Here is a 72,089-nt window from a genome sequence, read left to right on the forward strand (position 1 = left end):
CAAGGCCATAATCAAAATTACAATTTGCAACTATGCAAGGCCACAAACACTAATCGAGACAAAATTGATGGTGTTTGTCTCGTACTAGCAAAGGAGGACATTAATTATCCCTTGCATGTGCCTCATTAATCAACCAAAAGGAGTGAGAGCATTGCCTTGTTGTAGGTGGGACAGAAAAATATGCATTAATTAACACGACAAACAAAGAGACAACCTAGCTTGCAATATTGACTTAAACACACATTTACTTTTGCCTTGGTACATGTAATGTGTGTTTGTGGCCTTGTATACAAAAATGGAGGTAGTAATATTTCTTGGCATCATCAAATGTACTAAATCTCTGACCAATGTACGGTGGTTGAGTTTGCATGAATTCTGATTGTCCCTCTTCTTCCTCTTCCTGCATTTCATCATCATTTTCCTCATTCACTTCTGTATTGGTGACGTTTCTTCTATTTGTACATTGCTCGTGCCGGTGCACATAGGCCTGTTGGTTGTCGTTATTGCAACGATGACAAAGCCGTAACAGTGACTTATGTCTACATTGTTCGTGCTTGGCTGGTTGGCCTGCTCGTGGAGCGACCCTCATGGGTGGTCTGAGGTACCCGTAGCAGACGTAGTTGGCACGTTGCTGAGTGTAGTTGAAGCTCCTGCATTTTTTTATCGAGAACGTGTGTAGTCAGTACTTTGAGTGGCAACTTTATATGATCCCCATGGCAACTATAGCTAATACAGTATGGAAACTGCAGTTGATCCCTCAAGGCAACTACGGTTGCCCATGCATGTATGGTGTATTTAATCATGCATGGCAACTGCAATGTTCACCTATGGCAAATGCATTTGATCACACGTGTCAACTATAGTTGTTAAGACATGGCAAATGCATTTGAAAATTGATGGGAAATACAGTTTGAAACAGACATGGCAAATGCAGCTGATAAGTCATGGCAACTGCAATTGAAGAGGCATTTTTTGTAAATATAGTTGATAAGTGATGGCAAATGCAGTTGATCAGAGATGGCAAATGTAGTTTACCACACATGGCAAATGCAGATGATCAGACATGGCAAATGAATTTGATACATGATGCCAAATGCAGTTTGATGTCAACTATAGTTTTTAAGGCACGGGAAATGCAGTTGATAATTCATGGCAAATGTAGCTTGAACAGACATGGCAAATGCAGTTGATAAGACATGGCAACTGTAGTTGAACAGATATTGTAAATGCAGTTGATAGGTGATGGCAATTTCAGTTGATCAGAGATGGCAACTGCAGTTTACCAAACATGGCAAATGCAGTTGATCAGACATGGAAAATGAATTTGACAAGTGATTGGCAAATGCAGTTGATAAGTTATGGCAACTTCAGTTGGTAAGTGATCAGTCATGTAGCAAATACTTTGTGAATATTTTTTGACATATTGTGCATGCGAGCAATTTTTCATGTCTCACCTGCGTAAGATGTTGATGGCAGGACTCCCATTGTGAGTTGGTGCCATGTTCTACATGTCGTTCCTGCATTTTACAAAATTTGTAAGTTTGACAGTTCATTATCCATGTTGCTCTTATCGTTTTTTTGAGTTTAGATATATTTTTTTGGTCTACTTGTTATCGTCACGTTACTTTTTCGCATGATTTTTTGGTACACAATATCTTGATTCGCCGTCAGGTGGTCACCCGGACATGCGGGTGTTGAAGTGTTTGCCAGGACGGCAGGCGTGCGGGCTGACTTGGTGAAACACCAGACAGATCATGCGGCATGACCGACGCAGTTATTGGCGTCCAATAATTAACACATAGATCTTCCTCTTACCACGTAGATAACTTCAACATAATGCATCAATAGGGTGCAGAGTGTACCACACGGGCATGGCTAATTCTTCCCCACCAGTCCCCCGCACAAAAAAAAATATTCCCCTCCAGTCAAGAGGGTTGAAAAAAAGGACCATGTCACCGAAAAAAAATCAAGGAAAGATGCCAAAGCCGCTGCACCAAGATCCATTGATTGACACACCAACTGTTGAAATCCAAAAGGAGGCAACAGACCAGTCGCCAGCGTTCGGATCAAACATTGTCAAGATAAGGAGGCTAAAAAGACCTTATTCCAACGCATCACGGCCGTTACCAGGGAACGCTACCGTACTACTCCCTCTGTTCCGTATTACTTGTCACAGGTATGGATGTATCTAAATGTACTTTAGTTCTAGATACATCCATTTCTGCGACGAGTAATTTGGAACGGAGGGAGTTGAACTAAGAGAAACAGAAGATTCAGTTGTTTCAGAAATACTTGTACTACCTCCAATCCATATTAATTGTCCTGCTTTAGTCCAACTTTGTACTAAAGTTATACTAAATCAACGGCAACTGACATGGATCGAAGAGAGTACAGACAAACATAAATCCAACACCAACCAATTCACCAATAAAATTTATCCTTCAGTACCTTTTGTTATCAAAATATTTATTCAATTAAGCATTTAACTACAGGCCAACAGTTCATGTGCTGCCTCCAGTGCATCTCGCAATTTCAGCCAGAGTAAACTATGCACACAGCGCATGCTACTGGTAAATTTGTGCGAAATGGATCTATTTGTTCCATGGATCTTGAACATATGGAATACAGAAACTGAAGTACATGGTCAGCTTTAGAACATTGCTCGACCCAAAATTACTGAAGTAAAAGTAAACTGCCAAACTCACTGGACAGATAGAGATATAAGAATCCAAACTGAAGGTGGTGATAAGAAAAGCTTATTGGGCAGGAGTAGGACTGGGGGGCGCCAGCTCTGGAGGGACCTCTCGAGTGACACTAAGCATGGAATCGTGTTCATCGCCCTCGTGAGCAAATTTCTTGCGCAGCACTTTCTCAAAATCAATCTTTTCCAAGGGTTTAGCATTCTCAACAGCATGTGCCTTGGCTAAGTTGGAATAGTTGGCAGCTGATTCCGCAATAAAAGCGATCTCCTCGTCTGTGAGCTTCCTCAGAAATTTTGCAGGGTTTCCACCCCATACCTAAATTGAACAGAGATAGTCAACAACAGAGCACTTGCTGAGATAAGATTATCAAACAAGAGTTATGAAGCATTTTTTTTGTTTCATCCAAATGGCATAAATGCATGGCATCAAAGTCACTGAAAATGCAATTACCCCCCAAAAAAAGCATCATGAAGCATGTCACAATATCTAGTAGTGTCAAAAGGGTTTTTGTATCTAAGAAAATGGGGTCTTCTCTTAACACATGCTAATCCAGATTCAGACATACCTTATCATAAATAACCGTTAGTTAATTAAAACCAGATGAGCAAACGTGTCTGAGATGACCTAAATAAGAATCCAAACAATAGTGGTCAAGTAAAGCACAACCTCTCCACAAGGGATCCTCGTGTTCTGTCTTACAAGGGCTCCAGCAGCAACCATCCCATGCTTTTCCACAACAACACCATCTAACAGGGTAGCTCCCATACCAACAAAAGCTTCATCCTCAACAGTGCATCCTTGTAATACAGCACTATGCCCTGCGAAACAAAGTTTGGAATATATATGTTATCCGAATTATCAGTGAATATTTTACACGAGAATGAAGGTCCTAAATAGCAGATAACTGGTTGGTGTCAGATTGGTTTTGGCATTTCAGATAGTGAGCAAGATGAGAGGCAATGGTTGGTGTCAGATTGGTTTAAATTTCCAATACAAATGTTTATTGATGGTGCATATCCTCTGACAAATGTATGTCATGCTAACTCTACCAAGGTTTTACACAAAAGCTCATGAAGGGCACATGGGGGCTTTGGCTATGGCATCAGGAATCAAGAAGGAGAAGATGTCTTAAGCTTTGCTCTAGCCTACGACATGATTGTAGCTAACACCCTCTTCAAAAAGAGAGAATCACATCTGGTGACTTTTAGTAGTGGCCAACACTCCAGCCAGATTGATTTCATCCTCTCGAGAAGAGAAGATAGGCGTGCGTGCCTAGATTGTAAGGTGATACCTGGAGAGAGTGTTGTCGCTCAGCATAAGCTGGTGGTTGCTGACTTCCGCTTTCGGATTCGTGTCCAGCGGGATAAGCGTGCGAAAGTCGCTAGAACAAAGTGGTGGAAGCTCAAGGGGGAGGTAGCTCGGGTGTTCAAGGAAAGGGTCATTAAGGAGGGCCCTTGGGAGGAAGGAGGGGATGCGAACAATGTGTGGATGAAGATGGCGACTTGCATCCGTAAGGTGGCCTCGGAGGAGTTTGGAGTGTCCAGGGGAAGGAGAAGCGAAGCTAAGGATACCTGGTGGTGGAATGATGATGTCCAGAAGGTGATTAAGGAGAAGAAAGATTGTTTCAGGCGCCTGTACCTGGATAGGAGTGCAGACAACATAGAGAAGTACAAGATGGCAAGGAAGGCCGCAAAGCGAGCTGTCGGTGAAGCAAGGGGTCGGGCGTATGAGGACCTCTACTGCCGGTTAGGCACGAAGGAAGGCGAAAGGGACATCTATAAGATGGCCAAGATCCGAGAGAGGAAGACGAGGGATGTTGGCCAAGTCAAATGCATTAAGGATGGAGCAGACCAACTCCTGGTGAAGGACGAGGAGATTAAGCATAGATGGCGGGAGTACTTCGACAAGTTGTTCAATGAGGAGAATGATAGTTCTACCATTGAACTGGACAACTCCTTTGATGAGACCAGCATGCGTTTTGTGCGGCGAATCCAGGAATCTGAGGTCAAGGAGGCTTTAAAAAGGATGAAAGGAGGCAAGGCGATGGGCCCTGATTGTATCCCCATTGAGGTGTGAAAAGGCCTTGGGGACATAGCGATAGTATGGCTAACCAAGCTTTCCAACCTCATTTTCCGGGCAAACAAGATGCCAGAAGAATGGAGATGGAGTATATTAGTACCAATCTTCAAGAAGAAGGGGGGTGTTCGGAGTTGTACTAATTAGTAATTACCGTGGAATTAAGTTGATGAGCCATACAATGAAGCTATGGGAGAGAGTCATTGAGCACCACTTAAGAAGAATGACAAGCGTGACCAAAAATCAGTTTGGTTTCATGCCTGGGATGTCGGCCATGGAAGCCATTTTCTTGGTACGACAACTTATGGAGAGATACAGGGAACAAAAGAAGGACTTGCATATGGTGTTCATTGACTTGGAGAAGGCCTATGGAGACAAACAAAGTCCAAGCAAAGTACACTACCCTCATCAAGGACATGTACGTTAATGTTGTGACAAGTATTCGAACAAATGATGTCGACACTGATGACTTCCCGATTAAAATAGGACTGCATCAGGGGTCAGCTTTGAGCCCTTATCTTTTTGCCTTGGTGATGGATGAGGTCACAAGAGATATACAACGAGATATCCCATGGTGTATGCTCTTTGCGGATGATGTGGTGCTAGTTGACGATAATCAGACGGGAGTAAATAGGAAGTTAGAGTTATGGAGACAAACCTTGGAATCGAAAGGATTTAGGCTTAGTAGAACTAAAACCGAGTACATGATGTGCGGTTTCGGTACTACTAGGCGCGAGGAGGAGGAGGTTACCCTTGATGGGCATATGGGTCAATGCTGCAGAAGGATGGGGGTATTGATGAAGATGTGAACCATTGAATCAAAGTCGGATGGATGAAGTGGCGCCAAGCTTCTGGCATCCTCTATGATAAAAGAGTGCCACAAAAGCTAAAAGGCAAGTTCTACAGGACAGCGGTTCGACCCACAATGTTGTATGGCGCGGAGTGTTGGCCGACTAGAAGGCGACATGTTCAGCAATTAGGTGTGGCGAAGATGCGTATGTTGAGATGGATGTGTGGCCACACGAGGAAGGATCGAGTCCGGAATGATGGGGTAGCACCAATTGAAGAGAAGCTTGTTCAACATGGTCTGAGATGGTTTGGGCATATTTAGCGCAGGCCTCCAGAAGCTCCAGTGCATAGCGGACGGCTCAAGCATGCGGAGAATGTCAAGAGAGGTCGGGGTAGACCAAATTTGACATGGGAGGAGTCTGTAAAGAGAGATGTGAAGGATTGGAGTATCACCAAAGAACTAGCTATGGACAGGGGTGCGTGGAAGCTTGCTATCCATGTGCCCGAACCATGAATTGGTCGCGAGATCTTATGGGTTTCACCTCTAGCCTACCCCAACTTGTTTGGGATTAAAGGCTTTGTTGTTGTTGTTGATGTTGTTGCTCAATTGCTCAAACTTGTCTTCAAAATTATCTATACTATTGTGTTGGAACAAAAACAAGGTAGCGGAGTGATATCTGTCTGGTATGTTTGTTTCCAGTTTACTTACCATAGAATTAGGGCTCCAATAACAAAATATTTGTGGATACTGATGAAAAGTAGCACCCCGGAAAAGATCAATAGCAATTTTACTATACTAGACTTTGGTCTAAGCAGATAATGAACAATTGAACATAGTGAGGCTGTGGAATAAATCAGTGGTTAAAACAAGAACCAGAAGGTAAATCTATTTTTACCTACTGTGACATTGTCGCCAATGATAGTTGGAAAGACTTTGCCACTTAGATTAGATTTTGCCACATGCACAACAGAATTATCCTGTATATTGGTCCCAGATCCAACTTGAACGTTATTTGCATCACCTGTAACCAAGTATGTTAAGTAACTTGTAGGAAGCATGACTAACAACTGAAGTCACACACTCACAGTACAGTATGATACATAAGGATATAAATAAACTTGGGAACTACTAGTAAACAATACATAAAATAGAAAAGGTGTTTCCAGCTGTAGATATCAATTCCATGAAAACATTTTCTTCGCAAGAACAAAATTCCATGAAAATATTTGCTTCATGGTAAAAATCATCTTTACTGGTGTCTTGCATCAGCCAGTCAAAGCTTATTTCTTCTCCGGCAGGCACACCTGTCAGTGCACTGCCTGTAACGAAGAGCAAGAACAAAATGCACTAATCAGTTTTCAGTTGTGAGACCCCTTGAGGATAAGTGAGAGCACTAATCTCCCTCACCAATCCCATTCTAATCGATATCCTCTATCATCTCAAGATAAGAGCACAGTGCCTAGGCTGATCTCTGCAGAGTTATGACAGGTGATGCATACCTATGGTGGTGCTGCTACAGCGTGTAGGGTACAACAGTCTGGGCAGCCTCCGACAGAGTGGTATGTCAGTGTTCTTATTTTTTCTATGTGATGCTCACAGTGGTGTTACTTAAACCGGAGGTTCAAGTGCATCGCTCCACTAGCCACATATGCTGGACAGGAACAGACGTATCCTACGACGAAGGTGGGGAGGTATTATTCTCCGTAAAACATCGCTGCGGCGTGTCTCCCCATCTTTCAGATGCTGCGACTGTGCTATGTGAGATTTTTTGTTCATCCGCCCATTACTTTCTTGCAGTGAGCACTAGAACTAGTGTTATTCCTATCCATGGTCTTCAATTCTTAGTTAGATCTTACTTGTACATGTTTAAAAATTCCCAAAAGTGTTAACGATTTGTCATCCTGCTGAAAATTTCTTAGTTGTTGTGTTAGTAGCTGTGAACATAAATTATTGTAGTGCTACCGCCCCCTGCTAGTTAGATGCACACGCATTCATCTAACTAGTGATAGACACGGTGACATTCTAGTAAAGAACTCAAGTGTTTTATTAAGCTACCAGCACGAGGGAAATGATTCGGAAGATAACAGATCATATAGCAGCTTTATTAACTACTTCCTCAGTCTGGGTTTATAAGCCCCCTTGTATTGGGGTCAAAATTTGACCATAGAATTGACTACCAAAATCAATGGTCAACATAACACCTATTCCCCGCATTTATTGCCCAGCCAATTAATCAGGCCGTCAGACCGAGTAATCCAGGGAGCAGCGATTAATTGGGCTGCTGTGCATATCTGCAGTCGCCCCACATATTAGGGCTAGGGAAATTGCGGCTCCAGCTCCCCTCTCCGGCTCACAAATCAAGCAGCCGCTGGCCAGCTCCTCAACCCCCCCCCCCCCACCACCACCACCACCACCTCCTCCCCACCCCAAACGAGCGCCCCGACCTTCAGCAGCTCGAGCTCACCTCCCCCACCCAACCAGCCGGCGGCACTGCCCCTCACCTCGGACGCTGCTGTCTCTGCTGCAGTACTGCAGCCAAAGCCAATGAAGGTCACCTTCACCTCCACCGTTGCACTGTCCATGGCGTCCAGCAGCAAGGTATGTTGCTGCTCCTCCCACCTAAAAAGCACGGACACGGGGACGGAAAGACGGGGATACGCACATACGGGGACACGGGATACGGCATTTTTCGAAAACAGCCATTCGGGGATACGGCAGGGTATATCAATATATAGAAAAAAATAACAGCATGTAATAAAGATTTAATGATAATTTTTTATCAGAGATTTTGTACTGGATATATGTTTTTTGTAAAGGAATTACTGGATATATGTTGCCTCATTTCTATTGATAAAAGACTTTGGGGCAGCCCATAGTCCCATACGAACCCTCCACTCAGACCCATGTAGCTCTCCACTCAGGGCCCATATAAGGTCCAGTTCCTGAAACCCTAGACTAGTCAGCTCCTTTAGCCCTTCTCTTCTTGTTTCCTCCAGCCGCCTGAGAGCTGCAGAGAGCAGAAAAAAGATTGCGCCGCCACTTATATCTTCTTCCTCGCTGCTGGCTGCAGTCCCCATCTTTCTCCCTGCCCGGTCCTTCTTCCTTGTCCTCGAACGCCTTGCCATCTTCCTCTCTGCTGGATGGACGTTCTTCGTCGGGGGAAGAGCTGGGCTTGGGGAAACGGCGGCGGCGAGCCGGCGACCAGAGAAGCGAGTCCAGGCGGCTGCAGCCTCAAGCCTAGGCTGCGGCGGCGAGGCTGGCTCCCGAGTCCCCACCGTGTCCACACCGTATCTGCCGTATCCAGATTTCTTTCCGCCTTTTTTTAATTAGGAAAAGATGGGATACTGCGGGATACGTGTATCCCGGCGTATCCGCGTGTGTCCCCGTATCCCCCAGTACTAGGACGGCAATTCGGCAGTTTCTGCCGTATCCATGCTTTGTAGCCTCCCACCACTGTGAGGTGTTGCTAGTTTGCTGCAGAAATTGAGTTGTTGCTATTCCTCACTGCTCTGCTTGCATGTACAGGCAATGTTGTCAGGTCATATATAAATGAGCTTGCTGATTTATGCTCCATGTTGCTGGCTTGCTGCTGCTGTTGCTATTCTATAATCTATATAGATGTGCAAGTCATATATTTATTTGCATGTAGATCTGTAGATTGGCATGTGTACTGATATGTATGTAGAACAACATATAGATGTATTCTTATTTTACATACTTGTAGATTGGTATGTGTACTGATATGTATGCAACATTCATTTTTGTAGCAATCTATGGTTGCTTCAACTGCAGCAAGTGCTCCAACATTTAAAAGAAAATTTCAGATGACATGGGGCGGAAGTTTGGAGTCTTGTATGATCCTGATGATCTACAGAGGGTGAAATGCAGGTTGTGTGGAAAGGAGATCAGTATTAGGATAAGCAGATTGAAGCAACATGTTGGTCAAGTGAAACGTCAAGTAAAAAGTTGCATGGTGGTGAAGCAGCACAAGGTTGTGGAGGAGCAACTCCACCTTGCTGCTACAAAGTGTACAGCACTAGAGTTGAAGGAACTACTTCAACGTGTTGCGCTAGATATCATTCTAGAGGCGAATGTAGGCCAATATGGCAGCAGGAGTTCAATCCAGAACTCCTAGAGCACAAGATCTACTCCAAGATCTTAGATAAGAACACCAAGATATATTATAGATAGTGGGGGTACATCATCTGGGTACAAACTAGAGGTGACGACCTCTATTTATAGGGCTTTGGGTAGTCTTCACATACTTCTAGTTATGGCTAGAACACTCCGGAAAACATTACTTAAGATTCACCATTATACTCATAGCTACTCACAACTAGACGACTCTAGAAAACAGTAGGTAGGGTAGAGAAGAAATACTACACTAGAGTGGAAGTATCTAGAAGTAGCCAAACAGATCTAGCATGTGGTTTCCTTTTTCTATTTTTCTCGTCTATTGTTCCTCATCATTCTCCCCGGGTTGTTTGGAACTCGCCCTCGAGTTATCTTCATAGAGCACTTCTTCTGGATGGTAGAGAGTCAAGTCCGCAACATTGAAAGTGTTGGATATGCCCATGTCGCTTGGAAGATCTGCCCATGTCGCCTGGAAGATCTATCACATAGGCATTATCATTTATCTTCCTCATGGTAGAGAAGGACCCATACCTTCGCTGCCTAAGCTTCCCTTTTAACACCTAAAGGCAGCCTCTCTTTTCGGAGGTAGACCATCACCTTATCACCAACTTGGAATGATTTTGGCCTCCTTTTGCAATCAGCAAGTTGTTTATATTTCTGATTTTGTGCTTCCAAAACACCACAAATCTCTTCAAATAACTCAGTGTAATTATCAGCAAAGGACAATGCTGATTTTGAGTTTCCCCTTGATGGTAGCTTCACCAGGTCCACCACATATGTTGGAAATTTAGTTTAGACAATGGAAAAAGGCCTCCTTCCTGTGGACCTATGCTTGGAGTTATTGTAGAACTCTGCAGGAGATAAAGCCAAATCCCATTGCCCCTTTCTTTCTCCACCAATGCAACGGATCAGATTACCCAAAAACTTGTTCACCACTTCCATTTGTCCATGGGCAGTGCTAGAAAATTTCAATTCAATGTTGAATTGCTTCCACGAGGAGGAGGAGGAGGTCAGCCTTGATGGGCAGGTGGTGCCTCAGAAGTACACCTTTAGATATTTGGGGTCTATGCTGCAAAAGGATGGGGATATCGATGAAGATGTGAATCGTCGAATCAAAGCTGGATGGATGAAGTGGCACCAAGCTTTTGGCATTCTCTATGACAAGAGAGTGCCACAAAAGCTAAAAGGCAAGTTCCATAGGACGGCAGTTTGACCCTCTATGTTGTATGGCGCTGAGTGTTGGCTGACTAAAAGGTGACATGTTCAACAGTTAGGTGTGGCAGAGATGTGCATGTTGAGATGGATGTGTGGCCACACAAGGACCGAGTCCGGAATGATGATATACGAGATAGAGTTGGGGTAGCGCCGATTGAAGAGAAGCTTGTCCAACATCGTCTGAAAAGTTTGGTGTTAGAATCACTAAATCAAAGGAGCTGATTATTTTCCTTTATGCACATCATAAAACATTGTCCTTGACAAGGTCTTATACAAAAGAGAGAGACATTGTGAGACCAGGAGTGACAAGATTTGCTTCAGCATTTGTTACTTTGCAAAGTTCGGTTGCTAAGAAGGAATTAAGAGCAATGGTTTGTAGTGATGCTTGGGAAGAATGCAAGCACACAAGAACAAAGAAAGGAAAGTTAACTCATGCCACAATCATGAGTAGGGGCTATTGGAAAAATGTCTCTTTGCCTCAAGGTATTGGTTGTTTTATATTATAGCTAGTGGCTCTTTTTATGTTGTGTATGTAGGAGCTGTTTTATGTTGTCTCGAGTGTTGACTAATACTTTGGTATGTACCGTGCAAGGTTTTTGAGCCATTGATGAGATCCTTGTGTTGTCTACTGAGAGTTGTATTGCTTGTGCTGGCTAGAGATCAGAGAGGGCCCGAACCTGGGCAAATCCTTGTGTCTTGTGTGTAGCCATTCCGATCTGCCACTCGTACATCCCTCCGAACAAATTTAGCTATCCACCATACCCCTCCGAGTGTAGAAGTTAACCACGTTGCCTCAGTACACGTAGGATTAGGAAAAAGAGTAAGTGCGAGTCCTAGTAGTATTAGGATTCCTAGTCCTAGTCTATTTCCATAGTCCCTTATGGACGTGTATAAAAAGCACCCCAGGGGTGCTCCTTGTAACCAGAAAATTAGAGAAGAGAAAAGCAATACAAAGTATTCAACAGGTGCGACACGCACCTGTGGCCATCACATCGATTCGTTTTTGTGTTCGTTCTATTGGAAGAAGTCGCTACGTCCTACCAAAGATCAAATCGATCCTGTGTAATACAAGTCGCCGGCAAGTACGAGCTAGCTAGCTACTATCAATTAAGCTGCCTGCTTGGCTGCTTGTGAGGTTAGCTTGCACATATGTTGCTTTGGCTACTGGAGTTTACAAGTTACGCTATGTTTGGATGTATGGATTGGGAGGTAATATTGGCATTTGGCATTTGTAGCTCCCGAATGCCAGCGTTTGGATGCACTGGGTATTCGGTCGTGGCATCGTAGCCTGATATTGGACACAGCGCGCCAAGACTAGCGAGTGCCCGCGCGAATACCTTGCCTCCCCGCTCTGTTTTCGGCTGAAATTGCCCAGTCTGGCTCGCTTACCTCTTCAACCCTCCCCGTTCCTCCCCCGAAAACAGAGAACACAGGCCGCAGGAGAAGCGGCGCGGGAGAACAGCGGCGGCGCAGGTGGGTGCTCATCTCCCGCCGCCGTCCTCCTCCTTTCCCATCTCCGGCAGGTCTCCTCCATCTCCCGCTCCTCCTCCTCCTTCTCCCCTAGCTCCGGTAGGCCTTCTCCTCGTGCTTCATCTCCCCCTGCCCTCCCCAATCTCCCCAGCCCTTTCAGGTCCGATGGCCGCCGGCGACCCGTCCCTTGGATTGTCCCTCTCCCATCCCTACCAGCGGTAGCTCCGTCCATCTACCACCCCCCATCTGTCCTTCTCCCTCTCCTACTCAACCCTAATCCCATGACCTCCCCTCCCTCCCATTCAGATCTGATGGCTGCTCCCCCTCTTCCCCATCACAGTTCGTCCCTCCTCCCCAATATGTTTGCATACTAAGATACTAATCTGTCTTAAATTAACTCTGCTGCAGGTTATTTGTTTTGGATTGGCACATCCCTGTAGACCAACTGAAGGTATGTTCAAAGATAATTTTTGCTATCAGTAAGGAAAAAATAAGTTTTGTTTGGCCATGCATTCATGTGGTGAAGAGAACTAGAATCAGCATTTGACAATATAGTGAATGCTTGTTGTGCCCTGTCTTAAATGACTGAATGCTTGCTGAAATTTTGATAGCTTGTTGTAGCATAAATTACTACAACAATTTTTGATAGCTTGTCTTATATGCCTGATTGTATCTTGCTTGCTTATGTCGTATGGCTGATTGATGACTTGTCCTTAATAGCTAGCCGTAGCATAATTTTTGAAATGCTTGTTGTACCATGTCTTTGTATATTTACTTGTGTGATTGAATGAGGCATGAATGTCTAATTTGTGAAATGTAATGTAGCTGCACCATGTCTGACATGGACTTGGTTGCTTACATAAACGAGGAGAACAAAAGAAGAAAAGGAGACGGATAGTTTTGACCAAACTGTACTTTGAATCGTTTCTTCTTGGGATAGCATATCTTAGTACGAGGAGGGCACCAAGGGATTTAGGGAGTTTTAGTGACGATGAGGAAAAGAACATTCATCGGAAGTATTTGCTAAAAGGAATGTATGATGGGGCAGAAGTAACATGCTATGATCAGTTGCGTTTAACTAAAAGAAACTTCCATGACTTATGCACCATGTTGCGTGAGAGGGCTGGTCTTCATGACAGTGTCTATGTTTTCGTGGAAGAAAAGGTGGCAATGTTCTTGTTGGTAGTTGGCCATGGTATCAAAATGAGGATTCTGCGTGGCACTTACAAGCGCTCCTTATGGACTATTAGTACCCACTTTGACAATGTATTAACAGCGATTCTATCTCTAACCGCGGAGTTCATTAAGCTTCCTGATCCTTCTACTCAGCCACCTGATGATTACAAATGGAAGTGGTTTGGCAATGCACTTGGAGCGCTAGATGGGTGTCATGTTGATGTTTGTGTGCCCGTGTGTGACCAAGGGAGATATAGGAACAGGAAGCAAGCTATCAGCACTAACATGCTTGGTGTGGTTGATTGGAATATGAAATTTATGTATGTCTTGCCTGGCTGGGAGGGTTCAGCTTTAGAGATGTGTGGATGATCCTCTTCCGAAGATGATCCTCTAGATGATGCTAACTTAATTAGGAGTGTTCAAGTCAGCACTTCATGGACCAACTTTAGAGAGCAGCTAGCTAATGACATGTTTGACGAGTACCTCGTGAGACATGCTGAACTAGAGTTGGAGTAGGATGTGCGGGTCGACTAGATAATGGTGTTCTCTTTTGTGCTAGCTAGTTGATATGACTTTGGTGGGATGTGTGGATCAACCTTGATATGACTTTGGTGGAATGTGTGCCTTTTGGGTATTCTGTACATGCCTCATATTATGAAATTAATATGTGTGTGTGTGTGTGTGTGTGTGTGTGTGTGTGTGACATTACCTTGCTGTCTTTGTGTTTCAACTTACATGCACCTTATGTTGTCTTTGTGTTTGGATATTATGTGCATGAATTTTCTTGTAGGACCATGGCTGAAGGAGGTGGAAAAAAAATTGGTAGAAATTACCTCACATGGACAGATGAAATGGACACCGCACTACTCGAGGTCCTTGTTGAGCATCACAACAATGGCGATCATGCCCAGAATGGATGGAAGTCCCATGTCTACAGTGCTGTTATAGGTAATGTGCGTGAGAAGTGCTCTGTGACCATCACAAAGGAAAACATCAGTTCAAGGTGCAAAACCTTTGAAAAGCACTACGAGGCCATTAGCAAGATGCTATCTCAAAGTGGATTTGGGTGGGATTGGGTCAATAACAAGCTGTCAATTGATAGTGAAGATGTGTGGCTTAAATATGTCGTGGTAAGAAACTTATCCTTTCCACATTTTGATTATATTGTACATATGTAAGATCTACCTTTGTTTGACAATTCTCTCTTTTTTTTGTGTGTGTGTGTGTGCAGGCTAACAAGAAAGTAGGATTTTACAAGAACAGGGTCATTAAGAATTGGGATGCTATCACCACCATATACTCAAAAGATCATGCAAATGGTGAAGGCGCTGTCACTGGTGCTGAAACTGTTGTAGAACCAACTACGGAACCCAATGAAGCCTCTCCTGAAGTGCCACAACCATCCTGTGCCTTCTTGGGGATATGAAAGGCTCATTTCATGATGCTTTGAAGTCACTCGAGCCTTTACCTCTGCCTCAAGTTACACCTCCTGCTGAAATCCTTGCGACACTTGAGATGATCCCTGATCTAGCTCGTGGTGACATCTTGCGATCTTATGGTAAGTTGATCCTTAGCGAACGCTTGTACCAAGCGCTTCTTGAGCTTCCCATGAACATCGGGAAGGAATGGTTGTTGATGTTGAATTAGTAGAATGGCTCTTGATTGATAATATGTATGTGTGTTGCTACTCTTATTTCTCCTAGTTTGTGAGAGACTTCTAAACTTGTCCTAAAGTTGCATTGTTATGCACAAGACTTGCTATGTGTTCTGGATGGTGTGAGACATGTTATAATATGTAATGTTGTTGGCAAGGTTATCATAATATGTTGTTGTTGATGATAGTTTTTGGACAAATTGATGTTCTCAAGTTCATCATGATATGTGGCTGTTACATATAGTTTTCAGCCTAATTTTTCATGTTTTTGAACAGTTGATTGTGTTATCAAGTTCATCATAATATGCTGCTGTATACTACTGTAATGTACAGTTTTCAGCCTATTTTTCATGTTTTTGAGGAGTTGGAACTTGTCCAGTGCATGATAATATGTTCATGTTGCCTATGTACACTTTTCAGCCAATTTTTCTTGTATTTTATTTGCATGCAATTTTATTGTATTATAATACAATAATCTCTCAAATGTATGGCATGATGATCAGATTTAATTTCTCTGTGACAAGAGAGTGCCACAAAAGCTAAAAGGCAAGTTCTACAGGACGGCGATTCGACCCGCAATGTTGTATGGCGCGGAGTGTTGGCCGATTAAAAGGCGACATGTTCAACAGTTAGGTGTGGCGGAGATGCGTATGTTGAGATGGATGTGTGGCCACACGAGGAAGGATCGAGTCCGGAATGATGATATACGAGATAGAGTTGGGGTAGCACCAATTGAGGAGAAGCTTGTCCAACATCGTTTGAGATGGTTTGGGCATATTCAGCGCAGGCCTCCAGAAGCTCCAGTGCATAGCGGACGGCTAAAGCGTGCGGAGAATGTCAAGAGAGGGCGGGGTCGACCGATTTTGACATGGGAGGAGTCCGTTAAGAGAGACCTGAAGGATTGGAGTATCGACAAAGAGCTAGCTATGGACAGGGGTGCGTGGAAGCTTGCTATCCATGTGCCAGAGCCATGAGTTGGTTGCGAGATCTTATGGGTTTCACCTCTAGCCTACCCCAACTTGTTTGGGACTAAAGGCTTTGTTGTTGTTGTACAAGAAATTATTATATTGTTCATACATTTCACAATGCCCAATTCTACACTATGCGCATCCAAACAAGATTTGGCATTCCTCCGTCCCTTGAATTCCAAGTGCCCAATACAAGAACATCCAAACACAAAGTGTGGCATTGCAGCTCAATACCAATGCCTTGGGATATTAGGCATTGGAGCCAATGCAATATCCAGGTCTTGAATGTCTACATCCAAACAGAGCGTTAGGGTTTCAAAACCAACACTTGTTATCTAGAGCCTCGACGATCTACGATCTACGATGACGGACAGCGACGCTGAGTCAGTCAAGTCTGGCAACGGCGGTTCCAAGGCGAACAAGAACAGCGACAAGGTGAAGAAGGGCGGCAAGTCAGCGACTAGTGGTGGCGGAACGGGCGGCGCCAACGTACTGGCGCATCGCAATATCCCCATCCAGTACCCGATGCTCACCGACGCCAACTACGGCGTGTGGGCGGTGAATATGAAGATCATTCTCCGAACCCTTCGAGTGTGGGAGGCCATCACGGACGACGACTTCGACCAGGAGTGCGACGAAGGTGCCATGGCCGCCATAGCCCAGTCTGTGCCGGATTTCGTGCTGATGACATTGGCGGAGTTCGAGACAGCAAGAGAGGCATGGAACGCACTCAAAGAGATGAGGATTGGAGAAGATCGCGTCACGAAGGCTCGGGCACAAGTGATGAAGCGCCAATTTCACAAGTTGCAGATGGAGGAAACTGAATCGGTGAACGACTATGCCATGCGTCTGACTACATTGGTGGGAGAGATCTGCGCGCTTGGTGCGAAGCTCGAGGAAGCCGAGATTGTGGAGAAGTTTTTCAGTTCGGTGACTGATAAATTCACGTTCATCATCGGCACGCTCGAGCAGCTTTACGACATCAACGACATGACCATAATGAAGGCGATCGGACGCTTGCGGACATGGGAAGAGAATGCTCGTGGCTGTCGGAAAGGCAAAGGAGGAGGTGGTGACCAACTCATGTACTCGCGCGCAGATTGGGAGGCCCCAAGTAGCAAAGGAAGGCGTGACGGTGGTGAAGGCTCAAACAACGCGAAGCGCGGCGGACAAACCGGAAAAGGCAAAGGAAAAGGCAAGCCACAAAGTCATGGTAAGGTGGACCGATCTAAAGAGCGGAAGCCACGGAACTTGGATATGTCCGAGGTCAAGTGCTATAACTGCAACGAGATGGGTCACTTTGCGAAGGATTGTCCGGAGCCTAACAAGCGGGAGATCAAGGCAAATTTGGCAAAGCAGGAAGACGTACGTCCAGGTCTTCTGATGGCCGAAGTTTGTGATCTCGTCCAAACAGCAGTTGCGAAGCCAAACCGGAAGGTGCTTACTTCATGAGAAAAAGGTAACACCAAAGTTATCCGGGAGTCGGAACATGTCGTGGTATCTAGACACAGGTGCCAGTAACCACATGACGGGGTGCAAGGAGAAGTTTCTCGAGCTGGAATATGATGTTCAAGGCTCGGTCAAGTTCGGTGATGGTTCAAATGTGGAGATTTGCGGGCAAGGTTCTGTCCTCTTCGAGGGTCTCATAGGAGAACATCGCATACTCACCGGAGTGTACTACATCCCACGGCTTCGCAACAACATCATCTCTGTCGGGAAACTTGACGAGAATGGATGCAAGGTGGATATTGAGAACGGAGTGTTGACGATCTTCGACAACCTCCGAAACGTGCTAACCCGTGTTAATCGCACACGGAACAGGCTCTATATCCTCAACCTTGATCAATCTCAACCAGAGTGTTGGCTCGCCAAGAGTGATGACGATTCATGGATATGGCATGCTAGATTTGGACACGTTAACTTCTACGCCTTGAAGAAGATGTCGAAGATGGAGATGGTATCTGGGATGCCGTTTATCGACCATGTTGATCGAGTATGTGATGGGTGCTTCGTTGGAAAACAACACCGCAGGCCATTCCCTGCTCAGTCTACCTATCATGCAAGTCATGCACTCAAGCTGCTCCATGGTGATCTATGTGGCCCTATCACCCCAGCAACTCATGGAGGAAAGAAGTACTTCTTCCTTGTGGTAGATGACTACTCGAGATATATGTGGGTCGTTCTCCTACGATCTAAAGATGAGGTGTTTGAAGCATTCAAGAAGCTAAAGGCTACAACGGAGATGGAACACAAGTTGAAGGTTCGCGCTCTACGGACAGATCGCGGCGGAGAGTTTACATCGAACGAGTTCAACGACTACTGCGAGAAGATTGGCATAAAGAGGTTCCTCACGGCACCTTATACGCCGCAGCAGAACGGGGTTGTTGAAAGGCGCAATCGAACCGTCGTTGACATGGCAAGGAGCTTACTCAAGAGCAAGAATCTGCCGGGGACATTTTAGGGAGAAGCTGTCTCGACAGCAGTCTATCTTCTCAACCGGGCTCCAACGAAGGCGGTGATCGGCAAGACTCCGTATGAAGCAATTTACGGATGGAAGCCGAATGTGTCTCATCTACGAACGTTCGGGTGTGTGGCGCATGTGAAGACGGCGGAGCCGCATCTCTCAAAGCTTGCCGATCGCAGCACCAAGATGGTGTTCATCGGATAAGAGAGAAGTTCCGGCACCAAGGCATACTGCTTCTACGATCCACGAACCAAGCGTCTACGAATTTCACGCAACGTCGTATTTGAAGAAAACCAAGCGTGGAATTGGAGCGCAACAGCCAACAATGCTCCAAATGGTAATATATTCACGGTTGAATTTCCAACGGATGATGATGCAGGGGAGGACGTCCAGGTGGTTGGCAAGACGCCCAACCAAGGTGACCACAATGGTAGTGATCATCATGGTGCCGACACCAAACGACAACGCGCATGGGTCGCAAGGTGATAGCGACAACGATGTGCAAGACACAGGTAGAGATCTCAACAACGACATCGACAATGAGGCGCATAGTGATGATGACAATCAAGATGATGGTCACGATCACGACGACTACGCCGACGACGCAGATGCCAACGACCCGGCATCTACCACGCCCGAGACTCGACCGTCTTCCTCAAGTGCATCGACGCCGACACAATTTGTGTCGCCTCCTTCGCAAGCCACAACGGATTCTTCCGGGCCTCATCGCTACAAGACCCTCAAGAAAGTCTACAAGTACGCAAAGCCAGTTACGCTCGAGTGCTCCGATTTGTGTTTACTCGGAGTTGAGGAGCCGGCGAACTTCGTAGAGGCGAGCAAAAGTTCAAGTTGGATGCACGCCATGGATGAGGAGATGAAGGCGATCGAGAGCAATGGCACGTGGACTTTGGTAACCCGACCTCCAAACCAAAAGGCCATAGGTTTGAAGTGGGTTTACAAGTTAAAGAAGGACACGAAGGGTGCCATTGTAAAGTACAAGGCAAGACTCGTCGCAAAGGGCTACGTACAACATCAAGGAGTTGACTATGAGGAGGTGTTTGCACCGGTTGCTCGAATCGAGACCGTGAGAGTGCTCCTAGCTTTGGCAGCAAAGAAGAAGTGTACGTGGAACAACCCCTCGGCTACGAGAAGAAAGGCGAAGAAGCGAAAGTTTACAAGCTCAAGAAGGCACTTTACGGGTTGAAGCAAGCCCCAAGAGCTTGGAACGCAAAGTTAGACCGAAGTTTGATCTCGCTCGGGTTCAAGAGATGCCCCCTCGAGCACGCCGTCTATACAAAGAACTCCAAAGGATCAAACCTGCTAGTTGGAGTTTATGTCGACAATCTGATTATCACCGGAGATAGCGCGCAAGAAATTGAACGTTTCAAGGCATGAAGAAGAAGAAGTTTAGCATGAGCGATTTGGGATTACTCAGCTATTACTTGGGCATCGAAGTGAAGCAAAGCTCCGGGGAGATTTCCCTATGTCAATCGGCTTATGCGGTCAAGTTATTGGACAAGTGTGGCATGACAGATTGCTACAAGACACAAGCTCCAATGGACCAACGCCACAAGTTGAGCAAGCGTAGCTCAAATCCGCCAGTGGACACCACAATGTATCGAAGCGTTGTGGGCAGCCTAAGATATTTGGTGCATACCCGACCTGACTTGGCTTATTCAGTCGGGATCGTGAGTCGTTTCATGGAGAATCCGACAACCGAGCACATGAGCGCGGTCAAGCAAATCTTGCGCTATGTGAAAGGCACTATTAATCTTGGCTGCACGTACAGAAAGGGAAAGGAAGGGTTGATCCTTCATGGATACTCAGATAGTGACATGGCAAGTGATGTGGATGACCGGAAAAGCACCACGGGCATGATATTCTACCTTGGCCCAAATCCTATCAGCTGGAATTCTCAGAAACAAAAGGTGGTTGCGTTGTCTTGATGCGAGGCAGAATACATAGCGGCAAGCACAGCGGCTTGTCAAGCAGTGTGGCTGAGAAGACTCCTAGCTGATCTTGCAAAGTGGGAGGTGCAGAAGGTGTCATTGAAGATTGACAACCAAGCTGCAATCTCTTTGTGCAAAAATCCGGTTCATCACGAGAGGAGCAAGCACATAGATACCCGGTTCCACCATATCCGGGAGTGCATTGAGGAAGGGATGATCGAAGTCCAGCACGTGAACACGAAGGAGCAGCTTGCCGACATTCTCACGAAGTCCCTTGGTCGACAGAAGTTCACCGAGATGAGGAACAAAGTCGGAGTACATGAGATGCAGTCAAGCAACAAGGTTAAGGAGGTGAATGTAGAAGTTAACCACGTTGCCTCAGTACACGTAGGATTAGGAAAAAGAGTAAGTGCGAGTCCTAGTAGTATTAGGATTCCTAGTCCTAGTCTATTTCCATAGTCCCTTATGGACGTGTATAAAAAGCACCCCAGGGGTGCTCCTTGTAACCAGAAAATTAGAGAAGAGAAAAGCAATACAAAGTATTCAACAGGTGCGACACGCACCTGTGGCCATCACATCGATTCGTTTTTGTGTTCGTTCTATCGAAAGAAGTCGCTACGTCCTGCCAAAGATCGAATCGATCCTGTGTAATACAAGTCGCCGGCAAGTACGAGCTAGCTAGCTACTATCAATTAAGCTGCCTGCTTGGCTGCTTGTGAGGTTAGCTTGCACGTACGTTGCTTTGGCTACTGGAGTTTACAAGTTAGGGTTTCAAAACCAACACCAAGAGTACTGTCGGATCAGAAGTTACACTAACACCCAGCCAAACCGGCATTTGGGTGTGGCAAGACTGGTGCTGGCACACCACATGCGCCATGTATGCCCCTCAGCCTCCCCTGGAACCTGCAACTACACCCCTCCATTGCTCCTCTTTCTCCCCGACATTTCTCTCCTCCAAAGCTCAGGAGAGCATGTCGAACAACTCGATTGCGTGAGACATTGCGGCATCAATGTTGCAGCCCCGCAGCATTGGCTTGCTCCACTTGGTCCTCACAGCCTTCCTAGCCTTGACCAAGCCTCTAGAACCATCGCTAAGCCACAACAAGACTAAGAACGCTCATCGCTGCTTCCTACCACATGCAACCATGCGTGCCGCCCATGGCGCACCGACGACTGCCTGCAAATAAGCCAACCCGATCATGCCACGCTTCGCCACCGAACTCCGATCACTCTCAATCGAGCTCCCCGAGCTGCAATTTCTCCCATGCTAGCCTTCTTCCTCTCCGGCCGAGGACACCGCCGCAGCCTCGCAAATCAAGAGGGGCTTCCTCTTGGTCCCTTCCTCCAAGAGCTTCCTCTAATCCCTCTTAGCATGTTGAAATGCTCAATCGTGAGCGGGAAGCACCCCCCACAAGCCCACTCTCCATTGTTGTTGGTCCCGCTCTACTCCATCTCCCCACCGTTCTAGTCACAGCTGCCGACGTCCTCTTCTGACTCGCGTTGGCCGCCGCGCACCCCGCCATGGCATACTGGGTGAGCAGCCATGAGATGAACCGGCTCAACATCGTGCATGGACAACACCGACGTTGAAGCCCCACCATGCTCTTGGTTTGGGGCCGTGGCAAGGGGGTGGAGAGGGTAGCATGTATCGGATGTGTAGCGCCACCGTTCGTCAGTCTGCCGTCTAGCGTTGGGGTAATAGAGTGAAGGGTTGGGGAGTGAGGCGCCGCGACTCGGTGCCTTTAGTGAGCTAGCTGACATGGCAAATTGTAATGCCGATGAGGCGGTCGACTCGGTAAATACCAGCCGCATGAGCAAAAAAACAGTTTTCGCCCGGTTAAGGGGGGCGATGGGATAAGTTGGAGGTCATGCAGTAACCGGTTAATGAGTTCAGGGTTGATCCTTAAACCATCTGGTTAGTTGAGGATTGAAAAGTGGGCTTATCTCTATTTTATTAGTTAAACATATGGTCAAAGTTTGACCCAAAATACGTGGGGGGCTATATAATAAACCTGGAGAAAGTAGTAACAAGTAGATATAACGAAGCATAGAAGATCATGGATTGATATGGCATTAGTTCTACTGCTTATGAAAACATTAGCTCAACAAATAGCTAAATCTGAAAGATGGTGAGGCACAGACAACGATGGTGTCCACACAATAATATTATGTCACCGTTGCTGCAGGATATTGGCATCTGTTACAAGAGATATAACACCATCCATCCTAAGTGATAGACTTGAGACCTAGACTAAGCAACATGACAACATGAAGGAACACAAATATGGAGTATCACACTGAAGACAAGCATTGAAAAACACACAAAATACAAACACCAAGAAAGCACGCCGCTGGGGGTCATGAACATGCCTAGACCTAACCCGGTGCCGAATCATCAACTCGTGTGAGGCACCACAATGGCGGCGCCTTCAAGGCACCACAAAGAACAAAATCAAAACTGCAGTCAGAGTTGTAGGTTATGGGAGAGAAAGAGGCAGTGGACTGATAGAACTGGTGAGGAAGAGTAGCATCACTATTTATCCTCCTCGGATAACGTGCTGCTACGATTGTTCAATGAACAAACCCCTGAAATTGGACTTGCATCATGCCTTTTGTAAGGGAGTCGAGGGACAAGAAAGATCACATTTCTTGCTTGCTCTTCATTGTAAGCTGAGAGCCCCTCTCTTTCCTTTTTCTTCAAACGATATTCTTGTTTACAATACAACACAGCAACAGATCATCTGCGTTTTACTGCAAATGACAGGTGGGCCATCATACCGTATCCTCCTTGTAGTTTCCCTTTTTTGCAATTTTCAGTAAACGGCAAATCTTAAAGTTGGGAATTTAAATTATTTGTATACTGAGAAATTCCAGCATGGATCAAATAGATCTAGTGAAAGAAAAACTAGCTGCACTCAGGCGTCAACGTTTGCATAAGGTGGCAAGGCAAAAAAAAACATGGAGATGGAAAGACATGATCATGATCACCCACTGGTGGAGCTACGAATCAATCCTCTGTCTAATATCTAGTTACTAAAATCCATGGGGTCTATCTCTTCAAATCTTCATACTGCTGGGTATTTTGTTAAATTCAACTGCATATTTAAGGGAATAATAAACCATGGACTGTGCACGCCCACCGCACCTACAAGGCTACAACTAATGTACACTGAACTCACCCTTCTCAACATTATCTGCAACAAGACAATGCAAATGGATATGCATGGTGCATTTAGCCACAGAACTGTTGCTTATTTGTCTTGGATGATGTATTTATTTATGTATAGAAATGACAAATAACGAAAGATATGCTAGCCAAGAATAATATAGAACCAGAACTAGAAAGTAAATTGCATAAGATAAGAGCCGGAAGACTATTGGAAAAGAAACGCAGCACAACGGGGTGATTACTATCACACATTTTGGTACAGTCAAATCTGAATACAGGCACAATTTAGAAGCACCCATTAATTTAGCAAAGAAGATCAAAATGATGCTCACTGGAACACTGAGCACAAACCTCTTAAGACGCATCCGTACCAAATTGAAGACCCTTGCCCAACTTCAACATCGCCAATAAGGGATGCACTTGGAGCGACAAATGCCTCTTTGTGAACATGAGGGGCTTTGTCAAAGATGTTCATAAGTGTGCGATGCCTTGAAACTGGAAAGGTCCAAAACAAAATCATGTTAGCACTTTTATAGGTGTAGTTGCTCACAACAGCACAAAGAATTATAACATATGTCAACATAAAACATGGCCATAATAATTAGATGCAGTGCAGAACATAAGCAGCATCCTGAAGATAAAGATGCAGAAGATCAGGTAATCAAAAAGTGTCTCCGAGTTATCTGCCACTTCACAGCCACAGAAAGCTAATATGCAGATGAAGAAAAAACTTACAGATGGATAATTTTATCCAGAGTGTGACATGAAGAGGAAACACAAATTCATGAGCTTGATCAGAGATTAAGTGCTCAAAGAAGATAGTCGATGTAAGTGAAATGTCAATGCCTTTTTTACTGAAATGTGACATACTTAGATATCATTCAGGAGATGCACAATCAAAATGCTAACACGGAATTACTAAGCCTACAAATATATAAAAACAATCCAGCAGAAAACAGCAAAAATAACATCAGATATACAAGCAAGGGGTGAACACAACATATGCACATCCAAGGATAATGAGATCGATTAGGGAGAAATGTGCAGAACCAAAAAGTGTCCAGTCATATTTGTGTCACTCTCGGGAGCAGCGGGTACAGTACTGGAGCAAATTGCACAATTCACCATGTATACCGAACTCATTTGTATAAAACAAAACCTCTAAGAAATACATCCACAATCAGCCAATCCTCTGCCAAAGGAAAGCGCTTTATATCACCTAAACAAACTGTCTGCGTAGGCCAGCTTACTGACAGAGCAGAACTAGCTACAGGCACGATTCTGGGCTGATACGGTGGCAACAGTGTTGACATGGGAGATTGGCGCAGCCTGAGAGGCTAAGATTGAACAGTGTGTCTTGGGGTCTGCTGTGCAACAGAGAGACTACTCCAACGAGGCACATCAGATACCACCACAGTCCACGGCCAGCCAGCATTTTGAGACATGGCTGCGAGTGGGGGCTGTAAGCAAGTCAGATCCAATACTAGATTGCCAAAGATATTGTGTCATGCGGAAGGAAAACTTAAATGCTACGTTTATTGTGCAATTTACTCAAAGAGTTAATAATTTAAGGGTACAATTGCTTGCATACTAGAGTATTGTAGATTCAGGAGATTAAGAGTCTTTTGAAAGCAAACTACCAGTGTTAATTTCTACTCCCTCCGTTCCTAAATATTTGTCTTTCTAGATATTTGAACAAGTGACTACATACGGAGCAAAATGAGTGAATCTACACTCTAAAATATGTCTATATACATCCGTATGTGGTAGTCCATTTGAAATCTCTAAAAAGACAAATATTTAGGAACGGAGGGAGTATTTGAATCAAAGACAGATGTAAATGGCGATCCCTGGTCGGGGCAATAGTCAATCGCGACAAGAGATAATTCTAACAAGCAAGCTGCAGCACCAGCTACCTAGGGGGCTTTTGACGAACAATTAGTATGTTAAAATTTGGTTGTGTTATTCAAAATCACAATTATAAGGAAATAATTTTGAGTACAAAAAATCATATAACATTGCATACTTATGGAGTGACTGTTGTGGCCAAAGTCTTGTCTTAAACCGATAAAAACACGCCCTACATTTTGCAACAGAATGAGTAAAACCTCAAACAATAAATGGAGTAGGATGGTCCATGGCGATGATAACAGAACTGGAGCTATTAAATTATCTTCAAGCATCTTAGTGAGCATCAACTCGTCGGAGGAAACCATCATCGACAGCTCTAGAACTTCTAAAATTTTAGTTGACATCGTGTAAAATCTCAAAAGCCATGACCGACTATCTGTAAAGATAAAGGTAAATCTTACCAATAACGATATAAGTTATTTGAAACAAACAAATTATCAAAAACATTATTAAACTCCAACCACAACCCCCGTCTTGGACAGGAATTCCTCGAGTTTCAGCTCACCTGGTATGGTAAATAAAAAGGCCTAGAACGATAAAGGGGGCAGAAAGGAGCTCAAGAATGTTTAACAGAACTACAGCTATTCGTATAGCATCCCAATATCATGGCAAATACCTAACGATAATAGATATTGCGGATAGCAATTTGACATATTCAGGACTTTCAGTTAATATCCCATTGGTATAAACAATTGGGTAAGTAGCAAGTTCTACCAAAGAATGATCCATAATCCATACAACTGTCCACCTCCATAATTTTAGCACACTATGAAGCAACCTGCGTAGAAAGACACCTCAATTTGAATTCGAATCTTAGCATGTGAATTAACGACGAATGCACGATGACCTAAGAATAGATAACCCTAGACCAACCCCAACCTAATGGGGCACACATGACCGTAATATTTCCTGAACCGTCCCTAACCCTAGGCGGCAATCCCGAAATGCTCACTCATTTGGGACCGCCAGAGAAGACCGAATCCACGCGATGCCCGAAGTATCTGCAGAAATCGGCGAGGGAGGGGCGAAAGGTAGGATTATTAGGGGCGAGGGAAGGTGTTTATGCTTACTCTGCTCGTGGAAGAAGTAGTTCCCCTGGAGGCGACAGCCGAGGCGGTCGAGGGCCTGACCGGTCTCCCGGATCCAGAAACCTACCGCGTAAAACGCCTTCGCCATATCTCCGGGCGGCGGCGGGCAAGATCGCAGAACGGCGACTGCGTAGGCGCAGAGGCGGCGGTGGCCTTGCGTTTGTTGGCTCCTGGCCTTGGCCCGTGGGAGATCTCGAGGAGAGAGGGGGGCTGAGCTGAGGGGGTCAGGAGGGAGAGAGTGGGGACTGGGCCTGTGGAGAGCGCTGGCGCTTCTTCGGCCGCTCACGGAACATCAAACAATAAATATGTTCTACAAACAATAAGGTTGGTCATAGTGAGGAGTAACTTAGACTAGTATCATATGCATGACACTAGTATAAGTTACTATCTTTATAGTGCAAAGTAACATAATAATAGTGTCATAGATTGGTTCATTTATTAGGTTGTATGCTCATTCTTTTTCGGGAAGCGCTATGTTACAGTAACATATTATGTTACTCTAAACACCTCCCTCCTGTAGCATTTCTGATATTATATGTGGATGACATATTATTGATTGGAAATGATACTGAATTTCTGAATACCATAAAAAAATACTTGAATAAGAATTTTTCAATGAAAGGCCTCGGTGAAGCTGCTTATATATTGGGCATCAAGATCTATAGAGATAGATCAAGACGCTTAATTGGACTTCCACAAAGAACATACCTTGATAAAGTTTTGAAGAAGTTTAAAATGGATCAAGCAAAGAAAGTGTTCTTGCATGTGTTATAAGGTGTGAAGTTGAGTCAGACTCAATGCCCGACCACTGCAGAAGATAGAGGGAAAATGAAAGTCATTCCCTATGCTTCGGCCATAGGTATATCATGCATGCAATGTTGTGTACCAGACCTGATGTGTGCCTTGCTATTAGTTTAGCAGAAAGGCACCAAAGTAATCCAGGAGTGGATCACTGAACAGTGGTCAAGAACATCCTGAAATACTTGAAAAGGACTAAGGATATGTTTTTTATTTATGGAGGTGACAAAGAGCTCGTCGTAAACAGTTACGTCGATGCAAGTTTTGACACTGGTCCGGATGACTCTAAGTCGCAAACCGGATACGTATTTTTATTGAATGGTGGAGCTGTCAATTGGTGCAGTTCTAAGCAAAGCATCATGACGGGATCCACGTGTGAAGCGGAATACATAGCTGCTTTGGAAGCAGCAAATGAAGGAGTGTGGATGAAAAAGTTCATATCCGATCTATGTGTCATACCTAGTGCATCGGGTCCAATGAAAATCTTTTGTAACAATACTGGTGCAATTTCCTTGGCAAAGGAATCCATATTTCACAAAAGAACCAAGCACATCAAGAGACTTTTCAATTCCATCCGCGATCAAGTCAAGGAGGAAGACATAGAGATTTGCAAGATACATACGGATTTGAATGTTGCTGTCACATCCCTAGTCTGGTATGACCTAGACTAGCTAGTCATTTGTGCATCATGTTTAAATTCCATTTAATATTGAAATGGGGATTTGTGGAACCCTCAGAATCATTTTTGAAAATGACCCAAATAAAAATTTCTCCAAAAGGGTCCAAGAAAATGCTCATATTGCTCTCTGAAAATATTGGACAGAGATAAAAATCAAACCAATATTTTTAAGAGCTCATAGGGATTACCTACACCCCAGGCAAAGCCAATGTCATGGCTGATGCTCTAAGCCGTAAATCCTATTGCAACAAACTCATGTTGCAGCAAGGCCAACCACTTCTCCATGAGGAATTCTGTAAGCTTAATCTTCACATTGCTCCTCACGGATTCCTTTCTACCCTGGTGGCGAAACCTGATCTTAAGGATCAGATTATCGCAACTCAAAAGCAAGACACAGGAATTTCCCGGATCAAGAGAAACATTAAGAAGGGAGTTGGTGGATGTTTCTCTATGGATGGTCGTGGTGTTGTTTTCTTTGAGAATCGCTTGGTGGTTCCCAAGAATCAACATCTGCGACAATTGATTCTTAAGGAGGCGCATGAATCTCCTCTCACGATTCATCCCGGTAGTACTAAGATGTATCAGGACCTACGCCAGAGGTTCTGGTGGACTAGGATGAAGAGAGAAATCGCTCAGTTTATTGCTTACTGTGACGTTTGTCGTCGCGTTAAGGCAGAGCATCAAAGACCTGCTGGCACCCTTCAGCCTTTAGCTATTCCTGAATGGAAGTGGGATAAAGTTGGTATGGACTTCATCACCGATTTTCCCAGGACCAAGAAAGGGAATAACGCTATCTTCGTAGTCGTTGATCGTCTTTCCAAAGTGGCTCACTTCCTTCCTGTTCGAGAGAGTATCACTGCTAGTCAGCTTGCTGACTTATACATTTCTCGAATAGTATCACTCCATGGTGTTCCACTAGAGATCAATTTAGACCGCGGCAGTCTTTTCACTTCCCATTTCTGGGAGAGTTTCCAAACTGCCATGGGAACCCATCTTTCCTTCAGTACCGCTTTCCACCCTCAGTCGAGTGGTTAGGTGGAACGGGTCAATCAAATTCTCGAAGACATGCTTAGAGCTTGCGTTATCTCATTTGGTATGGATTGGGAGAAATGTCTTCCTTTTGCCGAGTTTGCTTATAACAATAGCTATCAATCCAGCCTCAAGAAAGCTCCTTTTGAGGTTCTCTATGGACGAAGATGTCGAACACCTTTGAACTGGTCAGAAACCGGTGAAAGACAATTCTTTGGACCGGACATGATCCAGGAGGCAGAAGAGCAATTTCGCATCATTCGTGAGAATTTGAAAATAGCCCAATCTCGTCAAAAGAGTCAGTATGATCGTCATCATAAGGATATGACTTATGAAGTTGGCGAAAAAGCTTACCTTCGGGTTACTCCCATGAAGGGTACCCATCGTTTCGGTATCAAGGGCAAGTTGGCTCCTCGTTACATTGGTCCTTTTCGCATTCTCGCTAAACGAGGAGAGGTTGCCTACCAATTGGAACTACCCCCATATCTTTCTCGAGTTCATGATGTCTTCCACGTCTCTCAACTCAGGCGTTGCTTCTCAGATCCCATCCGCGGAGTGGACCACGAAATGCTTGATCTCCAAGATAACCTCACATACCGAGAGTACCCGGTTCGCATTCTTGATCAAGCAGAGCGTGTCACTCGACGTCAGAACATCAAGTTTCTCAAAGTTCAGTGGTCTCATCATTCCGAGAGAGAAGCTACTTGGGAGCGAGAAGATCGTCTTCGACTGGAGTACCCCGTTTTCTTTCCGTCGACCCCTGAATCTCGGGGCGAGATTCTTTCAAGTGGGGGTGAGTTGTCACATCCCTAGTCTGGTATGACCTAGACTAGCTAGTCATTTGTGCATCATGTTTAAATTCCATTTAATATTGAAATGGGGATTTGTGGAACCCTCAGAATCATTTTTGAAAATGACCCAAATAAAAATTTCTCCAAAAGGGTCCAAGAAAATGCTCATGTTGCTCTCTGAAAATATTGGACAGAGATAAAAATCAAACCAATATTTTTAAGAGCTCATAGGTATTTATTTTGGGCATTTGAAATTAATGCATAAATATTTGCATTGGAAATATATTAGTTATATATATTAATATATGTCCAAAAATTATGCCACCTGTTGGGGAGCTCTGGAATAATATAGCTAGCTCCTGCAAAAATTGGCATAAGGTAATAAAATGATTTAATATTTTAATTAAATCAAAACAAATGTCAGAAAAATAGAAAACAGAAATAAAGAGGAGAAACTTACCTGCGGCCCAGCTCCTGTGCGGCCTGGCCGGCCCAGCAGCCAGCGCCGGCCCAGCCCACTGGCCTCCTCTGTCGTCTTCGTCCTCGACAAAGGGAGGGGAGCGTGCCGGGCGCGCGCGCGCGCCACCGCGCCACGCCACCAGCCTCCCTGCTTGCCTGGCGCCCTTCTCGTCGCCCTGGACGCCCTGGAACGTCGCCACGCGCCGCCCCGGTCCTCTTCCACTCTCTCTCGCTCTCCCTCTTCCCCTGGACAACTCCCTCTCCCCGCACCCGAAGCACTGCCGCCGTCGCAGCTCACCACCGACGCGCTCCCCGCCGTCCCCTCGCCCCTCCGTAGAGTCCACGAGCTCCGCCACGACCCCCTCCACCTCCTCGTCGAGCCACGCACCTCCGGACGGCCTCCATCGTCGCCACCCTCGTCGTCTTCATCGCCGGCTACCCGAGATCGCCGACGACGCTCCGGCCGCACCAGTGCTTCCCCGAGCCCGCTGACGCCTTCGCTGGATCCACCGTGAGCTTCTTCCCGTTTCCCCTCTCTTCTTCCCTTCGTTCCCGCGTCGTAGCCCCGTTCCCCACCATGGCCGAAGCCATCGCCGCCGCAGCTCCTCGCCGTCGTGGCCACAGCCGCCGCAGGCCGCAGCCAAGCTCGCCGTTGCACTCAGTGCACACTGGCGAGTCGCGCGGACCCGCTCGCAGCCTCTCTAGTGCCCTGTGTCGCCTAACCCGCATCAACCGAGCTCCGGCCGCCGCCGCGAGCTCTGCTCCGGCGAGCTCCGCCGTTCCCACGGCCTTCCCTGAGCGCGGCTGGATGCGCCCGTGCACGGGCTACCCACCGGTGGCCTCCGTGTGCCAAACCGTGGCCTCCAGCTCGTTCCGGCGAACTTCCGCCGTGGCTCGAGGTCGTCGCCGGCGAAACTCCGGCGACTGACGTGGCGCGTGATTAGCTTAGTGCTAATCACCACTTACTTAACCCCCCCTGACACTGACCAGTGGGCCCCAGGGCTTAGTCAAAGCTAATCAGCCTAGGTTTGACTCGGGGTTAACCCCAGTGTCACTGACGTGTGGACCCCACACGTCAGGTTTGACCCTGGTCAGCCCCGGTTGACCTGCTGACGTCGTGCTGACGTCATGCTGGCGCAATAATATGATTTCTGGATTTAAATTAAATCAGGAAATTCCAGAAATTGATTTAAACTTCAAAAATTCATAGAAATTCAACCGTAGCTCAGATTGAAATAATTCATATATGAAAAATTATCAGAAAAATGTAATCTATCCATATGTACTAGTTTCATGCATGACAAACCAACTTATACATGCTGAATATGAGAAAACACATTATGGCATATATATAGGAGCTTAATTTGGAGATGCATTTGAACCTTTGGTTCAAATGGACTTCAAACCAAATGGATACTATTTGCATTAGCTCAAACAACATCACAACTTCATGCCATGTTCATGCATCATATTGTTGCATATGTTTGTGTATTGATTGTTGGCACCGTTCCTTCTCGATAGGTCCTACTCCGGAGGACGTTCCAGAGTACCTGTCTGTGAAGCAGTGCCTCCCTTGTTGATTTACCAGGCAAGCAAACCCCCTTGTTCATTCCGATAAAATCCTACTCTCTCGCTCCTGCTCTCAGTTATTGCAATAGGACAACAACGATTCATCTGCTACTTTGTGCTGCGGTAGTTGAACCCATTCATTGGGAATGAATTGGAGTGTTACGGTATGTTCTGGTGCTGAGAGTTAAGTGTGTGAACACGATTTGGTAAAGGTAGCGGTGAGAAGCCATGTAGGAGTACATGGTGGGTTGTCTCACTGGAACCGTCCTTAAGCACTGAGTTCTATGTATGTTGTCCAATGACTCGATACTACCACACATTGGGCTCCGGGCGCTCCAAGCCCTCTCGACTTATTAACCAACTTGATCTCTGTCCAGGAGTCGCAACTAGTTTCTGGTGTTTGTAGGTAGTGTTAGTAGTCTACCAAGTGGCATCCGGCCAGGTGGGCTTGGGACAGACTAGGCACAAGTGGCACAGTGTACCAAGCGTAGATCCATCCGGCGAGGTGGGCTTGGGAACCCTGCACACATCGTTTGGGGCCGTGAGTGAAACCCCGGCCGGATCTCCTTGCGGATGGAACCCAAATAGGCGATAAACCTGGACTAGAGTCTTGTGTGGTTAGTCAGGTCGTGGCCGACACCCTCGCCAGGCTTCCGCTTGAAGGTTGCCGAGATACATGACGTGTACATGGCGGTAAGTGGCGAGAGCGTGTGTGAAGAAGTACACCCCTGCAGGGTTAACATGATCTATTCGAATAGCCGGGTCCGCGGTTATGGACTTCTTGGATGCTTACATGGTACATAGACAACTTGAAGTGGATACTCTAAAAAGCTCAAGACAAGTGTGAGTGCTATGGATGGCCTTCTTGTAGGGAGACGGGGACGAATCCATAGTAGTGTATTGTGTGGTGATTAGTGGACTCGTGTGCGCCATATCACCTCAAGAGCTTCTGGTAGTCGTAGAACAGGATAGCCACAGAGTCAAAGCTGGCTTGCTGCAACTAAACCCCACATTACCCTCTTGATACTAATGCATGTATGATAGGATCTGATGTAAGTCTTGCTGAGTACCTTTGTACTCATGTTGCTTTATTTATGTTTTTGCAGCAGAGACTTCGGTCTTACTAGTGTTCTCATGGACTTCGACGAGTAGCTTGTACCTCAGCTACGATCTTGATCGGACGTTGTAGATAGTCAGGCTTTCAGCCTTTTCCATTTGTAGATGTCTGTACCCAGACATGTAATGCTTCCGCTTGTTGCTTGTATGCTCTGTATGATGGGTCTTGTGACCCCTGTTTGCAATAAATGCTATGATGGCTCTTCTGAGCCTTTATCTATATGAGTTGTTGAGTTATGCTGTGATGCCATGTTGTACAACACATACTTGCATGTTATGCGTACGTGTAATGTGTATTGCTATGTGTGGGATCTGACTATCTAGTTGTTTATCCTTAGTAGTCTTTCTTACCGGGAAATGTCTCCTAGTGCTTCCACTGAGCCCTGGTAGCTTGCTACTGCTCCGGAACACTTAGGCTGGCCGGCATGTGTCCTTCTTCGATCCTGTGTCTGTCCCTTCGGGGAAATGTCACGCGATGAATACCGGAGTCCTGTTAGCCCGCTACAGCCCAGTTCACCGGAGTCCTGTTAGCCCAGTGCTACAGCCTGGATTCACTCGCTGATGACCGACACGTTCGATGCTGGGTCATGGATGCCTGTCCCTGTAAGTTAGTGACACTTTGGGTTTACGACTAGCCATGTCAGCCCGGGCTCTTTATCATATGGATGCTAGCGACACCATCATATACGTGTGCCAAAAGGCGCAAACGGTCCCGGGCAAAGGTAAGGCGACACCGTGGGGATACCGTGCGTGAGGCCGCAAAGTGATATGAGGTGTTACATGCTAGATCGATGTGGCATTGAGTCGGGGTCCTGACAGCGTCAGACCCGTTGACTAAGCCTCTCTCACGGGCAAAACATGATCAACACCAAGACTCCTTGGGTGTTAGAATCATTACAGTGTAATCTAGATTATTGACTCTAGTGCAAGTGGGAGACTGAAGGAAATATGCCCTAGAGGCAATAATAAAGTTGTTATTTATATTTCCTTATATCATGATAAATGTTTATTATTCATACTAGAATTGTATTAACCGGAAACTTAGTACATGTGTGAATACATAGACAAACAGAGTGTCACTAGTACGCCTCTACTTGACTGACTCGTTAATCGAGGATGGTTAAGTTTCCTAACCATATACATGAATTGTCATTTGATAAACGAGATCACATCATTAGAGAATGATGTGATTGGCATGACCCATCCATTAGCTTAGCACTATGATTGTTTAGTTTATTGCTATTGCTTTCTTCATAACTTATACATGTTCCTATGACTATGACATTATGCAACTCTCGAATACTGGAGAAACACTTAGTGTGCTATCAAATGTCACAACGTAACTGGGTGATTATAAAGATACTCTACAGGTGTCTCTGATGGTGTTTGTTGAGTTGTCATAGATCAAGATTAGGATTTGTCACTCCCATTATTGGAGAGGTATCTCTGGGCCCTCTCGGTAATGCACATTACTACAAGCCTTGCAAGCAATGTGACTAATGAGTTAGTTACGGGATGTTGCATTACGAAACAAGTAAAGAGACTTGCCGGTAACGAGATTGAACTAGGTATGATGATACCGACGATCGAATCTCGGGCAAGTAACATACCGATGACAAAGGGAACAACGTATGTTGTTATGCGGTTTGACCGATAAAGATCTTCGTAGAATATATAGGAACCAATATGAGCATCCAGGTTCTGTTATTGGTTATTGACCGGAGATGAGTCTAGGTCATGTCTACATAGTTCTCGAACCCGTAGGGTCCGCACGCTTAACGTTCGATGACGATTGGTATTATGAGTTTATGTGATTTGATGTACCGAAGGTTGTTCGGAGTCCCGGATGTGATCACGGACATGACGAGGAGTCTCGAAATGGTCGAGACATGAAGATTGATATATTGGAAGGTTATGTTTGTGAAGGAAATATGCCCTAGAGGCAATAATAAAGTTGTTATTTATATTTCCTTATATCATGATAAATGTTTATTATTCATGCTAGAATTGTATTATCTGGAAACTTAGTACATGTGTGAATACATAGACAAACAGAGTGTCACTAGTATGCCTCTACTTGACTAGCTCGTTAATCAAAGATGGTTAAGTTTCCTAACCATAGACATGCGTTGTCATTTGATGAACGGGATCACATCATTAGAGAATGATGTGATTGACTTGACCCATCCGTTAGCTTCGCACTATGATCGTTTAGTTTATTGCTATTGCTTTCTTCATAACTTATACATGTTCCTACGACTATGAGATTATGCAACTCCCGAATACCGGAGGAACACTTAGTGTGCTATCAAACGTCACAACGTAACTCGGTGACTATAAAGATGCTCTACAGGTGTCTCCGATGGTGTTTGTTGAGTTGGTAGGATTTGTCACTCCGTGTATCGGAGAGGTATCTCTAGGCCCTCTCGATAATGCACATCACTATAAGCCTTGCAAGCACCGTGCCTAATAAGTTAGTTGCGGGATGATGCATTACGGAACGAGTAAAGAGACTTGCCGGTAACAAGATTGAACTAGGTATTGAGATACCGACGATCGAATCTCGGGCAAGTAACATACCGATGACAAAGGGAACAACGTATGTTGTTATGCGAATTGACCGGTAAAAGATCTTCATAGAATATGTAGGAACCAATATGAGCATCCAAGTTCCGCTATTTGTTATTGACCAGAGATGAGTCTCGGTCATGTCTACATAGTTCTCGAACCCGTAGGGTCCGCACGCTTAACGTTCGATGACGATCGGGGTATTATGAGTTCATGTGTTTTGATGTACCGAAGGTAGTTTGGAATCCCGGATATGATCACGGACATGACGAGGGGTCTCGAAATGGTTGAGACATGAAGATTGATATATTGGAAGGTTATGTTTGGACACCGGAATGGTTTCAGATGTGTTCGGGCATTTACCGGAGTACCGGGAGGTTAGTGGAACCCCCGGGGGCTTAATGGGCCTACATGGGCTTTAGTGGAAGAGAGAGGAGAAGGACAAGAGGAGGGACGCCCCCAAGCCCAATCCGAATTGGGAGGGGGGCTGGCCCCCCTTTCTTTCCTCCCCTCTCTCCCTTCCTTCCCCCTCCTATTAGGACTAGGAAAGGCGGGAACCTACTCCTAGTAAGAGTAGGATTCTTCCCTTGGGGGCGCGCCCAAGGTGGCCGGCTAGCCCCCTCCTCCACCCCTTTATATACGGGGGAGGGGGTACCCCATAGACACACAAGTTGATTGTTTACCCGTGTGCGGTGCCCCCCTCCACAGAATTCCACCTCGGTCATATCGTTGTAGTGCTTAGACGAAGCCGTGTGTCGGTAACTTCAACATCATCGTTATCACGCCGTCGTGCTGATGAAACTCTCCCTCGGCCTCAACTGGATCAAGAGTACGAGGGACGTCACCGAGCTGAACGTGTGCAGATCACGGAGGTGCCGTGCGTTCGGTACTTGATCGGTCGGATCGCAAAGACGTTCAACCACATCAACCGCGTTTCATAACGCTTCCGCTTTCGGTCTACGAGGGTACGTAGACATACTCTCCCCCTCTCATTGCTATTCATCTCCTAGATAGATCTTGCGTGATCGTAGGAATTTTTTTGAAATACTGCGCTCCCCAACAGTGGCATCCAAGCCAGGTCTATGCGTAGATGTTATATGCACAAGTAGAATACAAAGGAGTTGTGGGTGTGGGTATATACATATTGCTTGCCATCACTAGTTGATTATTGATCCAACGGTATTGTTGGATGAAGCGGCTCAGACCGACACGCGTATGCTTACGCGAGACTGGTTCTACCGACGTGCTTCGCACATAGGTGGCTAGTGGGTGTCTGTTTCTCCAACTTTAGTTGAATCGGTTTCAATGAACAGGGTTCTTTCTGAAGATCAAAAAGCAATCACTATACTACGTTGTGGTTTTGATGCGTAGGTAAGAACGGTTCTTGCTAGAAGCCTGTAGCATCCACGTAAAACTTGCAACAACAAAGTAGAGGACGTCTAACTTGTTTTTGCAGGGCATGTTGTGATGTGATATGGTCAAGACATGATCATATAAATTGTTGTATGAGATGATCATGTTTTGTAACACAGTTATCGGCAACTGGCAGGAGCCATATGGTTGTCGCTTTATTGTATGAAATGCAATCGCCATGTAATTGCTTTACTTTATCACTAAGCGGTAGCGATAGTCGTGGAAGCAATAGTTGGCGAGACGACAACGATTCTTCGATGGAGATCAAGGTGTCAAGCCGGTGATGGTGGTGATCATGACGATGCTTTGGAGATGAAGATCAAAAGGCACAAGATGATGATGGCCATATCATATCACTTATTTGATTGCATGTGATGTTTATCCTTTATGCATCTTATTTTGCTTAGTACAGTGGTAGCATTATAAGATGATCTCTCACTAAATTTCAAGCTACAAGTGTTCTCCCTGAGCATGCACCGTTGCTATAGTTCGTCGTGCCGAGACACCACGTGATGATCGAGTGTGATAAGCTCTACGTTCACATACAACGGGTGCAAACCAGTTTTGCACAAGCAAAATACTCGAGTTAAACTTGACGAGCCTAGCATATGCAGATATGGCCTCGAAACACTGAGACCGGGAAGGTCGAGCGTGAATCATATAGTAGATATGATCAACATAGTGATGTTCACCATTAAAAACTACTCCATCTCACCTGATGATCGGACATGGTTTAGTTGATATGGATCACGTGATCACTCAGATGATTAGAGGGATGTCTATCTAAGTGGGAGTTCTTAAGTAATATGATTAATTGAAATTTAATTTATCATGAACTTAGTACCTGATAGTATTTTGCATGTTTATGTTGTTGTAGATAAATGGCCCGTGCTGTTGTTCCATTGAATTTTAATGCGTTCCTAGAGAAAGCTAAGTTGAAAGATGATGGTAGCAATTACACGGACTGGGTCCATAACTTGAGGATTATCCTCATTGCTGCACAGAAGAATTACGTCCTGGAAGCACCGCTAGGTGCTAGGCCTGCTGCAGATGCTATTGACGACATTAAGAACGTCTGGCAGAGCAAAGTTGATGACTACTCGATAGTTTAGTGTGCCATCCTTTACGACTTAGAATCGGGATTTCGACGACGTTTTAAACGTGATGGAGCATATGAGATGTTCCTGGAGTTGAAGTTAATATTTCAAGCAAATGCCTGGATTGGGAGATATGAAGTCGCCAATAAGTTCTATAGCTGCAATATGGAGGAGAATAGTTCTCTTAGTGAACATATACTCAGAATGTCTCGGTACCACAATCACTTGACTTAGCTGGGAGTTAATCTTCCGGTTGATAATGTCATTGACAAAGTTCTCCAATCACTGCCACCAAACTACAAAAGCTTCGTGATGAACTATAATATGCAAGGGATGGATAATACAATTCCCGAGCTCTTCGCGGTGCTAAAAGCTGTGGAGGTATAAATCAAGAAGGAGCATCTAGTGTTGATGGTCAATAAGACCACCAGTTTCAAGAAGAAGGGCAAAGGGAAGAAGGGGAACTTCAAGAAGAACAGCAAGAAAGTTGTTGCTCAAGTGAAGAAGCCCAAGTCTGGACCTAAGCCTGAGACTGAGTGCTTCTACTACAAAGGGACTAGTCACTAGAAGTGAAACTGCCTCAAGTATTTGGCGGATAAGAAGGATGGCAAAGTGAGAGGTATATTTGATATACATGTTATTGATGTGTACCTTACTAATGCTCGCAGTAGCGCCTGGGTATTTGATACTGGTTCTGTTGCTAATATTTCCAACTCGAAACAGGGGCTACAGATTAAGCGAAGATTGGCTAAGGACGAGGTGACGATGCGCGTGGGAAATGGTTCCAAAGTCGATGTGATCGCCGTCGGCACGCTACCTCTACATCTACCTTCGGGATTAGTTTTAGTCCTGAATAATTGTTATTTGGTGCCAGCGTTAAGCATGAAAATTATATCTAGATCTTGTTTGATGCAAGACGGTTATTCATTTCAATCAAAGAATAATGGTTGTTCTATTTATATGAGTAATATCTTTTATGGTCATTGAGGGAGTCCTGGATTAGGGGGTGTTCGGATAGCCGGACTATACCTTCAGCCGGACTCCTGGAATATGAAGATACAAGATTGAAGACTTCGTCCCATGTCCGGGAGGGACTTTCCTTGGCGTGGAAGGCAAGCTTGGCGATACGGATATGTAGATCTCCTACCATTGTAACCGACTCTATGTAACCCTAACCCTATCCGGTGTCTATATAAATCGGAGGGTTTTAGTCCGTAGGACAACATAGACATCAACAATCATACCATAGGCTAGCTTCTAGGGTTTAGCCTCTTCGATCTCGTGGTAGATCTACTCTTGTACTACCCATATCATCAATATTAATCAAGCAGGACGTAGGGTTTTACCTCCATCGAGAGGGCCCGAACCTGGGTAAAACTTCGTGTCCCTTACCTCCTGTTACCATCCGGCCTAGACGCACAGTTCGGGACCCCCTACCCGAGATCCGCCGGTTTTGACACCGACATTGGTGCTTTCATTGAGAGTTCCTCTGTGTTGTCGCCGTCAGGCTCGATGGCTCCTACGATCACCAATAACGATGCAGTCCTGGGTGAGACTTTCCTCCCCGAACAGATCTTCGTCTTCGGCGGCTTCGCACTGCGGGTCAATTCACTTGGCCATCTAGAGCAGATCGAAAGATACGCCCCTGGCCGTCAGGTCAGATTTGGAAGTTTAAACTACACGGCTGACATCCGCGGGGACTTGATCTTCGACGGATTCGAGCCACTACCAAGCGCGCCGCACTGTCCCGACGAGCATGATCTAGCTCTGCCGCCGAACAGTGCCCTGGAGGCCGCACCCGCATCGGCTTCGACCCTTAATTCGGAGCCAACCGCGCCGATCGAGGATGGGTGGTTGGACGCCGCCTCGGGGGCTGTGATCCCAACGGTGATTGAGCCAAACACCAGCCCCGCACTCTGTGAGACTCGTGACTCCAAGGAGCCGGACTCCTCTCCGGACCCCGAACCCTCCGCGCCCCTGCCGATCGAATCTGATTGGGCGCTGATCATGGAGTTTACTACCGCGAATATCTTCCAGCACTCGCCTTTCGTCGATATTCTGAAGACACTAAAGTCTCTCTCTTTATTAGGAGAGCCCTGGCCGAATTACGGCCAACAAGGTTGGGGTACGGACGATGAAGAAATTCAAAGCCCACCCACCACCCACTTTGTAGCCACTGTCGATGATTTAACCGACATGCTCGACCTCGACTCCGAAGACATCGAAGGTATGGACGCCGATGAAGGAGACGATGAAGAACTAGCGCCTATTGGGCCCTGGAATGCCACCTCGTCATATGACGTATACATGGTGGACGCACCAAAAGATGACGACGAGGAGCGGAAGGACGCACCGAAGGCTTGTTCCCTCGAAAAGCAGTCAAAGCGGCGACGGAAGCGCCGCCCCAAATCCCGCCTCGACAGAAATAGCGATCACACAGACCCAGCGCTGGAGCAGGGCGAACCGCTGCCGCACAATGGCAATCTGGATAATCAAACTGAACAAACAAATCCTATCAAGGATAATGGTCCGGACGACATAACGCCGGACAGGTACCCGGAGCAGCAGACTGCCCGTAAAAGGCTTGTTGCCACCGCGAGGAGTCTGAAAAAACAGAAGCAAAGGCTTTAGGCCACGCAAGACACACTCCAACTCAGATGGAGTAAAATACTCAACACAGCAGCAAGGTACGGCGACAATTGCCCCTACAAGAGCTACCCAAAGCGGAAGCTGGTACCCGAATTCAATGAGGAGGCCTTAGACCCCCCACAACCAAATATCAAAGCAGCCAGCTGGTCGGATAGACGACCCCTCTACCAACACAAAGCGGCATACAACGCCGCTCACCATACAACACGCAACCAATGCGAGGGCTCGCACCCAAAGGATGGTGCAACAAGATCCATCTATGGACCATGCAAGCGCGCCCCAGCATACAATGCAACACAACAAACATCCGAACAACGCGGTACACCCAGCTACAGGGGTGCCGCACACCCCCTATGTTTCACCGATGAGGTGCTGGACCACGAATTTCTAGAGGGATTCAAGCCCGTAAACATAGAGGCATACGACGGAACAACAGACCCCGGGGTCTGGATTGAGGACTACATCCTTCATATCCATATGGCTCGAGGAGATGATCTCCACGCCATCAAGTACTCTCCCCTCAAGCTCAAAGGGCCAGCTCGTCACTGGCTCAAAGGCCTCCCCGAAAGCTCCATTGGAAGTTGGGAAGAGCTCGAAGACGCCTTTCAGGCAAATTTTCAAGGGACGTATGTCCGACCTCCGGATGCGGACGATTTGAGTCATATAACTCAACAGCCCGGAGAGTCAGCCCGAAAGCTTTGGAATAGGTTTCTTACTAAAAAGAACCAGATTGTCGACTGTCCAGACGCCGAAGCCTTGGCAGCTTTCAAGCATAGCGTCCGTGACGAATGGCTCGCCAGACACCTCAGCCAAAATAAGCCGAGAATGATGGCCGCATTAACAAACCTCATGACCCGCTTTTGCGCGGGGGGGGGGGGACAACTGGCTAGCCAGATGCAACACTAGCGACCCCAGTACATCTGAAGTTAGAGATGGAAACAGGAAATCATGGCGCAACAGCAATAACAAACGCCGGAATAAAGAAGGCAGCACGAAGGGCGCGTCAGTAAATGCCGGATTCAAAAGCTCTCGGCCAGGCCAAAAGCCGCCCCCTAAAGGCACCAGGGACGAACTGTCCAGCCTCAATAAAATTCCGGACCAAGTATGTCAGATTCATAGTACCCCTAGTAAACCTGCTAATCATACCCATAGAGAATGTTGGGTCTTCAAGCAGTCCGGCAAGCTCAACGCCGTACACAAGGGGGAGGATACACCAAGTGAAGACGAGGACGAGCCCCCCAAGCAAGACACGGGGGAACAAAAGCAATTTCCACCAGAAGTCAAAACAGTAAACGTGTTACACGTAATCAAGGGAAAAAACAATGCGGCACTCCCAGGAAAGTATACCCAAGTGCCTATCACCACGAAGTCCTGCCACTGGTCATCTCAACCGATCACTTTCGACCATCGCGATTACTCAGCAAGTATCCGACACGCAGGATGGGCTGCCCTGGTATTAGACCCAGTAATTGGCGGATATCACTTCACAAAGGTCTTGATGGACGGCGGCAGTAGCCTAAACCTAATATATCAGGATACAATCCGCGGGATGGGGCTAGACCCAACACAAATTCGCCATAGCAATACTACCTTTAAAGGAGTAACGCCAGGCCTAGGGGCTCGTTGTACGGGCTCCCTCCTACTACAAGTTACATTCGGCTCCCCCGATAACTTCCGTCGCGAGCATTTAACTTTCTACATCGCTCCGTTTCAAAGTGGCTATCAAGCACTGCTCGGATGCGAAGCTTTCGCTCGCTTTAATGCAATACCACACTACACCTCCCTCACACTCAAGATGCCCGGTCCACGTGGCATCATTACAGTGCACGGAAATATCAAGCGATCTCTGCGTGCCGAAGAGAGTGAGGCTGCCTTGGCCGCCGCACACTAAAGGTGCCCGGGCAAACGAAAGCATCCAATAGGTCGTCAAGACCTCAAAACAACTAATCAAGTCCGGCGCCGCTATTTATACGGAAATAAGTGGTCACACCCCTATTTGTCAATACAAGGGGCTCAACACACGCAAACAAGTGGCAATTTCTTATCATCTTGAATTATACATGGTTTCTTTAAAAACTATCCTTTTGCACGACAACTTTTTCACTTAACTTCCTCTCTTTTACAGACGATCATCGTGCTACACCCGTCCAGGATACGGCACAATGGAGACACAGGCGCAGACGTGCAGCAGGGACCCGCTCCAAGGATTCTTTTTAGATTAAGACCCTGCGTAAACCTTTTTTACTGTCTCTTGTTGATACATATCCACCGCTCAGAAGGATGCTAACGTATTGGCATGTGGCCACGCCAGAACAATGCACGTACCTGGACACACGGGGCTTCTTAAAAAGGCCACTATTTAGGCCCGGTTTATACCACAAAGACCGAATACCTTAGGGAGTATTAGGCGTCGCGAGTTTGGCTCTATATGCATCAGCTCCGAATCATTGTCTTTGGTCAAATGTTGGGTTTGCCCGGCTCCTGTGTTTTGGTGTCTTACGTTCCGCCTTGCCGGATAAGGTAGCACCAGGAGAACTACTGCGATTGTGCCCTGGTTCATCCGGACAAGCACCTCAGTAGAGAAAGCCGAAAACTCACTGTCATGATATAGCGTGAGACTAGTCAACCACTCGATGACCTGTGGGAATGTTAGAATTCCTCCGCCTTAATGGAGGGCCGTTTCCCGGCTAGGCATGTACGCACCCCGAGATCTGGAGAGTGCGGAGCCACCAGGGGCTATCTAGTAGCCCCACTGTCAAACTCCCATAGCTAAGTGAAAGTGCTAAAGCATTATAGTCCGGTTGCCTCGCTCGCTCCGCTATCACCTCCTTAATAGGACCAAGACGTTGGGTTAAGTGTGAATGCGTGTTTTTGCGAGCACCTCTGCATTATATGCATGAGGGTTGAAGCCGACGGCTGCAATCTTTCAGGTTATACACATGTATACATAAACGGCCACCCAGGAGGCATCATATTACTTTCAGGCAAAAGTATAAAAATAGCCTTATAATAATTTATAAAAGCATTTCGCTTACAATGAGATTACATATCACTCAAACATAATATTTTTTGAGCACTGGGTCTCTATCAAACGGGCACCCTCAAGAACTTCTTCAAAGTAGTGCTCGGCAGCCTTTCGACCTATAGCCGAATCCCGCGTTGCAACATTGGTAGCATCCATCTCCGCCCAATATGCCTTAACACGGGCAAAGGCCATCCGTGCACCCTCTATGCACGCCGACCTCCTCATCGCATTAATGCGCGACACCACATCAAGGACCTGCTGCACCAAGCTGAAATAGCTGTTCGGTTTTAACCTTCCCGGCCATAGCTGATCCACAACAGACCTCATAGAGAGTCCGGACAACCTATTTAGTTTGGCCCATTCGGCTAATTGGTTAGTCAATGAAAGTGGATGCTCAGGAGAATGGAATTGTCTCCAAAATAGCTGGTCTACTCCACGGTCTGTCTGACCCTGGAAGTACTTGGCCGCATCGATAGTGCTCGCCGCCAAATCCATATACACATCCTCCGAACTCCACAACCGATCCAGAGGGGCATACCGTGGATCTCGGAATTTCCTCCGCAACATAAAGGATTTCCCAGCGACAATATCCTCGGCTTCCCGCAGCTCCTCCTTATTTGCTCTCATAGCAAAGCGGAGATCCTTTTTCGTCGCAGCAGCCTTCTCAAGATCCGATGCCTTCGCTTGATTTTCCTTTTCAAGAACCCGGCAACGGTCGGCGGCGGCTTTTAATTCTATAGCCATCTTGGCCATCTTGTCTCGGGTCTCGCCATGCGCGGCCTTCTCGGCTTGCAACTCTTCAGCCACCTTCACAGCAGCCGCATTACCCAACCTCGCTTGTTCCTTGGCTCGGGCAAGTTCTGCCCGCAAGGCTTCAATAGTGGCAGCTCCATCTGCAGCCACAACATATTAAAGATACTGGCATCATGCTGCTCTTCCTATGTGACATTTACCAGATATTCACACTTACCCTATGCCTCGTCAAGCCTTTTGTTCACAAGCTCGATGTCGGCGTGTGCCGCATCCAACTGCCGCTCTAAATGGGCAAACTCGCTAGTCCGACTAGCCACCGGAGCTTCCATCACCTGCACATAGAGGCAGTATGGTTATTTCCTGGGAATATGATCCTCTGTTCGTCATCGTTTCCGATGACAACCAGAGTCTCAGGGGCTACTATCTACACAGGGCACACCTAGCATGTGCAGGATTATCATACATTCTTTTACGTACCTCAAAGCCTGTTAGTAGACTCATAAAAGCTTCATGCAATCTGCTTTCGGCGGACGATATTCTCTCCATCATCGTATTCATCATCACACGGTGTTCATATGAGATGGCCGCTCGCCCCACCAACTCCCTCAGAACATCCGATCGCACACTAGACGGTGACGGACTCTTTTTTCTGCTCTCTTCGGGAGCCGGACACTGGGAGCTTCGGGGGTCAATGGGATTATCTTCTGGCCTCACCGGACTTGGAGAGGCCCTCCGCGACGACACTTCAGGGTTGCCCGCTTCTGGAGCGGAGGAATCCAGAGGAGGCGTTTCGCTCTCCATCATCTCTGGAAGAAGATCCCCCGAAGATGAGCTCATTTGAGAGGGGCTAAGGCCCGAACTGCAAAAATATATGCGGTGGTTATTTCCTCAGAAGAAAAAGATGGCATATCTGTACTATTAAAAGTATTTCGGGTCACTTACGACTTGAGGGAGAATTGATCCCCCCGCGGACTTTGTGCGGCAACAGCGCCCCCAAGGTAGGACCCTCTGTGGGAGACTTCTACTCCCGTTTGGAAGCTTCGACTTCCGAATCCCCGGGTGCAGTCCTTTTCCTCTTCTGGTCGCCTTCCCTCATGGAGACACTCACTCCCTCGGCTAGAATGGGCAGCGTTGGGGGCCCGCGTCCACCCACATTATCCTCCACAGTATCTTCCTTCAAGGGATCCGGGCAAGGTGCGGTCTGGAGCATCTTTTCCAATACCAGATTTTCCAAACCCTCAGGGAGGGGGGCCGAACACCGAATCAACTTCGCCTTTGTTAGCCAGTCCTGGTCAAAAAGCGAACTCTCAGAAATAACTTTGTAACAAAGTAGAGAGAGTATGTTCGGCCGAAAGATGCCTTACCTGTTCGGTGGTGCGGTTACTACTCAGGCCCACGTCCTTAGTGATTTCCGGACACTCCACCTGAGGTCCGAAGAATGACTTGTACATCTCCTCGTGCGCCAGGCCGAGAAAATTCTGAACAGCACGCGGTCCCTCGGGATTGAACTCCCATTGGCGAACAGGCCGACGTTTGCAAGGCTGGACTTGACGAACCAGCATAACCTGTGTTACCGCAACAAAACTGAAATCTCCATTGAAGAGACCTTGAATGCGTCCTTGCAGTATAGGCACGTCCTTGACTGGACCCCAGCTCAGACCTCTGCTGATCCATGACATCAGCTGTGGTGGAGGGCCCGAGCGGAAAGCAGGGGGGCGCCCACTTGGCACTTCTAGGAGCCGTGATGTAGAACCACTCCCGTTGCCACAATTCAGACACCTTTGGGATGGAACCTTTGGGCCACGGAGCTCCCGTCATCTTGCATATTGAGGCACCTCCACACGCTGCGTGTTGCCCCTCGACCATCTTCGGCTTCACTTCAAAGGTCTTGAGCCATAGGCCAAAGTGAGGGGTAACCCGGAGGAAGGTCTCGCACACGACAATAAATGTCGTGATATGAAGAAAGGAGTCCGGAGCTAGATCATGAAAATCTAGCCCGTAGTAAAACATCAAACCCCTGATGAAAGGATCCAAGGTAAGGCCTAGACCTCGGAGGAAGTAGGAAACGAACACGACGTTCTCGTTGGGTTCGGGGGTGGGGACGGCCTGCCCTCGGGGAGGCAGCCGATGCAAAATCTCGGCGGTCAGATATCTGGCCTCCCTCAACTTCTTGATGTCTTCTTCCGTGACGGAGGAAGGCATCCATCAGCCTTGAAGGCTAGATCCAGACATGACTGGAGGTTCGGAGCACCCGACCTGAACTTCGGGCATTTGAGCTTGAGGTGGGGGAAGGATTCGATTGAACACGGGAGGGAAAAATAAAAGCCTTGTCCCCTTTATAAAGAGGGTGAATATCAAGCGTCCTCTCTGTGTCCGTTTGGACTTGCCTGTAACCTAGGAGTCCTAGAAGCGGTTGGGTTACCCACGCCCGTATTGACGAGAATCCTGGGATAAGGGGACACGATCTCTGCTTTAACAAGACGTGCCAAGGAAACCGCCTCGCATAACGTGCTAAGGTGGGATAATGAAACGACTCGGATAGAGGCTTGGCCGTGGTGTGTCACGCTATGGAATACGTTAGCAGATTAGATTGGTGTAAATATTATTCTCTCTATGGCAATATGTGGAAACTTATTTTGCAGAGCCGGACACTATCTTTGTGTTCAAAATCTTCTACGAAGTACTTGGAGGAGGAACCCGCCTTGCAATGCCGAAGACAATCTGCGCGTCGGACTCGTCGTCATTGAAGCCTGGTTCAGGGGCTACTGAGGGAGTCCAGGATTAGGGGGTGTTCGGATAGCCGGACTATACCTTCAGCCGGACTCCTGGAATATGAAGATACAAGATTGAAGACTTCATCCCGTGTCCGGGAGGGACTTTCCTTGGCGTGGAAGGCAAGCTTGGCGATACGGATATGTAGATCTCCTACCATTGTAACCGACTCTATGTAACCCTAACCCTATCCCGTGTCTATATAAACCGGAGGGTTTTAGTCCATAGGACAACATAGACATCAACAATCATACCATAGGTTAGCTTCTAGGGTTTAGCCTCTTCGATCTCGTAGTAGATCTACTCTTGTACTACCCATATCATCAATATTAATCAAGCAGGACGTAGGGTTTTACCTCCATCGAGAGGGCCCGAACCTGGGTAAAACTTCGTGTCCCTTACCTCTTGTTACCATCCGGCCAAGACGCACAGTTCGGGACCCCCTACTCGAGATCCGCCGGTTTTGAGACCGACAGTCATGCACCCTTGATGAGTGGTCTATTTTTACTAAATCTTGATAGTAGTGATACACATATTCTTAGTATTTAAGCCAAAATATATAAGTTTAATAATGATAGTGCAACTTATTTGTGGCACTGCCGTTTAGGTCATATTGGTGTAAAGCGCATGAAGAAACTCCATACTGATGGACTTTTGAAATCACTTGATGCTTGCGAACCATGCCTCATGGGCAAGATGACTAAGACTCTGTTCTTCGGAACAACTGAACGAGCAACCGACTTATTGGAAATAATACATACTGATGTATGCGGTCCGATGAGTGTTGACGCCCATGGCGGGTATCATTATTTTCTGACCTTCACAGATGATTTGAGCAGATATGGGTATTTCTACTTGATGAAACATGTCTGAAACATTTGAAAAGTTCAAAGAATTTCAAAGTGAAGTGAAAAATCATCGTAACAAGAAAATAAAGTTTCTATGATCTGATCATGGAGGAGAATATTTGAGTTATGAGTTTGGTCTTCATTTGAAACAATGCGGAATAGTTTCGCAACTCACGCCACTTGGAACATCACAGCGTAATTGTGTGTCCGAACGTCGTAACTGCACTTTATTAGATATGGTGCGATCTGTGATGTCTCTTACTGATTTACCGCTATCGTTTTGGGGTCATGCTTTAGAGACGGCTGCATTCACGTTAAATAGGGCACCATCGAAATCCGTTGAGACGACACCTTATGAAATGTGGTTTGGTAAGAAACCCTAGTTGTTGTTTCTTAAAGTTTGGGGCTGCGATGCTTATGTGAAAAAGCTTCAACCTGATAAGCTCGAACCCAAATCGGAGAAATATGTCTTCATAGGATACCCAAAAGAGACTGTTGGGTACACCTTCTATCACAGATCCGAAGGCAAGATATTCGTTGCTAAGAATGGATCCTTTCTAGAGAAGGAGTTTCTCTCGAAAGAAGTGAGTGGGAGGAAAGTAGAACTTGATGAGGTAATTGTACCTACTCCCTTATTGGAAAGTAGTTCATCACAACAATCAGTTCCTGTGATTCCTACACCAATTAGAGAGGAAGCTAATGATGATGATCATGAAACTTCTGATCAAGTTACTACCGAACCTCATAGGTCAACCAGAGTAAGATCCGCACCAGAGTGGTACGGTAATTCTGTTCTAGAAGTCATGTTACTTGACCATGACGAACCTACGGACTATGAGGAAGCCATGATGAGCCCAGATTCCGCAAAATGGCTTGAGGCCATGAAATTTGAGATGGGATCCATGTATGAGAACAAAGTATAGACTTTGGTTGACTTGCCATATGATCGGGAAGACATAGAGAATAAATGGATCTTCAAGAAGAAGACTGGCGCTAACGGTAATGTTACTGTCTACAAAGCACGACTTGTTGCGAAAAGTTTTTGTAGTGACCCGACCTCAAATGGTCAAGTCTCTGTGCTTCAGTGTCATCCCTGGATCGGTAATGCTGACACACACAGTACTCGAAGGATTTATAACAGAGTAGCAATCACACTCTTATTACATCGAATGTCTCAAAAGAGAACTTATTACAATAAATATGGCTTAAGGCTATCTAATATGATAACAGCGAAAGGCTTGGAAGATAAAGTGAGTCCATCAACTCCAACGACATAGCTGAGCTGCACGGCAACGACCTAACGAACCTTACTCCTCGTTTGAAAAGTCTGCAACATAATACGTTGCAGCCCGAAAACAGGTCAGCACATGGAATATGCTGGCAATATAACACAGTAGAGCAAGAACAGAATAATTCTATCACTACATGCATATTTGGCTGGTGGAAAGCTCTATGGTTATAGTTTTTGCGAAAAGCCAATTTTCCCTACAACAAAGGAATATATTTTATTTAACTATCATGGTAGTTGAAACATCATTGAGAAGGTTCCTCCAACTCAATCCCAATTAAAAGTAATTATCAACCCAACAATATTAATTTAGAGTGATGAGATACATATGATAATCCAAGTACTAGATACTCAAGAATTATCCATAACCGGGGACACGGCTAACCATGATTAGATTGTATACTCTATAGAGGTTTGTGCACTTTTCCCCACAAGACCCGATCTCCTCTGTTAGATTTCTCACACTACAGGGTGTTTGAGAAACGGATGACCGAGACACAGTCTTTCAGAAACATTTACTCTTTACTCCGGGCAGACCATACCAACCTACATCCCTCTACCTGCTGATCCACCTCTTGGAGAGCTCATGTAACTTACTCAGCTATGCTAGAGCCCATAATAGCATGTGGCTGCACACGGAAGTTTCTAGCACGAAATATCCCAGTTCCCTTTGAGCCTGGGTGGAGGACCTTAGGATTATCACACGGGTACTCCGGGATATCCTAGGACAACACTGGATTCTCCAGGTGCCCGACAAACAATCCACCCAGATGTGTATTCAAGTTGCCACCTTAAGTTGAACCATTAATTAACAATCTCACATCCCTCATGGATTTCACTTATCCAAACCACGTCTACGAGCATAGCATAGCAATATAAGCAATACGTAGAAGTAACTCCCAAGGGTTTGATAATAACAGGGCAATAGGTTCTACCTCATTAACTACTTCCCAACCCACAAGTTAATCACATCCTAATCATGCAATGTTTGAGGATTGGAGCTAATGCATAAAAACTGGGTCATAAAGGGGTATGATCAAAGTGTTACTTGCCTTGCTGATGATCCGCAAAACCTAAAGATCCGAAGTAGCATGCTTCACACTCCGGGTGTTCTATCGCAAACAAGCAATAGCGTACATAAGCAATCAAGCAAAGAAGCATGTATAAAACTCAAATAAGAAGGTCTAACCAGAAAGTTCAACTTAAGAACTCCGGTTTGCAAAAAGAATCAAACCAATCGGGGCAACGAAACTCAAACTGTGAAAGAAATAAGGTCCATTTACTATTCTGGACTAAAGTCAAATTTTACACTATCAAAACCTTGTTCAAGTTGATTAAATAGAAAGAGGGTTTCGAGACGAAGATTTCGGTGCTTGAATTGCCTGATTCTGACAAACGAGCGAAAAGATAAACTAAAACGAAAATCGGATCAGAAATCGCGATCGAAAATAATCGCGGAAAATCCGAGAAAAAGAAAAACCGACGAACAGGCTAACGAACGAACGTTCGCTGTCTGCGGCTAACGAGTGAACATCGTTCGTTAAAACGAATGTACGGACAAACGTTCGCTAAATAACTAAACGAGAAAAACCAGCGAATCGTTCTATTAAAAAACCCTAGGGTTTTCTAAAAAACGAATGGCGGCTTTACCTCCGGCGAGGTCCGGTGAGGCAGGGCGGCGACTCCGGCGAGGCGGGGCTGCGGCGGTGGGCAGCGTGGGTGGCAGGGGCGGTGTGGCAGCGGCGCTCGCGGCGGTGACGCGGCAACGGGCGGCGGCGGCGCGGCAAAGGCGGGGCGGCACGGGGCGGCTCCTGTTATAGCAAGGTGCGGCGGTGGCAGCGGAAATCGGGGGCGGGGCGGGGTACTTATAGGAGGGGGTGCTTGCTTGGGCGAGGGGGCAAGCAGCGCGGGGAGGGAGAGTCCCGGCCGGACTCGGCCTCGCGTGCGGCGGCGCACTCCCGTTCTCCTGGAAGGAGACGGCATGGGTAGGTGGGCCGACTGACTTGGGCTTCGGCCCAATCGGCGGAGGAAACTTAAAAAAAATCTGCCGAAACTAAAAAAATCCTATAAAATAAAATAAAAAAACTAAAAATGCCAAAACAAATTTTCACCATCTAAATAAAATATTTAGAACGAGATGAACATTTTCTTGGCCCTAAAATGCAACTTTGAAAAACTGCAATTTTTCTAATTCAAATAAAATAGCAATAAACTCTGAATAAAATCAAATATTTGATTTTAATATTTTTCCTCCAATATTTCATTTATTTTGGAGAAGTCATATTATCTCCTCTCATATATTTTAATATGAAAATATTTTCGGAGAGAAAAATAATTAAAACCAAAAATCCTCGTTTCAATATTTGATAAAACTCAAATATGAAAACAGAGAAATCCCCAACTCTCTCTGAGGGTCCTTGAGTTGCTTAGGATTTCGAGGATCGCGAAACGAAATGCAATAAAATATGATATGCATGAATGATCTATGTATAACATTCCAAATTGAAAATTTGGGATGTTACAAACCTACCCCCCTTAAGATGAATCTCGCCCTCGAGATTCGGGTTGGCTAGAAAATAGGTGCGGGTGGTCTTTGCGAAGATCATACTCTCCTTCCCAGGTGGCTTCATCCTCGGTATGGTGACTCCACTGAACTTTGCAAAACTTGATAACCTTGCTGCGGGTGACTCGGCTGGCAAATTCAAGAATCCTGATTGGCTTCTCCTTGTAGGTTAGATCATTGTCCAACTGAATCGCCTCCAAGGGCACCGTATCTCTTAGTGGTATATCGGCCATCTCAGTGTGACACTTCTTCAACTAGGAAACATGAAACACATCATGAACTCCTGATGGTCCTTCAGGTAACTCCAACTTGTAGGAAACTTCTCCCATATGTTTCAAAATTCGGTCCGGTCCTACAAATCTTAGGGCTAATTTCCCCTTAACTCCAAAACGTTTCACTCCTCGCAGGGCTGACACTTGTAGATATGCTTTTTCTCCAATTTCATAGGTTATTTCCTTGCGTTTCGAGTCTGCATAACTCTTCTACCTGGACTGAGCTATCTTCAGTCTATCTCTAATCAACTTAACCTTTTCTTCAGACTCCTTGATCAAATCTGGTCCAAACAACGGACGGTCTCCAACTTCATTCCATAACAACGGTGTTCTGCACCTTCGTCCATACAGGGCTTCGAACGGTGCCATCTTCAAACTGGCTTGATAGCTATTGTTGTATGAGAACTCCGCGTAGGGAAAATTCTCATCCCAACTAGATCCATAATCTAGCGCACACGCTCGCAACATGTCCTCCAGAATCTGGTTGACTCTCTCGGTCTGTCCATCCGTCTGCAGGTGGAATGCGGTATTGAACTCCACGTTCCCAAAGTTTGGTGCAGTTGATGCCAAAACTTTGAGGTAAACTGTGTTCCTCTATCTGATACTATGGTCCTTGGAACTCCATGTAGACATACGATCCTGGTCATGTATATCTTGGCCAACTTCGCACTTGTATAGGTGGTTTTCACTGGGATAAAGTGAGCCACTTTGGTCAAGAGATCAACTACTACCCATATAGAATCATATCCTGATTTGGTCCTGGGTAATCCGGTGATAAAATCCATGCCAAGTTTATCCCACTTCCATTCGGGTATCGGCATAGGTTGTAACAATCCTGCTAGCTTTTGATGTTCAGCCTTCACTCTCTGACATACATCACATACGGCTACATACTCGGCAATATCTTTCTTCATACCAGTTCACCAGAAACGCTCCTTCAGATCCAAATACATCTTGGTGTTTCCAGGGTGTATCGAGTATGGTGAGTCATGAGCCTCCTGAAGTATTAACTTCCTGATCTCTGTGTTATTGGGCACATAAATACGGTCCTCAAACCGTAAGGTGTCGTGCTCGTCCTCACAAAAACCTTTGGCCTTTGCTTTGCTCATTCTCTCCTTTATCTCAGTAATCTCTTTGTCATCCTTCTGAGCTTCTCGAATCTTTCCTAACAATGTAGACTGAACCTCCATTGTTGCAACAAAACCTCTAGGAACAATCTCCAATCGAAGTTCCCTGAGATCCTCTACTAACTCCTTTGGCAATCCCATGCTTATTAGGGTATTAGCATAGCTCTTCCGGCTCAAACCGTCGGCTACGACATTGGCCTTGCCTGGATGATAATGAAGCTTCATATCATAATCCTTTATAAGCTCCAACCATCTCCTCTGCCTAAGGTTCAACTCCTTCTGTGTGAAAATGTACTTCAAACTCTTATGATCCGTGTACACATCACAACGATTTCCAATAAGGTAATGTCTCCAAGTCTTGAGCACATGCACTACAGCTGCTAACTCCAAATCATGCGTGGCATAATTCAATTCGTGCGATTTTAGTTGTCGTGAGGCATACAAAACAACTCTTCCATATTGCATAAGCACACTTCCAAGTCCTAGGCGAGAGGCATCACAATACACTTGAAACTCTTTACGTATATCCGGCAGAATCAGTACTGGGGCTATCATCAAACATTTCTTTAACTCCTGAAAACTTGCCTCACATTCTTCCGTCCATTTAAATTTGGTATCCTTCTTCAATAACTCTGTCATTGGCTTCGCAATCTTGGAAAAATTCTCAATGAATCTCCGATAGTATCCTGCGAGTCCAAGAAAACTGCGGATCTCGCTAACTGAAGTGGTGCCAACCATTCAGTAACTGACTGAACCTTGGTAGGATCTACTGCTACACCTTCTCCTGATATAACATGTCCAAGCAATCTGACCTCCTTCAACCAAAACTCACATTTGCTGAGCTTGGCATACAACTGGTGTTCCCTGAGTTTCTCGAGAACTAAACGCAAATGCTCCTTATGCTCCTCCTCATTCTTCGAGTATACCATTATATCATCTATGAACACCACAACAAACTTATCCGAATATTCCATGAACACCTTGTTCATCATGCTCATGAAATAGGCAGGGACGTTAGTCAGTCCGAATGACATGACCGTATACTCATACAACCCGTACCGTGTGGTGAAGGCTGTCTTTGGTATATCCTTCTCTCGAATCTTCAGCTGGTGATATCCTGATCGCAAATCAATCTTTGAAAACACCTTTGCTCCTTGCAGCTGGTCAAACAAATCATTGATCATCGGTAGTGGGTATTTGTTCTTGATCGTCACCTCATGCAATGCACGATAATCAACAACCATCCTTAAAGACTTATCCTTCTTCTCAACCAAAAGCACTGGGGCTCCCCATGGTGGTGAACTCTGTCGAATGTAACCTTTCTCCAATAACTCCTTGATCTGCTTCTTAATCTCCTCCAGATCATTTGCGGGCATCCGGTAGGGTCTCTTTGATATAGGCCCGGTGCCTGGCAACAGTTCTATCAAAAACTCGATGTCTCGATCCGGTGGCATGCCTGGTAATTCCTCTGGAAAAACATCCGGGTAATCCTTCACTACATGCACTTCCTCCTGAAGAATTCCCATGAAGGTATTTACTTGGCTACTCCTAGGTGCATGTCTAGATACATACTTAATCCTTTTTCTCTCTGGGATGGTGAGACAAATCGACTTACTAGCACAGTCAATGCTTCCTCCATACTTTGACATCCAGTCCATGCCTAATATCACATCCAATCCTTGTGACTCCAAGATTATTAGGTCGGACGGGAAAACATGGCTACCAATGGTTAAGGGTATCTGGTCGCACCATTGACTAGCCATATACTCTGTTCCAGGTGAACTTACTAACAGAGGGGTCCTAAGGGTTTGTGTCGGTGTCAAAACTGGCGGATCTTGGGTAGGGGGTCCCGAACTGTGCGTATAAGGCGGATGGTAATAGGAGGCAGGGGACACGATGTTTTACCCAGGTTCGGGCCCTCTTGATGGAGGTAAAACCCTATGTCCTACTTGATTATTCTTGATAATATGAGTAGTACAAGAGTTGATCTACCACGAGATCGGAGAGGCTAAACCCTAGAAGCTAGCCTATGGTATGATTGTATGTTGTCCTACGGACTAAAACCCTCCGGTTTATATAGACACCGGAGGGGCTAGGGTTACACAAGGTCGGTTACAAAGGAGGAGATATACATATCCGTATTGCCTAGCTTGCCTTCCACGCCAAGTAGAGTCCCATCCGAACATGGGACGAAGTCTTCAATCTCGTATCTTCATAGTCCAACAGTCCGGCCAAAGGATATAGTCCGGCTGTCCGGAGACCCCCTAATCCAGGACTCCCTCAGTAGCCCCTGAACCAGGCTTCAATGACGATGAGTTCGGCGCGCAGTGTCATCTTCGGCATTGCAAGGCGGGTTCTTCCCCCGAATACACCACGAAAGAGTTTGAATACAAGGATAGTGTCCGACCCTGCAAAATAAGTTCCACATACCACCGCAGAGAGAATAATATTTCCACAAATCTAATCTGCTAACACGTTTTGGCAGCATGACATCATGTCACGGTCCGGTAATTATTTGAACCGTTTTTCTTTAACCAGCCCCGCACATAACGCGAGGCGGTTTCTTGACACGTCTTGTCAAAGTAGAGATCGTGTTCCCTTTATTACGGGATTCTCATTAATACGGACGTGGGTAACCCAACCGTCCCTAGGACTCCTAGATCTTAGGCAAGTCCCAAACGGCCACGAGGAGGACGCTTGATATTCACCCTCTTTATAAAGGGACGAGGCTTTTACTTTTTTCCCTCCCATGCTCAATCGAATCCTTCCCCCGCCTCGAGTTCTAACACCCAAAGCTCAGGTCAGGTGCTTCGGACCTTCAATCATGTCCGGATCCAGCCTTCAAGGCTGGTGGATGCCTTCCTCCGTCATGGAGGAGGATATCAAGAAGTTGAGGGAGGCCAAATATCTGACCGCTGAAATTTTGCATAGGTTGCCCGCCCGAGGGCAGGTCGTCCCTACTCCCGAACCCAACGAGAGCGTTGTGTTCGTCTCCCACTTCCTTCGAGGACCAGGCCTCGCTCTGGATCCCTTTGTTAGGGGTCTTATGTTCTATTACGGGCTGGATTTTCACGATCTGGCCCCGGATTCCCTTCTTCACATGTCGTCATTTATTGTCGTTTGTGAGGCCTTCCTCCGCATTACCCCTCACTTCGGCCTGTGGCTCAAGACCTTCGATGTGAAGCCGAAGATGGTCGAGGGGCAGTACGCAGCGTGCGGAGGTGCTTTAATAAGCAAAATTGCTGACGCTCCGTTGCCAAAGGGTTCCTTTCCAGAGGTGTCTGGATTGTGGCAACGGGAGTGTTTCTATGTCACAGCTCCCCGAAGTGCCAAGTGGGTAGCTGCCCCCACCTTTTGCTCGGGCCCTCCACCACAACTGGTGTCATGAATCAGCAGGGGCTGAGCTGGGGTCCAGCCAAGGACGTGCCAATACTGCAGAGCCGTATCCGAGATCTCTTCGAGGGAGATTTCAATCTGGTTATGGTAATACAAGTTATGCTGGTTCGTTGAGTCCAGCCTTGCAAACGCCGGCCCCTCCGCATGTGGGAATTCAACTTGGAAGGACCGCGCACTATTCAGAATTTCCTCGGCATGACGCAAGTGGAGATGTACAAATCGTTCTTCGGTCCCCGAATAGAGTGTCCAGACACTACCGAGGACGTGGGCCTGAGCTGCAACCGCCCCGCTGCCCAAGTAAGTAATCCCATGGCCAAACACATTGTTCTTTTATTTATCATGACATCATTCTGAAGAATCGCTCTTTGACCAGGACTGGATAACAAAGGCGAAGATGATCCGGTGTTCGGCCCCCCTTCCTGAAGGCTTGGACAATCTGGTGCTGGAAAAAATGCTCGAGCCAGCACCTTGCCTAGTGCCCTCCAAGGAAGATGAAGGGGGGAATAACGAGGCTAGCGTCTCCACGAAGGAGGTTAGCCAGAGAGAAGGAACTAAAACTTCTTCTCCCCAAGGAAGGAAGAGAACCGCCTCTGCGGACCCGGAGACAATGGTCTCCAAACGAGGGAAGAAATCTCCGCCGGAGGGTCCTGCCCTGGGGGATACCCTGGCCGTACTATGCCCTCAAGGGGACCAGCCCTTGCTCGAGCTGTAAGTAAAAGGGGTAGCTAATAACGAAAATATCTTGCTCTACTTCTGAGGAAAATAATCGAAGCATTTATCTTGCAGTTCGGATCTTAGCCCTTCTCAGCAGAGCTCGTCTTCGGGGGATCTTCTTCCGGAGATGATGGAGAGCGAAATGCCTCCCCCTGCCACACCGCCTCACGAAGGGCGACCCCGAGGTGTCACCGCGAAGGGTTTCTCCGGATCCGGCAAGGCCAGAAGGTAATCTTATGGCCACCCGAAGTCCTCAGCATCCAGCTCTCGAAGAGAGTCATCAAAAGAGTCCGACACCGTCTGGTGTGCGGTCGGACGTACTGAGGGGTCTACTGGAGCACACGGCTATCTCAGAAGAGCACCGCACATTGATGGGTACGGTGATTGAAAGGATTTCGTCCGCCGAAAGCGGGTTGCATGAAGCTTTTATAGTCTACTGATGGGTTTTGAGGTACGCGAAATGATGTACATTTTTAGCGGTACCGCACATTTTTAGATGTGCCCTATGTAGATAGTAGCCCTTGAGACTCTGGTTGTCATCGAAAACGGCGGCAAAAAGAGGATCATAGTCCCAGGTAATAACCATACTGCCTTTATGTGCAGGTGGTGGAAACTCCGGTGGCTAGCCGGACTGATGGGTATGCCGAACTAAAGCGGCAGCTAGATGCGAAAGATGCCGACATCATGCTTGTCAACAAGCGGCCTGACGAGGCACAGGGTGAGTGGCCTTTCTGGTGATCGTCACATAATAAGAGCAGCATGATGCCAGTATCTTTAATATGTTGTGACTGCAGATGGAGCGGCCACCATGGAGACCCTTCGGGCGGAGCTTGCCCGAGCCAAGGAGCAAGCAAGGAGTAGCAATGCGTCCGCTTTGCAAGCGGCCGAAGAGTTAAGGGCCGAACAGGCCACACATTGCGAGAGCAAAGAAAAAATTGCCAAGATGGCCATGGAGTTAAAAGATGCTGCTGACCGTTACCGGATTTTTGAAGAGGAAAACCGGGCGAAGGCGACGGACCTGGAGAAGGCCCGGGTGGCTGCCAAGGAAGCCCGCTCCAAAATTAGAGCGACAAAGGAGGAGCTGAATCAAGCTGTAGATATCATGTCTGGGAAGCCCTTCTTGTTGTGGACTAAGTTCGGAGATCCAAAGTATGCTCCTTTGGACCGGCTATGGAGTTCTGCGGACGCGTACATGGATTTGGTTGCCAGCGCTGCTGATGCCGCCGAGTACTTCAAGGATCAGAAAGGCCCCGAAGTGGAGAAGTTGTCCTGGTCACAGTTTCACGCTCCAGTCCGTCCGCTGCTGCTGAATGAGCGATTGACCGGTTGTGCCGAGCTCCATAGATTATCCGGACTGGCCATGAGGTCCGTTGTGGATCATTTGTGGCCAGGAGGGCCAAGGCCGAATAGCTACTTTAGCTTAGTGCAACAATTCCTTGGCATTGTGCCACGCATTGATGCTGTAAAGAGGTCTGCGTGCATAGAAGGCTCGCGGATGGACCTTGCCCATGTCAAAACATACTGGGCGGAGATGGATGCCACCACTGTTGCGGCACAGGGTTCGGCCATAGGCCGAGTGGCTGCCGAGCACTACTTTGAAGAAGTTCTTGACGATGCTCGTTCGATAGAGGCTCAGTGCTCGAAGAATATTATGTTTGAGTGACATGTATTCCCATTGTAAAAACAATGTTTTATTGAATTTATCAAGGCTGTATTTATACTTTTTCCCGAAAGTACTATGATGCCTCCTGTGCAGCCGTTTATGTATGTATATATATATATATATAACCTGAAAGATGGCAGTCGTCGGCTTCAGCCCCCACGCATATAATGCGGGGGTGTTCGCAGAAGACGCGTGTTCACACTTGATCCAACGTCTTGGTCCATTAAGGAGGTGATAGCGCAGCGAACTAGGCAACTGGACTATAATGCTTTAACACTTTCACTTAGCCAGAGGAGTTTGACAGTGGGGCTACTATATAGCCCCTGGTGGCTCCGCGCTCATCCGGATTCGGGGCGCGTACATGCCTCGCCGGGAAACGGCCCTTCGTTAAGGCGGAGGAATCCCGAAGATTCCGCTAGGTCATCGAGTGGTTGACCAGTCTCACGCTATATCATGACAGTCAGTTTTTGGCTTTCTCTACTAAGGTGCTTGTCCGGATGAACCAGGGCACAATCGTAGTAGTTCTCCAGTTGCCGCCTTAGCCGATAGAGCGGAACATAAGGCAGCAAAACACAGGAGCTGGCCAAACCCAACATTTGACCAAAGACATGATTCGGAGCTGATGCATATAAGGCCAAACTCGCGACGCCGAACACTCCCTAAGGTATTCGGTCTTTATGATGTAAACCAGGCCGAAACAGTGCCCTTTATAATAAGCCCCTGGTGTCTAGGTACGTGCAATATTCTGACGTGGCCACATGCCAATACGTCAGCATCCTTCTCAATTGTATTGAGAATCCGAGGGATGTGTATCAACAAGAGACAGTAAAAAAGGTTTACGCAGGGTCTTAATCTAAAAAGAATCCTTAGAACGGGTCCCTGCTGCACGTCTGCGCCTGTGTCTCCGTTGTGCCATATTCTGGACGGGTGTAGCACAATGGTCATCTGAAAAAGAGAGGAACTTAATTGAAAAGTTGCCGTGCAAAAGGTAAGTTATACTAAATAAACAATATATAGTTCAAAATGAGTAAAGTTGAGCCCAATTGCCACTTGTTTGAGCGCGTTGAGCCCCTTGTATTGTAATAGGGGTATAGCCATCAAACCTGTATCAATTACATATAGATGCACCAGACTCATCCAACCGTGTCCATGGTCTTAACGACCTGTCAGATGCTTTAGTTGGTGAGGCCGTTTAGTGTGCGGCTGCCAAGGCAGCCACGCTGTCTTACGCGCGCAAGGAGCGCTCAATATTTCCATTTACCGTAATAATGCCACGTGGATCGGGCATCTTAAGCATGAGAGAAGCGTAATGCGGTATTGCGTTAAAGCGAGCGAAAGCTTCGCGTCCGAGTAGTGCTTGATAGCCGCTTTGGAACGGAGCGATGTGGAAAGTTAAATTTTGCTGTGGAAGTTATCGGGAAAGCCGAATATAACCTCTAGTAGCAGGTGTCGGCGTTCTAGGAATGGGGGTCCCCAGACTTGCCTGCCTGCGGCCTGCGGCGTGGCTCAAAGGGGGGCCCAGCACGGCCCATCTTCATCAACACAGACCCAAGACCCTCGCGAGGGGCCAAGCCTCGCGGGGCGGACGACACGGAGCTTCCTCAGGCACGGCCTCATCACGCTGGCTCGCGAGGAGGCGGAGAGATCAAGGCAGGGTACCTCACGAGGTGCCCTTGACGCAAGCCATGACGACCAAAGACGCCAGGCGGGCGCCAGCCCGCGCAGTGTCCTCCTTTCCTCTTTGGTGCAAAGGGAGCAAGCGCAGCCGCGGATTACCGAGGCATCAGACAAAGGTTGCCATTTCGGTGCAACAAGACCAAGACCAGGAGGACTGCAAGATGGAGGTCATCGTGGAGCCCAAGATGGCGTCACCACCAGAGCTTTGTGCAGGCGAAGACTACTTTTGTCAGGATAGCTGGTACTAGCTGTCACCCTTCAAATTAGCCCGCCATTGTTGGCTTCCTTCCCGCTCGATATTTGGGAAGAGGACCAGGGCCTCTATAAATAGGACCAGCCACCCACAGGGTAGGGGGGAGAGGCGAAGGACGAAGAAGAGAAGATCGAAATCAGAGAGAGAGAGAGAAGGGTGACTGAACTCCTCCTAGCAGTTCGTCCCCCCCCAGCCAAGAACAGACCCTCGCGAGGCTGTTCTTCCTTGTATTGTTCATCATCATCAGCCCAAGAGGCAATCCACCACACCACACACTGGAGTAGGGTATTACACTACAATGCTGGCCCGAACCAGTATAAACCCTGTGTCTCTTGTGTCGTTCATCCCATAGCTTAGATCTTGGCGAGGAGGAGGGGTGCAGGTAGGTAGGAGGCGAAATCTCCGCGCGCACCCCAGTGTTCGAACCTCAAGGGTCTGCCGGAACCCAAAATCTGACATTTGGCGTGCCAGGTAGGGGTGCGCCGGAATCCACCTTGTACCGCTTCGCGCCCCGTCGCGTCGTCATCGCCATGTCCGGCGACCAGGCGGGCAACCCAGATCCATGGGCGGCGTGGCCCGCCCGTGCAGAGCCGCTCGCCTCGGGCGACCCCGTGCCCCAGGCAGCTCGCGGTCCGCAGGGCGCTGCGGGCCGCGGGCGACGCGGACAGGCTTCGTCAGCTCTCACACCGCGGCAGGCGTGGTCGGCAGCAAGGGCCTCCAATCACGCCGCGACCACGACACCGTACACCCGCCGGGAGCAGGCGAACTCGAGGGCCGCGCTCACGGTGGCCCGAGAGCTGTTGCAGTGCAGGCTGCTGGAGGGCGGCCGCGACGTGCTGCTGGAGCGGGTGGCAGAGCTCCTGGGCTTCGCCGCCTCGGGGGCTCGCCCCTTCTGCACCCAGCTCCCATCTCAAGCCCAGGGCGGCTCGCGCGGGGGCTCCGCGCGCGCCGGCGGGCTCCAAGGCTACTCCAACGCCAGCGAAGCTGTCAGTACCGGACCGGCGGCTGCGCTGCCCCCGCTCCAGGTCCGCGAAGAAGGAGGGCGCGACGCGACCCACGGCCCCAGTGGACAACCGCGCTACCACCCCACGGTGGGCGCGTCAAGAAGAGCTGCGTGGTTCGCGGAGCACCACGACACGGCCTTCGGGATGACGGCACCAGAAGAATACGTGCCCCTCATGATGGACCAAGGACACCCTCACGAGGGCGAACAAGGCTCGCCCCTCAGCCCAAGCTGGGGGGACGAGGCGCCAGAAGCTGAGCCCTTCCAGGAGTCCCGGGACGGTCCCACTGGGCACGCTGGAGGCAACGATTATCGGGTACCGCAAATTCTTCAGGAGCAGGCATACGCTAACCATGGATCGCACGAGGTGCAGGTCGCCACAGCGAGCAGCTGCCCCGCTCCCACAGTCTCCTACCCCTCGGGAGGAGGGCGCAGGGGGCTGCAGTAGAGGGGCCGAGATCCGATATCACCACCGCGGCGTTCGGAGCAAGGTGTTCTCAGGAGGTAGGCCCTCCACTGGGGAGGTGCCTCAAGGCCTACCCCTGGCGGAGGACCCATGGTCGTCGGGGGAACCGCTGGCGACCGCTCTACCCCATCGGCGGCGTCCTGGTTTCCGGTCGTCATTGATGGCACTAGAGTGTGGCGCAAGGCAGGGCCCTTGTCTGGCGATATAAAGCAAGGCCGGTACCTGTGAAGAAGGCCCAGTGCCTGTGAAGCTCGCCGCCCCGTGACACTCTCACGTAATAATGAGTGGGGCTGTACGCGCCCCGGAGTCTCAGGGGTGCCGGCCTCAGGCCCTGGGGCTCCCTCCCACGCCCAGTGGCAGCGCTTAGCTCCACGCTGGTGAGAAGACGTCCAAGACTAGATTAGGTGCCGGACGCGGCCTTTTGTCTGCTTTCATTGCTTTTCCCTTTGGTTGTCGCTTTCCCCCGCTGGATTCAAGTTGGATTCGAATTTGTGATTTGCGTGTGTTTGGGGAAGGGGTGCTTAGTCTCGTTCGAGCAATTTCTTGCGTTTTGGTTACCACTTCGCCTCAGCTGCCTCCCCTCGTGAGCCCCTCGCGAGCCGGGTCAGGCCTAGCTTGTGCGCAACCCAGATTGCCGCTGCCGCGTCCTCTCAGGAGGGTGTTTTACTGCAGATCCTACGGATTCAATCAAGGAACACTCAGGACACCACAGCCTCCCACGGGCTACCTCAGGGCCAGCACGGGACAAAGGTAAACTAGCCGACCAGCGCGTCGCTTAAGCCAACCACTTGGCGCGGGCGCATGGGCAATGTAGCGTCTAATAATATGATGAACACAAGTTTTACATAAGGGGCTCCCCCTCCAAAATGCTCTCACCGCCATCAGGACAAAACCTGAGTTCTATTCATGCAGGGTAAGGAAGTAGGAACGATGCACAATCAGTCGGATAAATCCCCCAATGCATCCTCAGGAGCACCACCCGAGCCGTTGCTGGCGTCGCTGAACTCGCCATCGCTGTCCGCGTCGCCGCCAGCGACGTCAGGGCCGTTCACCACACCGCCCTCGTCGGCAACCACGATCACGCCGTCGTTGTCTGAAGCGAAGGCCCTGATAAGAGCATCCGCATTGTCTTCCACCCAGTGCGCCAGATCATCTCGGACGGCCTGGGGGACTGGGGCGATGGCGGCGTCGAAATCGAAGTGGGGATCCATGTTCCGGAGATGGCTGAAGATGCGAGAAAAGGCGCGCCCGAGTAGGGCGCGGCTCCTCTCCTGCTCCAACCTGTCAGCCCTGACCGACCACGCCTCCAGCTGCGTCACCACGTCAGTGAAGAACTGAAGATTGCCGGCGTAGTTGACTGCGTGCGGCTCACCAACAGCCGCCTCGCAGATGTTGCCTAAGGCTGCATTGGCTCTCTCCCAGAGCGTGGTGAGCATGGGGCCGTGCTCATGCTCCAGGATCCGCCGCTGACGTATCTTGACCGCATTCTGGCACGCAACGACCTCAGCCTCCTCCACCCGCTGGTGGAGAAGGAGCACCTCGGCCTGGGAGGTGGTTAACTCACCTTGCGCTACCTCAAGGGCGGCCCGGAAAGCATCGGCCCGCCGCGTCGCCTCCTCCAGCTTGGCCCTCAAGGCAGCAGTCCAGCCTTCAGCCTCGGCCCCGATCAACCCCAGCTTCTCTTCGAACCCGTGCTCGAGGTTCAAATGCGCCATCGCCACCCGACGTCCGACCTCCTCCAGGGCATGGGCTTCCTGTGCAGCGACATCATCCTCTGCCTGCGTCACCAAGCGCTCCCTCGTCTCCAGACGCTCGTACTCGCGGGTACGTTCGGCGGCTTCCAGCGTCAACGCCTCCTCATGCTTCTGGAGCTCTGCTGAGTCGCCAGAGGCCACCCTCATTGATGCGAGTGCTGCCTCGCGCAGCTCCACCTGCTCCTCCAGTGAGTGGCACCAGGCCAGGAGCTCCCGAGACCGCTCCTCCGCCGCCGTTCGCCGCCGGTCAGCTTCCCGGGCCTCCTCAGCGGCCCAAGATCGGGCCCCCCGAGAGGCCACCAGCGACGCCTTGGCCTCTGCGTCGTCAAGATCGCGCTGACGGCGCGCAAGGGCGATGTCACCCTCCAGCTCGCGCCTCTCTGCAGCCAGGCGCAGGCCCTCGGCCTCAAGGCGCGCGTCTTCATCAACAAGCTCCTCACCAAGCAGGCTTACCACGTCAGCCGCCCTTCGAAGGAATCCTTGGCGTAGAGCACGACGCTCTTGAGCGCGCTCGAGCACGTCTTCCACACCATCATCTCCCCCAAGCAAGCACCGGGTGCCACGAATCAGCACTCCCCCTCCGGGCAGGGGGCTGGGGGCTGGCACCCTCACGACGGCCGGGCACGCCACGCCAGAAGCCCGGCCTGGAGCCAGCCCGTCCCCAGGTGAAGAGCGCAGGAAGCGCCTCAGTCAATCGCAGTCCACGACCAGGCGAGAAGCCCACGGCAGGCTGGCTATGCCACGAGAAGGCCCGCAAAGGAGGATCGCAAGGTGCGCAGGGCCACGATGCGCCTCGGGATGGTCCGCCTCTCCGATCGCCCTCACCACAAGGGCTCTGCTGCTAGGAGTGCTTGAGGACGGTGGAGGGGGCGAAGCCAAGGGGGACGACACCTCAGCCGTCTCCGCGAGCTCGGCTGGAAGGGGCCTGCGGAGCAAGGGTCAGTAAAAGCAACAGAAGGATCGGGAGCTGGGAAAGGAGAAGGCTTACTCATCAGTGGCGAAGTACTTCCTACGCTTCAGCAGGCGACAAGGGTAATCGTCGCCCAGGGCCTCCCTTCTCTACCGGAGGGCCTCAAAGTCCACGTGGAAGCGGCCCAAGAGTTGGGCCCAGGGATCAACCTGCGACAAAGACGGAGCGTCAAGGCGATCTGCGTCAGAGGCGCCCGCCTGATGCACGCTGCCAATCGCCTCGCCAAGAGAAGCAGCTGGAGCCTCAGGGGCCTCATTCACAGGCGCTGAGGGCAGCTGCTTGCCACCCTCAGCCTCAGCGGCACATGCCCCAAGAGCTGCTCCCTCATGAGCATCGCCCTGCGTTGTCACCCCGCCGGGAGCCCCCACGGCCTCTGGCGCCTCATGCCTCCCTGCTCCGCCACTTGAGGAAGAGTCGCCGTGGCCGACTGGAAGGGCAGTCACCATCACTCGGTTCTCGCGAGGTCCCTGGAGGCCGGCGGGGCGCAACCCCCACTCATCAAAGATAGGCATCTGCTTCACAAAATCGCCCCTGCTCTGGCAGAGGTATAGCAAGGCCCCTCCCTGCTGGATGCTGCCAGGGTTGGGGTCCCCAGTCAGGGTCAAGAGCGCCGTCCTCAGCACTTCAGGCGTCAGGTCCTCTTCCTGGAGCCTCATACGATCATTGCGCCCGCTGAAGGCCCACATCCGACGGGAGTGGCGTTGGAGAGGAGCAACGCGGCGTAGCAGGAACTCCTTCACCACCTTGGGTGCTGTCACGCCAAGCGACCTCAAGAACGCGAAGCGGTGCCAGACGAAGACGAGCCGGGGGCTCTCAAGCGCCTCCTGGCCCCAACCCGAATTGGGGACAGCAGGCGAAGTTGGCTCCGATAGCAGGGGGCTGGGCACCCCTGCATCCACATACAGCCACCGCTCGCGGAACCTAGCCGCGGGCAGAGGGAGCTTGAAGTCAATCCTAGAGGCCACTGTCTCAGACGCGGCAACGAAGCTCACGCACGCCCAGCATTGGGTAGGGTCGACAAGGCGCAGCGAGAAGAAGTGGCGCAGCAAGGCAACCGAAGGAAGGATGCCCATCATAGCCTCGCAAACAAAGGCGAAGACCGAAAGGAGGGTGATGGATTCAGGACCTGATGCATCATGTGGATCTGATAGTGGGAACGCACGGCATTGAAGAAATCAGAAAAGGGAGGAACCAGACCCGCCCACAGGGCGTCGGCGAAACACAGGACCTCGGTGACTATCCTGTCGATGGAGAAGTGGGACACGGGCCAGGCCGTCGTCCTCCTGCATTCGTTGAAGATAGTGGGCAGAGCCGAGCTGACCTTTCCCTAGCCCTCGGCGGGGGCCGCCAACAGCGGCGGGCAAGGCGGAGGCACGGGTTTCTTCCCTCTTCCCTTCTTCGTCGGAGCCATGGCGATGGGAAGGAGGGGGGGAGTTCGAGATTGGGTTGAAAACAGAAGCTAGAGTTCAAGCAGAGGAAGGACAGAGGGCGCTCGAGCGACAGAAAAGGGAGCGGCTGTGTACAACTACGAGTCCGCCTAGCATGGCGCGGAATAAGGGGGGCATGAGGGAACAGTGCCACCCATGTCCAATCAACCGCCACACGGCGCCCAAGGCCGCAGGCTATTAGGTCCCACGGCGGTTCGCCCTTGCCCTTCCGCCTCCCTGCACGGCCAAGTCCGGGCGCGCCTTGGGCCCGGGGGCTACTGTCGGCGTTCTGGGAACGGGGGTCCCCAGACTTGCCTGCCTACGGCCTGCGGCGTGGCTCAAAGGTGGGCCCAGCACGGCCCATCTTCATCAACACAGACCCAAGACCCTCGCGAGGGGCCAAGCCTCACGGGGCGGACGACACGGAGCTTCCTCAGGCACGGCCTCATCAGGATAGCTCGCGAGGAGGCAGAGAGATCAAGGCGGGGTACCTCACAAGGTGCCCGTGACGCAAGCCATGACGACCAAAGGCGCCAGGCGGGCGCCAGCCCGCGCAGTGTCCTCCTTTCCTCTTTGGTGCAAAGGGAGCAAGCGCAGCCGCGGAGTACCGAGGCATCAGACAAAGGTTGCCATTTCGGTGCAACAAGACCAAGACCAGGAGGACTGCAAGACGGAGGTCATCGTGGAGCCCAAGACGATGTCACCACCAGAGCTTTGTGCAGGCGAAGACTACTTTTGTCAGGATAGCTGGTACTAGCTGTCCCCCTTCAAATTAGCCCGCCATTGTTGGCTCCCTTCCCGCTCAATATTTGGGAAGAGGACCAGGGCCTCTATAAATAGGACCAGCCACCCATGGGGTAGGGGGGAGAGGCGAAGGACGAAGAAGAGAAGATCGAAATCAGAGAGAGAGAGAGAGAAGGGTGACTGAACTCCTCCTAGCAGTTCGTCCCCCCCAGCCAAGAACAGACCCTCGCGAGGCTGTTCTTCCTTGTATTGTTCATCATCATCAGCCCAAGAGGCAATCCACCACACCACACACTAGAGTAGGGTATTACACCACAATGGTGGCCTGAACCAGTATAAACTCTATGTCTCTTGTGTCGTTCTTCCCATAGCTTAGATCTTGGCGAGGCGGAGGGGTGCAGGTAGGTAGGAGGCAAAATCTCCGCGCGCACCCCAGTGTTCGAACCTCAAGGGTCTGTCGGAACCCGAAATCCGACATTTGGCACGCCAGGTAGGGGTGCGCCGGAATCCACCTTGTACCGCGTCGCGCCCCATCGCGTCATCATCGCCATGTCCGGCGACCAGGCGGGCAACCCAGATCCATGGGCGGCGTGGCCCACCCGCGCAGAGCCGCTCGCCTCGGGCGACCCCGTGCCCTAGGCAGCTCGCGGTCCGCAGGGCGCTGTGGCCCGCGGGCGACGCGGACAGGCTTCGTCATCTCTCACACCGCGGTAGGCGTGGTCGGCAGCAAGGGCCTCCAATCACGCCGCGACCACGACACCGTACACCCGCCGGGAGCAGGCGAACTCGAGGGCCGCGCTCACGGTGGCCCGAGAGCTGCTGCAGTGCAGGCTGCTGGAGGGCGGCCGCGACGTGCTGCTGGAGCGGGTGGCAGAGCTTCTGGGCTTCGCCGCCTCGGGGGCTCGCCCCTTCTGCACCCAGCTCCCATCTCAAGCCCAGGGCGGCCCGCGCGGGGGCTCCGCGCGCGCCGGCGGGCTCCAAGGCTACTCCAACGCCAGCGAAGCTGTCAGTACCGGACCGGCGGCGGCGCTGCCCCCGCTCCCGGTCCGCGAAGAAGGAGGGCGCGACGCGACCCACGGCCCCAGTGGACAGCCGCGCTACCACCCCACGGTGGGCGCGTCAAGCAGAGCTGCGTGGCTCGCGGAGCACCACGGCACGGCCTTCGGGATGACGGCACCAGAAGAATACGTGCCCCTCATGATGGACCAAGGACACCCTCACGAGGGCGAACAAGGCTCGCCCCTCAGCCCAAGCTGGGGGGACGAGGCGCCAGAAGCTGAGCCCTTCCAGGAGTCCTGGGACGGTCCCACTGGGCACGCTGGAGGCAACGATTATCGGGTACCGCAAATTCTTCAGGAGCAGGCATACGCTAACCATGGATCGCAGGAGGTGCAGGTCGCCACAGCGAGCAGCTGCCCCGCTCCCACAGTCTCCTACCCCTCGGGAGGAGGGCGCAGGGGGCTGCAGTAGAGGGGCCGAGATCTGACATCACCACCGCGACATTCGGAGCAAGGTGTTCTCAGGAGGTAGGCCCTCCACTGGGGAGGTGCCTCAGGGTCTGCCCCTAGCGGAGGACCCATGGCCGTCGGGGGAACCGCTGGCGACCGCTCTACCCCATCGGCAGTGTCCTGGTTTCCGGTCGTCGTTGATGGCACTAGAGTGTGGCGCAAGGCAGGGCCCTCGTCTGGCGATATGAAGCAAGGCCGGTACCTGTGAAGAAGGCCCAGTGCCTGTGAAGCTCACCGCCCCGTGACACTCACGTAATAATGAGTGGGGTTGTACATGCCCCGGAGTCTCAGGGGTGCCGGCCTTAGGCCCTAGGGCTCCCTCCCACGCCCAGTGGCAGCACTTAGCTCCGCGCTGGTGAGAAGACGTCCAAGACTAGATTAGGTGCCGGACGCGGCCTTTTGTCTGCTTTCATTGCTTTTCCCTTTAGTTGTCGCTTTCCCCCGCTGGATTCAAGTTGGATTCGAATTTAAGATTTGCGTGTGTTTGGGGAAGGGGTGCTTAGTCTCGTTCGAGCAATTTCTCGCATTTTGGTTACCACTTCGCCTCAGCTGCCTCCCCTCGTGAGCCCCTCGTGAGCCGGGTCAGGCCTAGCTTGTGCGCAACCCAGATTGCCGCCGCCGCGTCCTCTCAGGAGGGTGTTTTATTGCAGATCCTGCTGATTCAATCAGGGAACACTCAGGACACCACAGCCTCCCATGGGCTACCTCAGGGCCAGCACGGGACAAATGTAAACTAGCCGACCAGCGCGTCGCTTAAGCCAACCACTTGGCGCGGGCTCATGGGCAATGTAGCGTCTAATAATACGATGAACACAAGTTTTACATAAGGGGCTCCCCCTCCAAAATACTCTCACCGCCATCAGGCCAAAACCTGAGTTCTATTCATGCAGGGTAAGGAAGTAGGAACGATGCACAATCAGTCGGATAAATCCCCCAATGCATCCTCAGGAGCACCACCCGAGCCGTTGCTGGCGTCGCTGAACTCGCCATCACTCTCTGCGTCGCCGCCAGCGGCGTCAGGGCCGTTCACCACACCGCCCTCGTCGGCAGCCATGATCACGCCGTCGTTGTCTGAAGCGAAGGCCCTGATAAGAGCATCCGCATTGTCTTCTGCCCAGTGCGCCAGATCGTCTCGGACGGCCTGGGGGACTGGGGCGATGGCGGCGTCGAAATCGAAGTGGGGATCCATGTTCCGGAGATGGCTGAAGATGCGAGAAAAGGCGCGCCCGAGTAGGGCGCGGCTCCTCTCCTCCTCCAACCTGTCAGCCCTGACCGACCGCGCCTCCAGCTGCGTCACACGTCAGTGAAGAACTGAAGATTGCCGGCGTAGTTGACTGCGTGCGGCTCGCCAACAGCCGCCTCGCAGATGTTGCCTAAGGCTGCGTTGGCTCTCTCCCGGAGCGTGGTGAGCATGGGGCCGTGCTCATGCTCCAGGATCCGCCGCTGACGTATCTCGACCGCATTCTGGCGCGAAACGACCTCAGCCTCCTCCACCCGCTGGCGGAGAAGGAGCACCTTGGCCTGGGATGTGGTTAACTCACCTTGCGCCACCTCAAGGGCGGCTCGGAAAGCATCGGCCCGCCGCATCGCCTCCTCCAGCTTGGCCCTCAAGGCAGCAGTCCTGCCTTCAGCCTCGGCCCAGATCAACCCCAGCTTCTCTTTGAACCCGTGCTCGAGGTTCAAATGCGCCATCGCCACCCGACATCTGACCTCCTCCATGACATGGGCTTCCTGTGCAGCGACATCATCCTCCGCCTGCGTCACCAAGCGCTCCCTCGTCTCCAGACACTCGTACTCGCGGGTACGTTTGGTGGCTTCCAGTGTCAGCGCCTCCTCGCGCTTCTAGAGCTCTGCTGAGTCGCCAGAGGCCACCTTCATCGATGCGAGTGCTGCCTCGCGCAGCTCCACCTGCTCCTCCAGTGAGTGGCACCAGGCCAGGAGCTCCCGAGCCCGCTCCTCCGCCGCCGTTCGCCGCCGGTCAGCTTCCCGGGCCTCCTCAGCGGCCCAAGATCGGGCCCCCCGAGAGGCCACCAGCGACGCCTTGGCCTCTGCATCGTCAAGATCGCGCTGACGGCGCGCAAGGGCGATGTCACCCTCCAGCTCGCGCCTCTCTGCAGCCAGGCGCAGGCCCTCGGCCTCAAGGCGCGCGTCTTCATCAACAAGCTCCTCACCAAGCAGGCTTACCACGTCAGCCGCCCTTCGAAGGAATCATTGGCGAAGAGCGCGACGCTCCTGAGCGCGCTCGAGCACGTCTTCCACACCATCATCTCCCCCAAGCAAGCGCCGGGTGCCACGAATCAGCATTCCCCCTCCGGGCAGGGGGCTGGGGGCTGGCACCCTCGCGACGGCCGGGCACGCCACGCCAGAAGCCCGGCCTGGAGCCAGCCCGTCCCCAGGTGAAGAGCGCAGGAAGCGCCTCAGCCAATCGCAATCCACGACCAGGCGAGAAGCCCACGGCAGGCTGGCTATGCCACGAGAAGGCCCGCAAAGGAGGATCGCAAGGTGCGCAGGGCCACGATGCGCCTCGGGACTGTTCGCCTCTCCGATCGCCCTCACCATAAGGGCTCTGCTGCTAGGAGTGCTTGAGGACGGTGGAGGGGGCGAAGCCAAGGGGGACGGCACCTCAGCCGTCTCTGCGAGCTCGGCTGGAAGGGGCCAACGGAGCAAGGGTCAGTAAATGCAACAGAAGGATCGGGAGCCGGGAAAGGAGAAGGCTTACTCATCAGTGGCGAAGTACTTCCTGCGCTTCAGCAGGCGACAAGGGTAATCGTCGCCCAGGGCCTCCCTTCTCTTCCGGAGGGCCTCAAAGTCCACGTGGAAGCGGCCCAAGAGTTGGGCGCAGGGATCAACCTGCGACGAAGACGGAGCGTCAAGGCGATCTGCGTCAGAGGCGCCCGCCTGATGCGCGCTACCAATCGCCTCGCCAAGAGAA

At 49.0% G+C, this 72,089-nt stretch overlaps 1 protein-coding gene across 1 annotated transcript; it reads right to left on the minus strand.

The window, feature by feature from the left end:
• Positions 1 to 2,420: 2,420 nt before the first annotated feature.
• On the minus strand, positions 2,421 to 27,051 carry LOC123061166 (gamma carbonic anhydrase 1, mitochondrial). Its single transcript, XM_044484112.1, has 5 exons — positions 26,749 to 27,051; positions 24,119 to 24,262; positions 6,464 to 6,589; positions 3,369 to 3,520; positions 2,421 to 3,017 (listed from the first exon to the last, which is right to left on the minus strand). The coding sequence occupies exons 1-5, from the start codon at positions 26,852 to 26,854 to the stop codon at positions 2,757 to 2,759; spliced, it is 789 nt and encodes a 262-aa protein (XP_044340047.1). The 5' UTR covers positions 26,855 to 27,051; the 3' UTR covers positions 2,421 to 2,756.
• Between the last annotated feature and the right edge of the window lie 45,038 nt (positions 27,052 to 72,089).

The sequence above is a fragment of the Triticum aestivum genome, chromosome 3A (genome assembly GCF_018294505.1).
Source record: "Triticum aestivum cultivar Chinese Spring chromosome 3A, IWGSC CS RefSeq v2.1, whole genome shotgun sequence".
NCBI classification, from domain to species: Eukaryota; Viridiplantae; Streptophyta; class Magnoliopsida; order Poales; family Poaceae; genus Triticum; species Triticum aestivum.

Excerpts from the sequence above, each read along its gene's own strand:
- LOC123061166 (XM_044484112.1), bottom strand. The coding sequence starts at position 26,854 with ATGGCGAAGGCGTTTTACGCGGTAGGTTTCTGGATCCGGGAGACCGGT. Across the intron at positions 24,263-26,748 it reads CTACTTCTTCCACGAGCAGA|TTTCAAGGCATCGCACACTT; the intron begins GTAAGCATAAAC and ends GGACCTTTCCAG. Across the intron at positions 6,590-24,118 it reads GTACGGATGCGTCTTAAGAG|GTGATGCAAATAACGTTCAA; the intron begins GTTTGTGCTCAG and ends ACTTGGTTACAG.